Below are 63754 nucleotides of genomic sequence, written 5' to 3'. Positions count from 1 at the left end.
CAAATTAGACTCTTAGTAGAATATTTTACTAATTCTAATTTAAAAAAATTCAAGTGAAAGTTCGCTACCCTCACTTTAGGCTACGTGTCTCTTGGTTGAATAAACCAATTGTGATTCTGCGTAGATACGTTTAACCTCTTGGCTTCCACCAATAGAAAAAAAATAATCGGATGGAGTAATGCCAAGTATGCGAGTAGCAGTGAAGTTTTACATACTACTTGTCACCTAGTGGATGTTTTTTGTCTAATCACTGAATGGCTTCAACACAATTAGACTTGATGATCTGAAAAGCGAAAATTTGGAGAAAAATGTCCAGTTAAAGTCTGAAGAAAAACTTTTAGCACTTCAAAATGACTTTGCCCACCTACTACTAACGTTTTTGTCAGTTTTCCTGAAATTATGTACAAGTACTTATCCAAAATGTAACAAATCCTAATAATTGATTACCTGATAGATGCAAATTTTATGTTTGCCCTCTGTAATCCCTCCACATATCACGTGTTATTTAAAATGTAACACAATCTGGTGTGATGTTTATTGTTGGTGTCAGCTAGAGCAGGGTAAATTAATTACTATGTTTGTAATGAGAAATGACCTCCATTAACCTGCCAGTGTTACATAAATACTCAAATCCTTGCCAAGCTGACACTTTACAGAGGAAATGTTAAACAAATAGTGATAGAATATATAGTAGTGTATATATAAATCTAGCTAGGTATGGCTTCTTTGCAGCTCATCTAAATCTGATTCAGAAATGAGATACTGAAAAAATACTGATAAAATTCCTCAAGTTGAGTTCATTGTTCATCAGCAGTGAAAGATTTTATGCTGCCAGAAGCAAAAATAGATGGCCTACTTTGGGAGAAAGTGTGAGTATTGTTCCATCCTGATTCTTGTTAATGCTTGAAAAAAAATCGTCAAATGCACGATGATGATTCTCTGCCAACGCTGCCAAGTCAAAAATGGATTGGACATCGAGTGGCACAGAATGTGTTCATAGCATAAAAAATGGATGAATGCACCACTCTGTTGTTAACACTCTTTATCTCTGTGTTCCTCCATTATTTGTGTTCAAATCTATCGATGTATTAGCGGTCAGTTTGCATTGTGAGTACACAAAGGTTGGAAGGGTTTGTATCGATAATTGCCTCTCTCAAAGGTAGCTGAGGAAAAATACAATAGCCCACCGATTGCACCAGGGAGTTCAAAATGTTTGCGCTTCTAACCACTCACATGATCAAATACGTTCTCTCTCATAGTTGCTAGGAGCTGTGTGTCTCTTGCCCACACAGTAAGTTGGCAAACTCGCTGTGCGTCTATTGTGCGGCTGCCATCATGCTGCAAGTAAAGGCTTGGCTCGTGAGATAAAGCATTAAATGTTTTTTTAATCATGAGAATGCAATAGTGACTCCTGGACAACTGCAGAGGCTTTTGGATCATTATGCCATTGTATATGGGATGTTTGTTCCACACAATGCCTGGCATTTGGTGGCGCTTGCTGCCGTGACAATAGCAGTGCACGTGCTATACGCGATTGCATCACATCCACGATTGTGGTAAATAGATCAGGTTATCAGGATTAGGCGGAAGCTGGCAAGCTATGTGTTGGATGGATGAAATATAAAGACTAGTGTACTCACAGTTTGGGATTTGCAAATGTATCAGGTCTTTTTTTTTAAACACAAATCCCAATATATAATCATAAATTAGAATCTTGGAATTGTATTTATTGAGCTGGAACCAGCACATAAGAGTTTTTTTTAGGGATTTTTTTTATTTTCTTAAAGGGAAAATCTAGCTTTGATTTAATTGTGAATTTTCAGTGTCTATACTAATATTACTTCACTGTAGTGGTATTGCAAGATGAAAGAATGATTGTAGACAAGAATGACTAGTAATTCTCTGTTCTTTGGGAGCCCTGGAACGAAATCAAGATTTCCATTCATTGCTTGCTGCTCTGCAATTTATTGTAGTACTTCTAATTTGATGTTATCTCTGCACTTTATCATTCATGACTTGTATTCAACCATTTTCTTCCATTCCTCTTCCTCACCTCCCACCCTCTTTCAGTACGCCGGTCTTTCACACCACTTTTTCACACTTGCGTCCAAGCGCCACCTCCCCGCCGTTCCTCGTTTTTATCCCTGTTTTGATCACCGGCTGCAGCGGGGCTCGCCAGGCAGTATGTGTTGCCTCATGCTGATGATGGCTAATCCCTCTGAAGCTATTTTAAAGTCGCTCCCTTTTCTTTCCTTTTTTTTTTGCACATTGAGTGAACCACCCACTTAAATTGTGACATGAAATATTGTTTCTTTAAGTGTACTCATTGGGAATTTGAAATGAGTGTAATTAAGTACTTAGAAATGGAAGCTTTTTTCTCCATATGGTTGTCACAAATTACAAATCAAATGCCTTTGTGAATGTGGAAGTGCAGTTATTTTAGTCTTCAATCACCATCTTGTTCTCAAAGACGTCACTCAGTTTCACAGAAAAAAAAGATCTTTAATTTCTGAGTCATTGTGAACAATAAAATTGACTTTTTGCAAACTCTGCCCCAAAAACAACCACAAAAACAGCATTCATTTTGAAGATTTGCAATTTACCCATAAGGTTATTTCTGTTTTTACCCTAAGCATTCTTTTTATTACAATGCTGTGTTGGTTACATCCCAAAAAAAAAACGTCATCCAGTATTTCAATTTGAAATTCTTTTACCGCAATTGTTGTGGTATGTCCTTGACTACGCATGTTTATATTGTGAGTGTAACCCTCCACTGTTTACTGCAAACCCTTCTTCCTCAATGTGGAGGACATTGCATTCCCTGCCATAGATTATATCATTGGCATCCCAGAGCTTGATGGAGTAGCAACAGTATCTAAGAGGGGCAGAGCTTTTGCCAAAGGTCATTTCTTGATTTTCCTAATAAATCACAAACCTATGTCCTAAATTCAGATCATTTTAAATGACATCCATGCCAACAGTCAGCATCTACATTTATTCCAACAATAAAATTACAACTCATAGTCACTGTACGCGCTGTCTTTGTTTATTAGAAGTACTTATACAATATTTTTTAGTGACTATAATATTCTCTTTAGTGTTTTTAAAGGCAGATGGGGAAACCACCAACATTCACTTTCATATCTTGAGGTACATTTAGGGATCAAAACAATAAATCCATTTTTAAAATAACATCACGGTTCCTTTTAGTATAGCAGTTCAGTTCCATTTTTATCTTGCAATGAGAGAACATAATTACTCCCTTCCAAAATTGGATAATTGTATACATCATGTAGAGGAACATTAGACACAATCAACATATTTGTGCTTCTTTTTTTTTGTAACGTTAAATAGCAGTTTTGACAAAAAATTCTTCACAACACACTCACCTGTCATAGTTTTGAATACCGACATGCTCACAACAATTCAGAACCATTTGTGTGTGTTTGTGTGTGTGTGTGTGCGTCAGAACAAACGTACAACATACACAACATCACGCCCTTTAATTTCAAACAGTATGTGCCGATAATGTGATTTTTCTCATATAGTTTACATCAGACTCAAAGGCATGAGAGAACCAGAAGTGCAGTCCCATTTACACACGGACAAAACTTAGTTCATATACAGAATTGACAAACACATTTTCATTCCTGTCAATTAACTTAGTAAAAGAATATTGTGAGGTCAGGTCCCAAAAGAATTCCATAGTGGCTTCTAGTGGCAAATTGCTGATTTTTTTTTTCTCAGCAGAAAGCATGACCTTAGCATAAATGACACCACTTGTGATTTAATGTCAAATAATTCTGAACTCATTATGATTAAACTGGAAAAACTGTACATTATTTGTACCGCTGTCACCAATGCATAAATTGGGGTAAGTCTTGTAAAATAGATTTAAAAGTTGTGCTTTCCATTTGGACTCAAAATGGTTTATGGCTTCAAAACCCCCTGGGAGGTATTTACCATCAGAGTGATTGATTACTCATAAAAAGCCTCAGGCAGATCTATACAAAAATATGGATGGCGAAATAATTTAAATTCTTTATTCCAGGACATATTATCCATATAAGTTAATTACTTTCATAGAGAAATATGCAACACTCAATGGAGGTGTTAATTTTACGTTATATTACAATTACATCATTTATGCCTACTGACTGATTCAACCTTTGGATTTGTACCCCTTTAAAATATTTGGTTCTTTAATAGGGAAAATGGCACTATTTAATATTGCACTTAGTGATAATCATTGGGTTTAATTTCAATTGAAAGTTTGGTGCATTATGATTATTTAATTTCAATTGCCGTTTTCATTCTTATCTCTCACATATAATATTTGAAGTTGACACTATTATTTAGCATTTATATACATATGATGAAGTAAAACTGTTCAAATATCTGTTGCTAACAGCAGTTGCCCGATAGTAAAATTGGATTCTGTTATCGCCACCACAAGTAGTCATATCTAGTGTTTTAAAATGTACCCAACAATGGTTCATATCTTTCAATTAAAAATGTAAAGAAATAAGTAGTATCGCTTCTTCGATTTGATGGTCAAAATCCATAGAGATTTTGCCTCCTTGAAATAAGAGCAGTCTTTGTTTAGTATGTTATTTAATGTCAAAATTACCTGTATTTGCCGGGGTTATATTTATTTTTCTTAGTTACTAAGAATATGAACATAGTAACTCCATTTTCCTTCTTTTATTTGGAACTCATGGTGTGGAAATGTCAAATTGGGATTCTTCTTTCAGCCCCTAAACCTAATTAAATAGTACTAAAGTGCCTGGACTCAATAAGATGATTAGAAAGTTCCAAATGCTGCACATTGTGATTTGTTGTTTACTCAAACACCGTATGGTCTCTAAGCCTTGTCATTGGAAGCCATTCGTCATAGATTGGGCAGTTTTCCCTGGAGCCGCAAATGGCCTTTCTTTAACCTCCATCAGCACAAAACCTAATTTCTGTAAAATTACTTTTTGTCTGAGCTCCCTTCTTTAAAACACGACTTTATATGATTCAAAATGTACTGAAAATAATGAATGAGCATAGCATAGAAAAGTCATGAAGTCTGTCTGTCTACATGTGTTGTTCCACTGTTTTGTTCAGAGGTATGATAAGATATTTAAACTGTTTTTATCACTTTGAAAGCCTCTAGATAGAAAAATACATATATATGAGCAGGTTCAATTGCCATAGCATGCCATTTTTATGTTCTTTTTTATAATAAAATACACAGCCTGGTACTTCAGAGCATAGCTAGTAAACTTAGTAAACTTTGCAGTTTGCAAGTTTTGATTGTAAATGTCAACTATTCATAAACATGTTTGCATTAAGCTTTGAAAAGTTAATTTTAAACTACTCTTTGCTTTTAAGGATGAAAGTGCATTTCAAGGCATCATTAAAGAAATTTGTGCAGTGCAATATTTAGATTTCCACTTTTGCAAATAAATCATTATGATCTTTATATGAGATAAACTTAACAATTTTGTTTTCACCACCATGCTCTAATGGATATTTTTATTTCGATTTTCAATTTTAGCTTGAGTGCTTAACCCGTACTAAGGCAGCAGCAAGGAATAAAAGAGAGGAATGTAATTTGGGCTACTTAAGGTGAAAATACTTGTTTTGTAAATGCTGTTTCTGTCAAGCTTGCTTCATTCCTAACAGTAAACAAGAAGCAAATGTCCATGCTGTTACCAGAGGAATTTGTCAATAACAATTGATCAGCTTGTCAACAGTTGTGAAAAAGTCCAAATAAGAATGCTGTATGTTCTTATATGACTATACCTGCATATGTTTTGATGACTCTATGAATATTCATTGTTTTTTAGAGCCATTTCTCCATTTTTTTAGATAAAGAAGTGCTATCACAAGGAATGTTTGTATGGGTAGTTGGTATTGTGCTCCATCAGGACTTTTATTGCGCTTGTGTATTTCTCTATGATTTGACCATCAAAACCTTCACTTTATTGCCCATCTCGGAAATTGCTCCGCAGGAGTCAAAGCAATTCATGCAGCTGCAATTCACTCAGGGGCTGTGCGCTTTGCAATACAACTGATATTAGAAATGAAAATTAATTTGAGCCATAGATGAAAACCTAGCATTTCCCGCCTTTGAAGTGTGCAAAATAAATAGAGAAAAAGTTGCAAAAACACTAGTGAGAGAATTTAACAACTGAAAGCTGTACTAAGTAGCACTTTGGGGTCTACTTAAGTTTAAATGCACACATCTTAGAGAATAGGTTTTATGATGGGTCTAACGATGCCAAAAAAATATGGGCATGCACATTTGACAACATATTCACTGTTTTTATTTGTTTATTTAAATCCTGCCAGTGTTTTTCATGTAATTCACTTAATAATTACTGCAATGTTTAGATTATATAGATCAGCCAGCTATAACCTAAAGTGCTTACAAATATGTATTGTGTGGGAACAGAACTCCAATGGAAACGAGTAGCCCCTTACTAATATTTTTGAATTATTTGAACAGTTTTCTTTTCAGTTTAATGTTAGGTCAATGGCGGCTATCGACAGCATTGGAATTCCCATTCGATTGAATTGGGAGATTGGTTGATTGCAGTTACTTTTGATGATGCACCTTTTCAGAAAATGATGTTTGTGTTTGCCTTCACAAGCTTCTTTTTTCTGCAATAACATTTTTATTGGTTTCAGGGAAAAAAATGCCTTTTGTGAAATGATGAGTTTGCGTTTCCCCCATTTCACCATTACGAATCCTTCTCCCGGTTCATTTGTCTTCTGGCTCGCTTTGGGTCCGGCTCTTAAAATATTCAGAGCTGTGAAACATTGCGAGAGATAACAGCACATACTTGGAGTGGGCGGGGAACTAAACACACACACACACACTACATACGTTAAGTCAATACAGAACAGTCTGGTTTTGTATGCTTCTTTTGAGCTTAGATGTCGCTGTTCAACCAACGGCCATAATGGTGAATGCGTGCGTTGAATTATCTTTGTCGCAAAAGTCTCTCTGGAAAAAAAAAAAACGTGTAAACAGATCCTAAACCTCGGCAGTCCGTTCATCACGTGCTCAAAGGCGATATTTTCTTAACAAGTCTGCCTGCCACATGTACTTGCGCTCTGGAAACCTTTCAGGAATCTTGATTTTGCGAAAGTCCTGAATGCATCTATCCAGTTCTTCCTCCACCGTCAGCTTCTCTTTGGGTGCCCGCTTCTTGCAGGTGTTGGAGTCGCGGGAACCGGAAGTCAGCGTACGCAGCAGGTCGCTTTTCCGCCGTTGTTCCGACTGCTGGAGCCTGGCAACTGGGCCCTTTTTTAAAGGCCTGTCCAAAGTTTGGACGTTAGCATGTGGGTGCGGCTGGCGGCTGACCGGTCCGCAGACCACCGTACCCTGCGGAGAACCGGCCTCGGATTGGCTCTCCGAGCTGGAGGTGGAGAGGTCGTTGAAGGAAGTTCCGCTCTCACCCTCTCCGTCGCCTTTGTGGTTCTTGCAGCAGCAGTCGCAGGGAGGTGATGACCAGCGTGAGGTGCCGCCTGCAAAAACAGAGGAAAAACAAATGAGACGTTAGAAATTTGTAAGAAAAGTCTTTGCATTTCGCTCACTTGGGAGCACTGTCCTCTGGGACTTATAATATGTGTTTCTTTAAGATAACTATTGGCGACATATTATTAAGGATACACTGTTATATGTGAAAATGGAAAGCAGACTGCAGCAGAAGGCCAAAAGAGGAGAGAATCCATGGATGGTCTAAAACAAAGTAATCCAAGATTGAAGACAACTGGCTTTCTTCCAGTTTAATCATTGAGGGAAGCTGGCTGACTAGCATGTATTGTTGAGAAAATTACAATCGTGTATTCGTCAATGGAAATGAACGACAAACGCACAATGGAAAGGGAGGAAATTCATTGGCAGACACCAGAGGTTTTTAGTGCTTTATGGAGGCAACAATTTTAACCCTGCAGTTTCTCCTATAATTTATCTCAACCAAACCAAACCAATTCATAGTAAATCAAAATGATTTAAACTCAAACCAACTACACAACTTAAAATATAATTTATTATCCATTTGTATTGTAATATATTATAGAGTGAATGAATTAAAACTTTTGTCTTGGGTAGTATTCCAATCTTCATAATACTTGCGAAGCAGCTTGGTCAAATTATTGTTGCATTGGTTTTGTAAACTTATTTTCCTATGGCAATATTATTATATAACACACACACACATAAAATGTTTTTCATGTATATTCATTAGCTTAGATTCTCTATGTATTTGTCACAATTATATTGGAAGAAAGAGAATTATTAATGAATGAACCACTAAGGGCTACATTCTCCCATGTGCTGATGTCAAAAAAGGTGCATAACGATGCCCATATTTGGCTGACTTGTTTCTTCTGCGTGGGATTAAAGCACTTTCTGGTAATATACAAAATACTTTTTTAAAAGTTGCATCTTTTACTTTTAAAATATTCAGTTGCAAACTAATGTAATCCTGCAATTCATGTGATACGTTTCAGAAAACCAAAAAAAGGAGAAACAAGTATGTGATACATGATCAAGATTTGGTTGAGAGTAAAACAGCCATTTATTTCTTATACCTGATACTGCGTAATTAAAAAAAAAAGTATCTGTTGTTGCTGAACTACTTTTTAGTCAGATGGCTGATCAAAAGCCAACAGCCCCCCCTCTTCACATTTAAATCGAAGCTTTTCATGTGTCCATTCAGCTCAAATGGCGCCGTTGGCAGTATTTTTTTTTCATACTGACAAGTATTCACTTCTGTCAATGAGGCTATGAATAAACTCGCTTTAAAATATGTTACATACTCACAGCCTCTAACACCCTATTTCTAGATCCAAAGACATAATTCATATAGCTTAGACAATACAAAGATATGAGCAGATGGAGAAAATTCTTGATCTAGATGGTAATACTAATGCCACTGGTTGTAGTTTTTAGCACCCTTTGTACCTCAAATGTAACGTGTTCCATCCAGAATTAATGTATGCTTCCCCCATATCTACATACAGTGTGTAAAATTAATGTAATGATTAAACTCTTTAAAGAGTGCCAATAGTTTGGAGAAGGCCCTTTTTGTGCTCCGGTTTGACTCTGCCTTGATTTGCAAGGTCACAATTTTCACATAAAACTGTACAAAGACTTTTCACACTAATTCCTTACTTTCCATGTAAATTAAAGAACTCCAATCATTGTAAGATCAAATACGATTTAATTTTGCTTTAATTACTACTGCCTCTTACAAACATCAATTCATAGGTAAACAGTGGTTTCATCGTACATACTATTACAAAGTATCATTCGTTTGTTGAAGCTAACATGAGTTCATTATGCCATCGTTGGGTGAAAAAGAGGCCCCGCGCTTCTGCACTGCAGCCTAGTAATTGGTATTTTGAAAAATGGCCTCGGACTCCAGTGAATTGCGGGAACTGCCAGAAGCCAATTTGCTTGTCTGGCCTAAATTAATAGGATGGGATATGCCAACTCTGGCTAACAAACTTGACGAACAATGTTCTGATTAAGCCTCAGCGTCACATAATTACACTCACCTCTCTTTAACTTTTTACACTCAGTGCTATGCTCTCGGAAAAGATAAAAAAAAGACATATGGCTCATGGGGATGTGCTCATTTTACATGTCGGATTTCCCATCAAAGTTTTAATGGAGGCCTGACAAATTGACTGGAAATAAATTCAATTCAAGACATTTGCAGGGGCATTAAATACAATGAGTGCTAAGTTAGATATATTAAATAAAAATGGAGTACGTTTGCTTCATTGGTGTAATAAGCCGGTGGAAAAGGATGCGTCGTCAGTACCAGGCATTGGTTCATCATTCATACCACGTCATTTTAGCGGTAAAAACAATTTATACTGCTAATTGGAGTGAATGGTGTTTGCTTTCTCACTTCTGTTTGCTCTGTACATTCATAATGCCTGTATAATTAAAGTGCAAATTACATTAGAGTGTTTGCTTTAAATTATCGATTTTTTTTTTAATCACGCCCACAAGTTACATTCATCAATCATTAAAATACTTTTATTACATTAAAAAGTTCTACTTCCATCCATGCATTCTCAATGCTTTGGTTTTGTTTAGCCCGCAAGGAAAAGAAATGATACTTTAGACCTGGAATGCGGATTATCTCAATTAAAAGACATGAAATGATGTGTGTCAGTCCACTTTGACAAGAATGAATGGCAAGGTTTAAGGCTTTTTTTGTCATTAGAAGTAGCATACTGTTGGTTATGTGTGTACATCAGCTGAATCATGATTATGTATTTCTCTCCGTGTGGGCCCAGTCGACGTCTAATGACTGTCAAATGTTATCAGGCGCAAAATGCCAATGCTTCCTGACAGCTGCCCTGATGTATTGATCTCAGCAGTAAAATCCGCCATGTGCACTTCATCTTGTCCACAACTGCCACAATAAAATGCAATCTGTGCATCATCATTTTTTTATGAGAAGAATTAATCATCTATTGAAGTTTTACTCAAACAATTCAAGAGATTGTAAATGGTTTCGCATAGGCGGAAGGGAAACTAAAATATTGCCTTTCTTAGTCCAAATGAGTCAATTAATTAGATGAAATTAAAGCTGTTACGGTAGGTCGTTGATGTTTTTCCTGAATTTTACTGTTAATATGCCAAATATACTGTTTGATTATGCAAAACAGCTCTTTTTTTGAAGCAGCTTTGGTTCATCTCATATCGTTGGTAATGGAAGCCAATGAGTGTAAATGTATTTATTTACGAGCATCATGCAAATATACTGTCACACGTGTTTCATTCCATATTTCTTCTTTAAGGCTAATATTGATTGCTTCGGTGCATCAGTGGGAGCATATGGACGATTGGCTTCTTGATTGATTTCTGTCATGCAGCCTCGCTCTGTTCACGGGAGATAAATGACGCCGCAACAGCAAAAGCAAATAAATCCTCAGCACATCTATAACCTCTGCTTGAGAATCCATCTCATCATTCTTGTCGTCACTCTTCGCATGTCTTCCCGGAGCGTTTGTCAGGCTTGATTAGCGTTGTGTTTCGGATCGAGTTCCAGCTCCCTTTTGGGGTCTTGTTAGCCTCATTACTAGGGCTGTAGACACAAAAGTCAGGCAGAGCAAAGTTGTTGTCTGGGCTTTTCGCTATGCTGGTCTTGAATCCCTGAGATTCAGTTGTTGGTCCCTGAGCTGTATTTCATTTGAGGGCGTGTATCATTGAGCAGACTTTCAAAATGTTAGCAATTCAAACTTATTCCATCTCTGTTGCACTAGTATATATACTTTCAATGAATCATGTTGCAGTATTTGTTTAATAGTCGAGGATATAATGCTTGCATTAGTATACTTTTGCATTATCATTGGATGTATTTGTTTGCCAATATAGTGAATGTACTAAGTACTGTATGCATCATTACGCTCTTCTGTTAACTTGCATTTTAGAGTGCCATAACATGGCAACCAATTCAGGGAGTCCGACACAGTAGACTGGGATAGGCTCCAGCACCCCCACAACACTCGTGAGGATAGTTCGTCTGGAAAATGAATGAATTATTGAACTTGTGATTCATTGTTTTTTATGCAACTGAATCCAAATGGCACCAGCTGCCAATAACATAAATGTTCTGTAGCATTAAATGTGTGGCTCTGTCCTTGGTCCTGAATATGTATCAGATACCTGTGTTTTGTTTGCACCATCCCAAAATAAAACTCCTTTCAGGCATCGCCACATTCCCCAGCTTAGATGGCGGTAGTTAAATCAGGGGCTGTAAGGTACAAACTTAAATCCTCAATAAATAAAAAATTTAAGCCACAAGCTGTCCGCATAAACCTTATCGTCAATACCACATAAGCCCGGGATCATTCACGCTATGTCAACTGTGTGTCGCAATATGATGAGAGGACATTTTTTTAAAGGAGAGCTAGCAAAAAGGTGGAAATGGTTTTTGGGTGGGATGTCCACTTTTAGTATTCCTTGTGTAAACAGCAGATTATGCATTGATTATTCTTAAGAATATACAGACCCTGATCTATTTTATTTTATCTATGATGAAGCAGCCAGAAGACAAAGACAATCCTTCTTGTTGCTTGGAGGTGAAAGAGAACATCACAGGTTAAATGCATCAGCAGAGTGCTAATGTATTTATCCTTACAAGGGCACAGGCCACTTGTTTAAGGAGGGGTTAACAAAATGAAAATGAAAGTTGACAATGACTTAGCCTGTTGGTCAAGGGTAACAAAATACAGGGCGTCGCCTTTGTCTTGTCTCCAAACTGTTGATGGACAGATATCGATTTTTGCACTCTGGAAATGAGGTCTGGACAAAGATGTCTGCTGTCCAATAAAAAATTCCCGGACTTGACCGCCATGATTGATGGTTTGGAGATATCGTCGCGAGGGTGGCGTAATTGATATTAAGAATGGGGCATTTATCCACCCCTTCTAGTTCCCCTTCCTCTAGCGACCATATAATTACGTGCTCGGGAGACGGCGTGAAATGATGTGTTTAACAGTTGAGAGGCTAAAAGCTGCCACGTTTGATGTGTTGTGCCAGAACTTAATGAGTCTTTGCACTCCTATGTTACCTCCACTAAGGAGGGTTCCAGGGGTGTGCTTAATCTACTTTGTTTTAGTCAATGGGTTTTAATTTTTAGTAGGAAATTACATTAACATCATTAGCGAGAAAAAAATCACGTACCAAACTAGACATTAACTAGCGATTTAGACTTTTTATCTATAATTTTCATGCACTATGTATGAGCTTCATTGTTTTTGTTTGTTTTTTATTCCCCCAAGAATTGGATAAAATGAAAAGATTATTTTCAGTTTTGGAGGTTCCACTGTAGTGGAATTTCCATGTAGTGTTTGGGTACAAATGTTAAAGAAAACAATTCAACTGCGAATATTTCACTTTAAAATTTACTCTCCACTTTTACCGAGACCAAATTTGCAGCAGTCACCTTCCCTTTTTCTCCTATTCCCTCCCCTCAGTCCATTTGAATGACTTCTTTATTCCTTCTGTGCTTGAGTTTGCTCTGTGTGCCTGAATTTTGTTTGAAGCAGCAGGGAGCTAACCATTGTCTGCATGCTTATATGGGATGATTCTGCTTTGGCTTATCCTCTGCGACTCTGGAACACGCTAAATGTGAAACGACTGCTCTTCCCCTTTCATGTTTGTACAAACCATAAGAAAACAGGAATACTGATGGGGGAGGTTAAACTCCAGTGTTTTTTTTTATTGACAATGGGAAATAAATGTAAAACAGCGGTAGTTTGTATTAAAGAATCTCTTAAGCATGCCAAAGTTGTGAATATTTGAGATGAATAGAAATATACAACAATCCCATGAATTTCTTGCGCCCGTCTACATATCTACTGTAGGAGGAAATGTTTGCAACTCTTCTTCTATGTCTGCAGATTGTGATGCAGGCAATTAAAGACTTTTCACATTTAATGACTCTGATTGTTCATCCAGTCTCTGTCAGTTAGAAATCTAATTCATCATTTGACTAAGACAGCTCATTTGTTTCCCATTCTATTTGATGTTCAATCTGTTATCTGTTAAACTACAGCGGTATCTTATTTTATTGGATGTCACTGATGGAGATGCACGTCAATTAATTTGATGAAATGATCCTTCACAGTCCTCCCAGTTCAAATGCATTACACCTCCATCTTTATCAATGGCAGGCAATGAGTTAGTAGTGTAGCAAATCATTGGATGCACCACTGTGATTCATTTTTCATGATGGGTTTACGTGTTCTACTGTATTGTAAGGAGACACCTAAAATCTGTTCTTGATTGTAAAAAAAGTCAGCGTAAATGTAGTAAAATGTCATACCGTAGCTCTGCTGACTCAGCCACAACTGCGCTTAATAGACAATGTCCTGGCAGAGATAACGATATTAAAAAAAGTTGCTCTAATCAACAAGCTGATTCACCCCCACCTGATGTCCGAGCTGATTCTTCTGCAGTCACCGACCAGCACAACGTCAGCTTACTGCACGGTTGTCACTGATGACTTATCTGCGGTGAGCGCAAACAAACACGGAGTAATGGGCAAACAACCACACAGCCATTATCACTCCCCTGCAGAGTGCCCGCCAACCGCTATCTGGGTTCTTTCTCTTACACTCATCCGCTTGGCGCGCACAAAACCGACGCCACATTGTAATTAAGCTTTATGGAAAGTGAAGGTGTCCCGATCACTGCTGTGACCGCGATGGTATTTTGACAATAGGATGCTTTCAGCAAGTCAACTTTCATTTCCAAATAATCAGCATTCTGTCATTTTGGCCAGCTTTGCATCCTTATCACCACCAGACTGATTCTCTGATACTCGCTTTTCTTTCTATTCTTAATCGATTCTCATCCATTCTTAGGGACATGTGTTTGTTACCAAATCATGCCATTTAGCAAAATGGATTGTGCTACTAGGCCTAGGAATGTCGCCATTATTTGTGCATATGAAGAAATACCAAAGGTATTTATAGCTGTTTTTATGCTTCACTTACATATCGTTTAAAAATATGTCATTTTTCTTTTAATTGTGTTTTATATTCTGTTGTTGCGAAACTTTGTAATTTCAGTGCAACTGCGCATGCCATTCTTTTGCATTAGTAAGTCAATTCATCAAGTCTTGATAGCTGCGTGAGAATCCCCGAAGAGCTTGACAACTTAAAATACCTTGTTCGGCTCATTAAGACACCCATCCTGTGCCACTTAATGTACTTTAAATGAGACTTGACGCGGCATGCGTGTCAATTATTCCATGACAAAGCTAATTGTGATGTTGAAGATGTAATAAAGTGGTCACTTACTGATGAATGCTATTTGTTATTTTAAAATCTGGTTATAGCTACTTTAGATACATCTCGGATAGCATGAGATTTTAATTTATTGTAAATGACATTGTCAGCAACATCTTTGAGTCTTATTTTGCATTTGTGTGTGTATATATACAATGTTATGCATCATGTTGGCAGATACATTGCAGTTCTAGCTTCATGGATGTTACAATTCAGGGTTATGCTGCTGATTTCCCCAGTGGTATGTACCTGATGCATGGTATCTTGGTCCCAGAAAGTGGATGCAGCTCTACCAAGATGACAAATGCCATGTCTAATCTCCCTCAACTCTATCAGACGCTCTTTGAAAACAAACATGAGCAGGGGTGGGCAGGCAGAATGGGCCATGGGTGGGCTGATGAACTGATTTCATGACAAGCGGAGGCATCAGAAGATCTTGAAAGGTATCCGATCAACGCTGCCTTATCTTGCCGTTACATTTGCTCGTGCCCTGACGTGTTCTCCTCTTTATCACTAAGTCAATCATTCTGTATTTTTACTCAATAACTGAGATATGAGGTCGAGGTCCTGAAAAGATGATGCCACTAACATATTTCACCGGGTTACTGTCATTCCCAAATTGTGAAAAAGCAGTTTTTATGCAATTACATTGCTTCTTTGAACTAATTTTAATGGTAAACATGTTAAAATGATGGCTTGATTGCAAGGAATATATGACAAAGCATGACAACTCCGATGGGAGCTCAAGTCAGCAAACATTGTCAGAGAATCCATGAAGATGGCAGGGAGAGCGAACATGCGGTAGTTCAAAGGTGGTGCAGCCTTGGAGGCAACAGCTTTTCTTGCTAGAGAAGTAGAAGATGTGGATTAGCTCTGGGCGGCGTCCCGTGGGCCTCATTAGGGACTTTGCATGATGGGATGGATAAAGGAAATGGGCCACAGCTACAATTGCTCAGTGCATATGTTCTACTTTGCGCCTGTATCCATACATGCTGTGAAAGTGCCTGAGAACATGTTTTAGCACCAATAGAGTTGTGATGTGTGACAGCGGGCATCAAGCAAACAGATAAAGTGAGTAGAGCAGAACATCCACTTACGAAAAGTCTTAAAAGTGGAAAGAAATCACATGAGATTCTTAAAAAGAGCAACTTTCACGGTAATTCCGTTCAGATCATTGAAAACAACCGATTTGAGATCAAATGTCTTAAATTACGAGCAAAGTAAAGCATGAAATGATGAAATGTGTTCCTCCAGAAAACACTGGATTGTAGTTGGGATTGAAATGTTGGCAGAAAAACAAATCTAGCGCCAATAGGCAAAGAGTTTGATGCAAAATATTATGACTAATGAGCTGACACAAAGAGAAACATTGAAATAAATTCAATCAACTGGAAAAAATATCTGTCTTTGTGACTTTTCCAGCATCAGTTTTAGACTTTGTGTCATCAAGTTTTCAGTTCGTGCAGCTCCCGGGGAAAAATAAACTCTTGTTGGTAGATACGTGCTGATTTTATGTCTCCATAAATCATCATTTCCCTCTCTCTTTGCAGCATACTTTCAGAAGCCCATATAGCTCAAGCACACCACCCAGTCTTTATGTGATGTATGCTTATTTGATTACAGGCCACCTCTCACGCATCCATATTTTTTTACCATGCAAGAGCAGCCACTTATGAATGATGCGGCCAGACAACTAAATGTTGCAATTTTCCTATATTGCGTGGGTGCCTTAACACAAAGTAATATAAATGCATAAAGATACTGAGAAAAGAAGGTAGATTGTAACCATTGAGCCATGTGTGCTATCGAGAGTTGTTTTGACTCTGACAAATCATGTTAGGGACAAGAAGTAGCCTAGAATTTTCAATATCAAATCAGGACCAAGGGCTAAAAAGGCAACAAATGGAAATGCATTCATACATATTGTTGGACATTCCCTGAAATGTCCCACAATCATCCGTGAAAGCAACACAGAATGATAAGAGGGTTAGTAGAATACACCTGGCAGCTGTAAAATGGAGAATATTGACATGCAAATCCATTTTTAATGCAATTTCCCTCCCAAAAAAAAAATGATTACATAGACAGCAGCAACCTTACGCTGACCCTTACCGAAAGATTCCATTCCTAAGCCTCTCTACTTATTTCCTTGCCATTATTTTTCACAGAATGTCACCGAAACAGGCAACAGAAGCCAGTTATAAATTTAGGGACCCATACATGGCTATTGTCACTGAGGTCAATTACCATTTTCAAAAATGTCCTAGCCATTTTAATGAAGCCCTATTCGTTCACTTTCCAATCGTGTATGAGAAGAAAACAAGGTGATTGTTTGTGGTGGTCTTTGCATGAACGCCTGAAGGATTTCACATGCCAGATGCCAGCTCCCCATGGGACACACGACTGAGAAATTTCCCCCAGTCCTTCCTCGCCTTTTTTTTCCTATTCTTTTCCCCCCTAATTATTAACCATATGTTGTTTTTCATGCTGGAGTCCCAATGTTTCGGGTCCTTCTAGGCCTTAATCCCAAACACAATTCGGCCTCATGCTCAACTCATGCAGCTGTCTGAGTGAGATAGACCTGGTTGCTAATCTTCTATTTGCTAGGTAGTGTATATGCCATTGGCTGGAATCAATAATAAACACAATGACAAAGCACCCGACCCACAGCTTGTGTCTCTGCCACGCCATCCTTCTGTTTTAAATCCACCGTATCCAAGGTAACTCTCATCATGTTGCACTGTGGCGTTGAAATAATTTGCCTTGAGTTATTCCCAATTGCTCTGCTACACAGAGGGGGAGCTATGTCAAATGTTTCTCCTACTTAGCGGAAATCCATGAAAACTAGTTTCTCCAATCAATGACACGTTTTGCACATATAGAATAGCAAAGTGGCGATGAGTGAGATTTGTGAAGCCAAGCATATTTTGCCAGGTGCGCCCCACTGCTTTTTGAATAGAATGGTCTAGGTTTGTGAAAAATAAAGTAGCCCCCTTTGGCAACCTCTGGGAAATTTGAATGACACAAAAGCAGAAAATGACTAAGCACACCGTGGAGAATTATTACGTGGGGTTTGAAAATCCTATTCTATCTCCACAGTAAGTGGTCTAGGCAGATTATGCTCCCGAAGCCGAGTTGCAAAAATGGTAACAGTCGGTGATTGGAGCTCGGGCGAGAACTTTATAAAGCATTCTTTCATTCCAGCAAATAGCTGCAAATAATAAAATAGGATGATGAATTCCCCCTTGCGAGTCGTCACGATGAACGCAAATATAGAGGGAATGGAAAAGGCAACATTTGAAAACAGTTATACATTAAAATCCTGTTTTCAGTTCCATTTCATGTTGGATGTGCACAAGAAAAGCTAAAAGTGTCATATAAACGCTAACAAATATGAAGTATGCACTCCAGTCCAATTCAACTTATTCTTAACTCATTGCTCGCCCTTGACGAAGATAGGCATTCAATTCAGTTTGCTTTGGAAGGCTGGCAAATATGATCACTCAATGCCAACCTTTACAACTGAAATGTATTCGACATCTATTACTCAAAGGCAGTGACAAAAGTTAAAAGATAAAAAAATGCAAAATATAAATACAAAGAATAGAGTAGAAGGATAAGAAGAGTCTGCATATCAGTATCATAGCGTAGCTTCCTTTTTTTTAACTTAGCAATATAAGGAGCCACTCAAGCATGTGTGCAGGGAGCTTTTATAAAATATAAAGGTGATGTAAACAGGTGAGAAATGGCATACTCGTACAGGCAAGATTTTCAGGTCATACAGGCTGATGGATAAAATGGCCTGCAGAGGACGTGAGTCCTATGACATTGATGGAGGCTGTGATATTGCCTCACTCATTTTTCCTCCCACTCACTCACTCTTACACACGCACACTCTCACGCACACACATGCATCTCTCACTCCCTCTGACTCATTGGTTTTTATCTCTGTCTGGTTTGTCTTACATTCATATTCCCCTTTTACTCATCTGTGGTTTCACTCTTTCCCAACTTCTGCACTACCGTATGATTTAGATTTTTTGTCTTTCTCCCGCCTACGCCGCTGATGCTGCACTTTGTCCATCCTTGTTTACTCGCAATGAGCAGATCCAAGCACACTCACTACCCTCTGCTCATCCGAAAGATGAACAGATATTTGATACATTTTAAATAAACCTGATTCGCAGAAGTGCATTATTAATACAGCTTTGCCCAAATGATAACTGTAATATGGAGTACAGCTATTGACTATCAATGGTTTGATCCATTTAAACTGGACGAACAGGGAATTAAATATAAAGTTTCAGTGCCATGACAGGGATGGACGTCCAAGCGATTTAACCTAGGAGAGACTGGCAGGCTGGCTAATAATGGGTTTGTGATCAGTGGCTGATTTTCCACTGTTCTACTGCTGTTTAATAGCCTAAAAGTACCCTGCTTGAAATTACCTGACGAGGGCTTCCAAATAAAAACGTGTCAGCCCTGCATGAAAGCCTCAAAGATAATTAAGTTATTATAGTAATTTGCCGAATAGGGCCATATTAAAACAACAGCTGAAAGGGCTCATTCAACAATACGTGCACTTTTTTGTAGTTGGCATTTTTACACAGTTCTGATGAAAATCCGGTCCTTTACTTCCTAGTAGAAGCAAATCTCAACCATCTACTGAGCAAACCAGTTTCTCCTGCCAACCCCTTACCCATGGATAGACTTATATGTGTTAGTATCTCAGACAATGTACTATATCGAATTATTTAACTGATAGATTCCAATGTATTAAATATATTATTTTCTGGACTAAAACAGTCTAGATGTATATGGTAGATTAAAAAAGGACTGATGGTTCAAAAATATTCTTACACGCTAATCCGGTTGTCTGCCTTCACTTTTCTACCTAATTTACTAATCCAGGTTTTCCCCCTGAAACCACAACTCACTTGGCAGACAGGAATGTCCAAATCTATAATTCATAAGTGTCATGAATAATAAATGAAAACTCTCAATTCTCTTCTCACGTAACCAAAACGAGTATTGAAAAATATTAGGAAAACAGCTCCATACTGTTAAAAATAAAAAAAATACACACTTATTCACTCGCCACGGATTGCAATTGCACCTTCCATTTGGAGCTTTTGTACATTCTTGTGGCTCATTTGTATTGTCCATTCCTTATCAACGCCGCCGAGCAGCCCAGCATGACCTATAGTTGAATGGAGTTGTGTCACCACAATGAAGCACGGCCTGCTCTCTGACTTTCTGTGGCCTGACCTCCAGCTCTGTGACAAGCCATTATCCTGTCACTGGTCTCTTTCCCGTCGTCTCTCTAGCTCCCTTCATGAATTGTTTTCTTGGTAGAAAAGATAAGAGGCAATGATTATATTGGTGCACTGTTTAATTTCAGCACCAGTGATGGAGTGAGTGTGTGTATAATGTAGGTGTGTCCGTTTGCAGCTCATTCATCACTGAACAATTACCACAAGCCTCTAACTCATTCTCCATTCTACTCTGCACTTAGATGAAGAACTCGGGAGGGAGGAGAATCCTGTTCTGCTGAGGATAGATTTAGGTTGATGGCATCATGCTCCAGTCCATCCATTAGAATGCAGCAGAATGTGCAGTATAGTATAAAGTATAGTATATAGTATAAAGCAAAATATATTCGCCTAAGCAATGAGCTAAAAAGTGACCTCAAAAAAGTTCAGTATGATAACATCTTATGGTAAGTGCATCTGAAAAGTGTGCTTTGTAATAACCCCTGTCCCATCAAAATATTAAATTTAAAAAAGTGCTAACCTTGACACAATTACGATCCCGCTCTCTATGGCCTGGTTCAGCTTCCAACCATTATGTCAACACTAAATGGCGCAGTTAAACATCCCTTTAATGACCCTTAAGTTTCCAAATGGCAACTTCATATTTTTTTGCATTCTCATTATAAACGCCTTAAATGCAGCTCAACAAATGCCACCTTACCTTTGAACCTGCTAAATGCACATTCTCCTTTGCATAGACAGTTTTCAAGAACTCTTGTAACCTAAATAATTGATGGTTAAACCGCTGAGGCTTTCAATTGCAGCAATTTGTTATACTATATTAATATGAATAATATATGTGAGATTGTGACTATATGCACTTACTCGCCATACTTTAGATGTCTGTGCACCGAGTAGGGACCAAAAGTGGAATATTGAAATGATGTGCTGACTTTGTTTTGGAAAAAGTGAACTACCAACCTTCACCCTTTCCACCTTTCAGCCGTCATCTCCTATATTATTTCCAATTACGCCTATAAGGTGATGCATCAGCCGCTTCTCCACACAAAACTTTATAAATCACACGAAACTGCTTTGCTCATGTTAGTCGCCGAAAGAGTGTGAATAATTTACGCTTGTGGTCCCTTAGGAACCTAATGATTAATGGCTATTTTTTTTACCAAGTGTAGAAGAAAGTTAAAAACACCATAGAGAAAAGTATTGTTAACAAGATTGCCAAATTTGAATAAATTAAAATCACCAGGCAATGAAATATAGGTCTTATATCCTTATCATCTGATCCCTTATTTTTAAACATGTTCCATGTATTTTGGAAAAAAACATGAAAGAGACTAAATGATGTAGGCTGAAACATGAAAGTTTTATGGTCCACTCAACAATGGGATGAAAGCAGTACAGGCGGTTATAGAGTGCACATGTAATATTAAAAAAAATAGCAAGAAATGAGATCTGCAGACATGTGGAACAGTGCAAAAATATTGCATTTTTAAAAGGTCATTTTCTCCAAAGAGCAGGAAATGGATTAATAAACATAGGCAGAGAACGATCAGGTTTCAGTACCATTGTCAGATAGTTTCAAGTCCATTGTCAGATATAATGAGCTCAAATATCTAATTCTTAAGCCTGAAGATTTGAGAATAGGGAAAATTAGGAAGTGGAAAGAATTGAACTATAAACTTTGCAGATCTCAGTCAAATTTGTGGTGAATTTTTATATCATTTTGTAACTGCTAAAAGAAAATGTGTTGCCTAATGAAGTATAATCCCTTGAAACCTCTTCACAAGGCAAAACTTCTCCAAAACTTGACATCTAGGATGCTTATGCCGATAAAGAAAACTTCCAAATTAGCATAGCAAAGATGTCAATCAATAAACCCTGTGACGGTGCAGCTCCATTGGAGTGTTGTCACGCTCACTGTGATTTCTTTTCTAAGCACGGTGACTGCAGCGTCTCCGTGACAACAGATTGCCTGTGGGAAGAGCAGTGGTTTTGGGCTTGGCTTGTCACCTGTCTGCAAGCACACCAACATGCAAGTGGAAAAATATATGGATGAAGGTTTGGGAAGAGAAACACCAAGGAACATTTCTGGATGTGAAGAAAGCATGACCATATACACAGGTAACTACAGAAATGATTATATGAGTCCGCTATGCCATTCTACTTGACTTAAACACTGCCAGACTTCACAAAGCTCCTAAAATAGCATTGCTCTTAAATTATGCATCACGGATGAAAATAAATGGCAAGTCAATTCAGAATAAAAATGTGACACGCATGAATTTCTCTAACACAAAAATATTCCATCTTAAATTTATAATACAATGTTTAAATGGTAAATGATGTGTAGTACCACAGTTTACAATGTGGGGTTAATTTACTAAGGCCAATAACAAAAAACTAAAAACTCTATGTAGGTATATCATAGATATATTGACTACAGTTAAATAATTACAGTCGATCATGTTTAATTCACCTTTATTTAAGAGTAGGATGATGATGACGACAGATGATAAAAATACTATGTAATTAGTTTGAAGTTTCCTCACATCAGTCTTCCTGTCCTTGCTGTTGCGACCTTGTGTAGGGGAGATGCTGATATTAATACATGTCACTGAGACTAGTGAACTGGCATCTGTGCAATATAAGAACAAAAACGAGAGCAAAGATGCTTAGAAGGATGATATTACGAAGAACAAAAATGTCACGTGGCTCAGCGTGGAGGGAAGGATTGACCTTGGATGACAGTTTGTTCGCTTATCTTTCTTTTCTCCTCCTGGTCATCAGTATTCACGTCAGCTGAAAACAAAAACCCTTGATGACTGCGTGTATGTGTGTGTCTTGACTAAAATACAATCAGTGTCGTTAGCCTTGCCAGGGTCCTTTTGTCATTTCTGTGTAGTCCAATGCACACAATCTAAGAAGGTGATCAGAATGAGTGTAAATCTCAAGATTCGAACTGTTAGAATCTCTAATGTATGTATGTGTATGATTTGATTTGTGAGATGAAATAGCAGGGGTTAAATATGAACATTTTTAGGCTATATATATATATATATATATATATATATATATATATATATATATATATATATATATATATATATATATATATATATATATATATATATATATATATATATATATATATATATATATATATATATATATATATATATATATATATATATATATATATATATATATATATATATATATATATATATATATATATATATATATATATATATGTGTGTGTTTGTAAAGCATAATGTGAGAACATTTGACAAATTAATGGCTGAAAATCACTAAAAATAGCTAACTGTTGAGAAGCAGTTTGAAATGTTTAACCTTACTTTTACCTTGACAGAATGTTATCCATAGACAAACCCAATTACTGACAGATCAACATTAACACTAGCCTTCATGGCTAAAGCCTTTTTTTTCTGAATACAGAGTTTGAATCAATTGCGTATGAAGACATGGAATACGTAATTTCTTCACTAGTCATTGATTCATGTCAAACACTTGGTTTGGGTTTCGTTATTTGTGTCAGTCAACGTGATAGATTTCTTGGTGGATGCCAATCGACTTGCTTCATAGGACTGAATAAACCTTCCAGTGTTATCATATCTCCCCTGAGTCATTTTCTCTTGCGCTCTGCTTGCCCCACAAACCTGGCCTGAATTCTCCGATCTCAGATCCAGCACACCTGCATTTCAACAGCTGGCTCCACCTTAGGGGGTGGGTTGTATGTGTGCATGTGTGTGTATGGTCTTCCAAGAGCTGCTCCTCTTCAAACAGTACACCACCCTACCTCCCTATATTCCTATTTGATGATGGTCCAATAACTACACAAGAAATGTTATTTTAAGAGTCACCCCTTGTTTACCACACTCCCCATTAGCGATAAACTTACCCTTAAATTCATTCAAGCAGATGACAACACAAAGTCTGATATATCCGTGTTCATGTAGTTGGAATTATACTCCCATGTAAATGGCTAGCCTAGGAAATAAATAGGGAACTTGACTGAATAAAGGAAAAAATACTGATAAAACTGATAATTCCATTTTAAAGGGCTACTTTATGATTTGCGTGACTGTACAGCAATTTGTGTTACAAGTTGTGGTGGATGATATAGTCAGAAAACCCTTTCAATGCATCAATGATATTTGAATCAATTACAAAAGCTTTATTTAAAATGTTGAAACTAAATATTTTTGAATGTAATGCAGGATCAGAAAAAAACATGTACTGTAATAGGAATGACACACATGAACTAGTCTCTGTTTTAATTGGGAACTCAAGTAAACAAACACTTATTTATTTTGAACATGCGCAACAGTTTTTACTATTATTGGTCATCCAGCTTAATGCTGAAACGTGAACTAGAACGACCTCAAGACAGAACCATTAAAAAAAGCCATTTGTGAAAGGTTATCTGTCCAGAAAAGACTTTCTGCTAAAAGGAGGGTGATAAGATACCAATTTCTATTTGAGAATGAGGCAAATAGTTCTATTGGGGCTCAAACAGCGTAAACACTCAATCAATTCCACTCACTTTTTTTGTGTGAGGTGCTGAGACGAAACTGTAATGGCATCCACCGTACCTACTGTCAAATGGTTATTCCCATCTTATGCAGGGAAACATGCAGATCAAAAATTAATGACGAACCTACTTATCAATGGCATGAAAGAAACATGGAGCACATCAGAAAATATGACAATAAATGTCCAGAATGGAGTTTTATAAAGGAAAAAGCTAATTTATGACTATAAAGATATCTGCACAAACGCTAGAATGTATCTGACATTTCTGGAGTTGGATGAGAAAAAGGACTAGGACAAAGACGCATATCATTTTGAAACATTTGTCTTGGATCTACGCATGGCCTCTAACTTATTTTATAATATGATGAAAGACAGTGTAGACTTAAGTATACGCGGACACCTGACATTTAGAGGAACCTGACATCATATTTCTCTCTTGAGCCTCTTCACATTCATAGTTTTCTGCTACGATATCAGGAAACTTAACCATTATGCATTCAGAAACTTTAGATATGGAAATTCAAGACTTTAAGATTTTAGTATATATATCTATTGGGTCATCTTTGTCCTTTTATCAAGAAGTGAATTTTGGAGGTTGCAGATGTTATATAGAATCTACTGGATCTTATCTCTCTCCCATTTTCATTCTAAATTAATGTCTCTCATCAGACATCCAGACCATTTGAAAAGATTGTTTGTCAATGATGGTCACACAGACCAGTTTTCCCTTGCTCCAAAGTCCAGTGGCTGGCAAATTTCCACAACCTACATGCAAATAAACTCCTTTAATTCATCCTCCATTTAAAGCTATCATTACCTGAGGGCATATATGATGCATCGTGCTTGCTGCCCTTGTACTTAATGCCATTGTACTTAATGCCATTGTCTTTATCATCATTATTTAAACAAAGTGCTAAGAGTGATGAATAGTCCCAGTGTGAAATTACTCCTGCCATTAAAGTTGATCTCATATTTTTCATTTCACCCTAGGAACTCCCCCCGCCCGCCTCTCCTCGCTTCTTGTGATTTGTCTCAGAGGGGGTAAATAAGATGCAAGAGACAGAGAGTTGAAAGGTCATATACGGACTGATGACAGGAGGGAAGTGGTTTGGGAACTAGTTGTTAAATGCCATGTGCTGACTGGACGGCGTCCTATTGCATAGCCAGAGGCGAGGTCGCGAGGTGTGATGAAAGTAAATCCATCACTTCACCAACCTGGTAAAAGGCCGGAGCATAGTAATCGGGCTGCAGGCGAGACCGGGATAGTGTCAACCAGTGAGAAGGATGCACGGGAATAAAAGGAAATAGGGGGATATGATTGTGTTTTTATGCTGGGGGAGTGATGGTGAAACATGTTGGAAGAGCCACCACGATATGGAATTGGGAATGAGAATGCTTTTCTGGAAAGTTGACTAAGGAAATTCCCACAAATACGCTTTTTTTTTGGAGAGAGCTGCTGATTGGTTGTCAATCACTACACCTAAATAGGCCAGTGGAAAAAACTCATTTACTGTAAGCCAATATGAGATGAGCTGATTCCCTACAGATCCCCCCTAAGGGGAAATTCAGGTGTTGCAGAAATCAGCATGCAGTCAGAAGTATAATACATATTTTTTAAGAAGAATTTTAACAAATAGCAAAGTACAAGGTATATTAAACTAGTAGTACAAGTGGACTCTAAAGTGGCTAAGTGAAGATAAGGGACGACGTCAATTATAGCAGCAAATACAAGTGGTGCAATATGAGAGGTAAATAACGCAGCGTTGTTATGGCAGTGAAGCAGAAAATGTATTGCAAAATGAAGGATATGATAGATCGGAAATTCTTATAAGAGGTAAGTACAAATCAATGGGAATAGTGTTAGAACAAAATAACATTACAGCTCCAGCAGCAAGTATTTCAGAATGAATCAATAGTGCATTATAATTAGAGAGATCCAAATATTATTAATTGAGAGCCCCAAGTGCAATAGTCAATGATAAACATCCAATCCATTTGAACTGGATGTCAAAGGCGACTACAGATTTAAGTTTATGCCTCAAGAGATCATAATTTAAAATGTGTAGTTTTTTTTCTGGTTATCTGTCAAAACACTTCTGGACCCCTGATCTATGATGTCCATGTAATCCAAGTTACACTGCATTGCATCATGTGAGGACAGAATAAGTTAGGAAAAAACTAGAGATTGAACTCACCCTGATGGAATGAAATGAAGGCAAATGTAGAAACTCTCAAAAATCAGATCTTAAAAGTGTAAAACAGAGTGAAATGTCATCTTATATTTTGTTATTGGAGAAAGAGGAATGAGAATGAAAAGTCGGAGTGACTGAGAGTCGTCGCATAATAATAAAGCTCAGTGAATGGAGCAAAGATATGGTGAAGAAGAAAAAGTGCAATTTAGAGCCCAGATCAGATTGGTACTGAATGTGTACAAATTAAACATCAGCCCTGAAGTCACCAAGTCTAAGTACTCAGAAATGACAACGGGTTGCCGATCTGTAGACCCATCCAAAAGCGAAGACTTGTCAAATTTTTAATTTAAAGAAATGAAAAACACTTCAATCATGCGAATGGCAATTTTGATGCTTAAATACATTGAACTATTGCCATTTATACTAGGTGCTGTCTGTCCATTTGTGACTATGTACATTTCAGTATTCTTGTTTGGTTGGGTCCTTTGTCCACTATAGAACAATGAGCATTCAGTTTCACACATTCACAGGAAACAGAAGTCGGGGTAAAAAAAAATATATATAAGAACATTTGGGTCATTTGTCAGAATTCTGTGCAATTACTTTTCTGGATACGGTCAGAAATTAACATGCTTGTGGGAGCTCTCCAGACGAGAATGCTGCTGGGTGCGATTATTGGGGATTATATTAATCATGTTCGCATATAAGAGCAGATAAAATGCTTGTTATGGAGTATGATGTTCATTGTTATCAACATTAGAAAGGGAGCAAAGTACAATGTACTTATAAAAAGCCAATGAATGTAAATCATTGTGGTTACTTATCACAAAGGGCATTGTGTATAAGACACTGATCTAAAGCGAGCTTCATGGGATGGCGAAAGAGAGACCCAGTGGGGATAAACAAAACAATACGAGACACAAAAGAAAAACCTCACACCCCCACACCCGTCGGGATCGCAGGAACAATTGGAGCTGTGCCGGATTGAGGATGTCATGCCAGCGGTGTATACGTCATTTGAAGGAAAACAGCTGCATCTTGCCGCCAGAAATATAGAGGTGCACTCTCCGTGAATCTCCCACGGATGGGACCTTAAAGAGATGCTAAAGATTTGGGTTCCCACTATGTGGACATGAGTTATCATAATTAGCTGATTTATGGAAGTTCGGGAGACTTCACTGCCTTGCTTTGCCTACACAATGACATTGATTGTAGTCAAGAATAGGTTTTCTAACTATATTTATAGAAAATTCGTTTTTGAGACTTTTTTGTGGGTCTCCGTGTTGGCCAAATTTGATGTTCTTATGGTAGAGAAGTTTCCCTTTTATTTTAAAGAGCAAATTGACATATTGTGACTTGTTTTGTAGTTGTATTCCCTTTTTAGATATTCACAAAATATATCAATTCTAGAAATGTCTTTGTGTTTCTGAAAAACTCAAATGACCTGACAGGTAAAATATGCATGATGCAATCTTTACAAGATATTTGACAGTTTGCAAATGAGTTTTCTTATGGATAAGTGAAGTGCACATAATTTGAATGGACGTGTGTAAAAAAAAATATTCAAAAGAAAAAAAACAGAGGAGTAAACGAAGCTTACAAGAGATGCTCTAAATATTTGACATCCAGTGAAGCAAATATTGTAAGTGTGAGTGGTTTGGGAAGCTTGTAAACTAGGGTGCTTTTTGTCATAACTGTCACACAAAACCCCATTGTCGTAACTTTCTAGTTTAATGCCATAGCAGTCATGTCAAAGTGTATCACACCTGAGTTTGCCCCTTGTCTTTTTGAGAGGAATTACTCTAAGTCACCTTGCATCTGTTGGGCCAAGCTTTGCTTTATGCCATTGTCTTGTCTCGGTTGATTTAGTGCATACACTGACAACATCGGAAAGAGCTGTCAGCGGAGAACGCATAATGTGCACCCCCGTCAATCCCTGAAAAGCTCCAGGCCCTTGTAAATCACCAGTCAGCTTGGCAACTCAACATATAGCTCAAAGTCTATCAATTCATTCCAATTAAAATTAAAGATGACAATATTGAAGGATAAACAGGCTCCAGAATCTCACTAAAAATGCCCCTGTAAAGATATATGAAAAGTAAAAACCACATATAAAGTTTGGAGATCACTTTTTTTTCTAATTGGCTAGGGAGTGTAATCATTACCCTCAGCTGCAGGAAGTTAGTCAATTTGTCCTCTTCTGTTTTAGCATTACTGAGGATTCATGGGCACATATGAGGACATCAACTTTCTGCCATCTAGCTGGAAGTAAGTCATTATTTTCTGATATGACCTTTCTAACATCATAAAAAGTTGTCAAAGTCTTGAGGATGGACAGGCATGATGTGTCAAATTCTTTTTGTAAATGTTTGAAAGGCAAAAATGATTAATTTCTAAAGCAGGGATCTTCAAACAATTTCACAAAGAGACGCATGATTTCATTCCATGTAAAAAAAATGAGAACTTTTCACCAATCTCATGTAAGTATAAAATTAAAGCCAGGTGCCCCACCGCATTGGTTAAATTGTTTGTGCTAGATCAGTTGAAACAAAAACCAACACCCAGTTTTAGTCATGACCAGACATTGAAATAATAAAATTAAATTGTAAAAATAGAAAAGTAGGAGTGGAATGAGTTCCTGATAGGATTTGCAGCAGTAGCTCTGCTGCCATATTTGCAAGCACGCCATGTGAGCCAGTGGAGCAGCTTGAAGGTGAGCAGTGGAGCGGCATGTGCACTCGACGTGCCCTTGAGCAAACAACAGCCTATAATTACGCCGATGAAGCGCCTCGGTTGACGCGACAGTGCCGAAGAAGTCCCCCGAGGTGATTGGAGACTCCAAACAGGAGCAACATTAGAATTAATTTCCTGGATAAATGACGGGATAAGAGCCTTCTTGCTACTCAGAGGGGATTCGCCCCAACCAAGAACAACAAGATATAATTAAAATACATAAACAAGTCTCTCTAACAGCAATGTGACGCTTGTGCTTATCTCTCTTTGCGTTTGAAATCAGGTCTCTGCTCTGGAGATGAAGCCCCTGTATCACCGTACGTCTTTTATACGGTGGGCTATAAAGTTTGCTGACGCGCACACATAAATTCATTGAAAAATTCTAGCAGGGAACACATGCTTCCGGCGGCTATCAAAGCTGCTCTGGAATCGTAGAAAAGACACTGGAGCCAGGGAAAAGAATGTATTGTGTGTATGTACGTGTGTGTGTGTGCATACATATATATATTTTATATATATATTTTATATATATATATATATATATATATATATATATATATATATATATATATATATATATATATATATATATATATATATATATATATATAAATAATTTTAAATATAGCTAAAACATAAAACCTAACGTCGTATAATAAAGACTAACATATCATTCACACTTGAGGCGATTACTCAACTAATTGTAAAAAATAATGCTATAGCAATTGGCAAAATAAGGGTTTGACAGTCATATTCTCCATTCAAAAGGGCACAGCACTCGACTGAAATATTCTACTCATATGATATAAAATGGTACGAATAAATATGAATCAACACTTACTGAATAGTCAAGTATTGAGATTGAATGAGTTTCCTATAAAAGGATATAAAACAAGTACACACACTGATTAATATAGCTAAAATGAAATAAACTAGAAGTAGAATGCTGTTACGGTAAGATGATGAACACTTGATGCCCTTTTTGTCTTGAAAAAAATAAAACGGCAGTGCAAGAGGTGAAAAGCAACCAGCGAGTTTGTACACCCTCAGAGTTTAATGGACCTCGCTATGGAGCTCAGTCAGGTCGAGGCGATTGTCCACTTTATGGAGCGTGCGCCGCATCCCTTCCCTTTGCTGAGCCAGCACTTTGGCGCAAAAAGTAAAACAGCAAAACTTTCTATTTAACAGTCAAATGAACAGTCAAGGTCGGTGACGTTTTGGTAACTGAAGAAGAAAAATGTGACACGACGTCGCTGTAAAAATGCTTTTTAAGTAAAAAGATGCTGACGCAAGAACTGATGGAGAGTTATGCCAACCTCTGCCCGGATTTTTATACGCACCTGGGTTTTGATGGTCAAAGCATCAAACAGTCATCAATCTTTTAATAAGATCTTGATTTTCTTTCACGCCCACCAATGATTAAGGCTGGAACGCACTTTAGGAATTCAGTTGAGCTTGCATAATTTATCACAGATTAATTTTGATTTGATGCGATGGAGGCAGTTTGATGTTCTACGATAATCTGCCCTCCAAAGAAGTACAGTATTGTGTCAGCTATCTGAAGTTGAACTAGCTTACATCTGCGTTATGTCATTATGATACTATCTTTGAAACAGAAATTCAAATCAGATCTGCTCGTTGTTCTCAATTCCTGTGAAAACCAAAAAGAAGCACTAAATGTGACACACTAAAAAAGTATTTAGAGTATTTAATTTGTGACCTACTGTTGAAATAATCTTAAAGAAAGCACCATGTGTCACTTTGCATTTTAAAGCAGGGACTACTTGAGTGTAATATCAGTTGGACATCTCCTCTGAAGATATTTTGGGCATATCCGACTGATTTGAAACCTTAGAGGCCACGCAGGAGCTTTCAGAAAAGATCACAAATCCCACCCAGCAAAATGGAAAGATTCAGAGGCCATGAGAGTGGACTGGAGGATTTCAGGATGCTATCATTTTCCTCTACCTTTTTACACATTGAGAATTGTGTATTCATTATTGTTTATGACCCAAGCATACCTCTGTCAAGTCAAAGGCTAAATAAGTTGAAAGGTCACGTGATGGCTTGTTATAATGACCCCAACAAAGTAGTTTGATTTTGTCTTTGTGAGAAATAGCTATGTTAAATTACAAGACTGCTTTTAGGCAAGAAGAAAGGTCATCAAATAGAGACTACATGGTAGTCATTACTCAATTAAAAAGAGGAAAACGGCCAATAGTCAATTGCATTTCTTTGTTTAAAATTCTGTGAGAATCTGTGACTGGATGGAACAGAAAATTATTTTCTTTTTTTAGTTCTTAGAGAAAAATTTATGAATCTCACAGGCAAAAACAGCAGGAAGTCGGCAACTATGAAGGTAAAGTTGGAGCTTGTCCAAATGTGTTTTGGCAAAGGTTTGCACTCTGCTGAGTTTCACGCTACGTTTACAAGGATTTGGTCATAAATCGCACAAAACGCCAGCGTTTTCACGACACTAAAATTACTATGCCATACTGAAAATACTATATGATGACATTTAGGGCATATCATTTCCATTTTCTAAGCCAAATAATGGGATTTGTTTCATGAGGTGTAACCAAGCAGATTTTTCGCTCACGTCTTTCTCGGCAACGGCGCCTAACCGGGGAGCCAATCTCACTTAAAGGTGGCTCACATCTTTCTTCTGCGCCTCATTTTACAGTCTTTTGGGAGAGCCATATGTACACTCGCTTAGGCTGCATATTTATCTTATGTTTGTTTAATAGAGCAGCAATAGAGCCAAGAGGATTTTCCTTTGTGCTCCCATTGCTCAGCCCTATAAAAAATGCAATGTGGAAACAGTGTACAGCAAAAAATTCATTGTTGTCAAGGAAAGGAGAAGTTGGAAAAGAAAGCCCGCCAATAACAATAACACAAAGACGGAACATTGAAAGAAAATAATAGGGCAGAAACATGGCAGCTCTTGCCTGAAGGGGGGCAAATGAGCAGACAGAGAGGATGGACTGAAATAGACAGAGGCCTCGGGTGGTGGAAATAGCATAGTGCACTCTAGCTTCTTGTCCAAAGGGCGACAAAGGGAAGTGCGGGAGTCGTAGATGACAGTTCATAAGTGGAAAGGCTGAAGGGTATATGATAACCACTGGTAAGAGCAAGTTAACAAGAAATCCTGCTCATCATTGGCTGAACTTTTGTGACATCCTTTTTTACGTATACACTTTTGCATCGTTGAAGCAAGTGCCCCAATACTCTGCATTTTACCTGTATTTTGATTGTTTAGCAGGTTTGAAGGAGAAATTAGCCACACAGTTCGGTATTCTATTGTAGTTTATCTATCTCACACAGCCATAATAATAATAATAATGGTAATAATACGTTGATGAACTTTTTTAAATTTTTTATTTAAACACTTCCCCTATTTCCAAGGCCAATCACACAAATAGATGTTTCCAAGCTCTTGAAATCAAGAGGATAAAAGTAATACTTTATTGTTCCACTAAAAGGCTTAGACAATTTTGATAATATGAGCATATTTCAGACAGGAAAGTTCTTTGATTACCTCTCACTGCCTTGATTTAGAACTGTTTGGGACAACCTAAAGTGGTCATAAATCATTGTTGATGTGTCTCTGAGAATATCTCTCCCACTCCTATGAAAATGAGTTATTCCGAACTGGCATTGTAACTTGTGATCCATTCTTTATGGCAGAGAGAGAAGAGGCTGTCAGAAGAAGCGCTCCACACATCAAATGCCCCGCAAGAAACATAAAAGACCAGTCTCCGAAAAATTCAAATGCTGCGGCAGAAGCAAATATGAAAGAGGAAGGTAAGACCTAAAAAGCAAAACATGAAATAGCATTCTCCTAGAAAAACGCCCACTTGTAGGTTGTTATCCAAAAAGTATTATCATGTTGCCACCAGAACCAAGATTTTTCATGTTTGTGTGAGCGTTTGTTCAGTTAGGTTGTTCAGATTTTGTGCACATCTTTTCATTTCATCTTGTGAATGTTGACTCTTCTAGGAGCCAAACAAATGTATATTCGTTAACTTTTGGTGCACTGGGCTTGTTTGTGATAAAGAGACGTTAACCAAAGAGGTTTGGCATGAAAGATTCCTCTCCAAATGCAAAGGATTTGATGAAACATTATTTTATGATATCGAAAGTTTGGATCATTGACTTATGATGATCTACTCATGAGGTTCCCAGAATGGATGATTACATGGCATTGCAATACATCCTACCATTTGTAGTGTGGAAATAGTGATTTCAGAACATGCATTTTTTTTCAATAGTAAACCTTGGATTTAAAAAAAAAGCATTGAGAAGATTATTTGATTAATAGTTCATTGCAAAATACTCTTGACAGTATGTAAGTGTATTACATTCTAAAGGGTAGATGTATCTTTAATGACTACAATGGTGAAATTCTCTGCGAACTGAACAAGCACAACAGTCCAGTTGCAAATGATTCAACGACCTGGGAATGAAATGACAGCCATGAATTGTGGTGGGCTGAATCTGGCCTTGACTTTGACACCTGCGGGCTTTTGAAACCACAAAGATTTAATGAAACAACCCTTCTCTGACAAGGCTAAATCAAATCAGAGCATAATAACATGTCTTCTATTGAATTGTGTATTCAAGTTTTGTCGAGGGAAACGCAAGTGAATCCGAGGTAAGCTAGAGAAGGGTGAGAAGCATTTGCTGTTATTGAGTGCAATGATGCAATGACAAAAGTGTAACCCGAGCAAGGCTACTGTCCTTTCAATGCCCCAATCACACTCTCCAAAAACATGTACGTACACACAATGGGCCATAATCAAGATGTATGGCAATTGCTGTTCAGGGTCATTGTATTATGAGACATTTCCATTATCCCACTGATCCATCTGCAATGAGCTAAAGAGAAAACCTTGATAATTAACTGGGAGTGTTGCATCCAAATGTCAGCCTGCATAGATTTTAATTAGTCCAACGGATTCCTGAGTTGATGGCTGCTGATCATTCATTTGCCCGCTGGCCCACAGCAAACCAGCACACGTATGCAAAAAAAAAAGATCAGATTTACACAGTCTTATCCCATCAAAGCTTTGGTTGAGTTCATCTTGTTATGTTTTGGAGGCTAGATACAACTATCCTGTCTTAGCTAAATGTGTCTCCCGGTGCATGGGTGTGTTTTCACGGCATTGGCTCCCAATTTACAAGATGTCCCCCCTGCAGCGGGGTTGCCAGTGTAGCTTTTCTACTCAGTAAATCATTCTCTATTTGTACTATATGGGTAGAACATATGTGTGTAAGCAGCTCATTAGGTTTGCAAACAAGCAGCGACATCCCGCACAAATTGTGCGTTAGGCGTCCGCACAATCCTCTGCGAGAGAGACTCAATAATTCATCACATGGCCAATAATAAACAACCGCCGATGCAATCGCGATGGCGGATGGTCGTCAAAGCCGGCGACAAATCCTAGTCCTGAAGCGCAACTCGCCCCACCGTAAAACACTTCAACATGAAATGATAAAATGCAACATGAGGACGTAGTCACGTTTCAAAACCTTACGGAGATTTTTTTCACTTTGTGCTAATATCTTGCTCCATAAAGATCATCAGGGCTCAACTGAACGGAATAAATATTCCTGGCCAGGCTTGGAAAGTTAATCAGCGCCTTGTAACTTTAAAAACTCTTGCGTGGGTTTTCTGCAGTTAGGTTTAATGCCTAAGTTATCCCTTGAGATGAATTTGAGTGGAGATAGCTGTCTGGCGACCAGTCTTTCCAAAGCTCACTCTGCCCCCCCCCCCCCCCCCTCCCACAGCTTGCTGGGTTTCAACTTACCCATTGGGCAGCAAATTATTTGATTCAGTCAGCCAATAAATCTCTTTCGATCACTAAGGGCCGCTCTAGTTGAAGTCACAGTTAAACAGATAAAGACTTTTCGACTTGCCAATATAAGCATGCATTTTCAATCTAAAAGTTCCAAAAAGTGAGAAAAGAGCAAAACACAACTTTAAATCCACTCCTTTAGCCATCTGAGTTTGAAAGTTTCAATTTGGCAAAGGTGCTAAGTTGCTTTCCTATTTCCAAGATCGGTGAAACAAATACATTACAAGTATTGCTCGCGCTCTATATAAGTGAAAAAGCCATTATATATTTCCTTGAGTATCTAGATGACTGGTTCAGTCCATTTCCTTTGGAGATAATTTCCCTTGGAGTTAATTTCCTCTGGAGTTGCGACATTAGTGCCCCTCGGTTTGTTAAGGGATATAAAGACTTGCAAATGAAACGCTGCTGATATGCTCATGCACCGCGAAGCCATAACACAGTGCAGATTGAAAGCACGACCATATGCCGCTTCAAGCTGTGGGACATTCCTGCGTGATTGACAATGCGGAATAGTTGAGATGTGATCAAAGTGGGTGATGAGGGGTCATCTTTCAGGTTCTGCTGCTAATGGACTGGAGACTGACCAGCTGTTTCAATAGGTAAAAGCTCACCCTAACCCTAACCCTAACCCCCTAACCCTAGCTCATTCATTCATCCATACTGCCCATCCTTGAAAGGATTGTGGGGGTTGCTAGAGCCTAACCCAGCTGCGTTCGGGCAAAAGGCAGACTACACCCTAGACTGGTCGCCAGTCGGTCGTAAGCCACACAGAGAGACAAAAGACTGTCAATCATACCGCCACCAGCGGAAATTGAGCCCGTGCCTGCCCGCATTGTGGTTAGGCGAGTGAACCTCTACACCACGAGGCGGGAGGTAAAGGTTAAGCTGTTTAAAATGTTTAAAAAAACACCCATGAGATGGGATTGTATGCAATACTTAGCCTAATATCCAAGCAGAGACTTTGATGGTTATGTTCTACTACCACACTTTTCTTCCCTCTTTTCCGTACTCAATTGTTTCTCTTTAATGCAGCGGTGGCCCAAGAGGGTGTTTAAGCCAAGCCGCTTTGCAATTCCGGAAACAAATACAACCTTAGAGAAAGTGCTACACAAATCCCATAAAACACTGAACCCACTACATATGCTTGTAATAAATTCTAAAAGGCATTTGGTCAATCGTTTTCCCAAAATCTTGTATGGCTCGCAAAGGACCACTAGAAAAAGGAGGTTTTGATTTTATGTTGTTGTTGTTGTTGGGTTTTTTTTCATGTAACACACAGATAAATACATCACATTCCATTTGCAAATGACTGGTTTCAAATAATAATTCTCAATGAGAATTTTTTAGCAAGAAAAGAAGATTTATGTTCATATTCACTCTGTGTGTTTTGTGTCTGTTTTAGTAATAGTGTTTCTTAAACCTATTCATCATGAAAGAAAAAAGTACTTTGAAAGCTCGCCTCTTAGAAATAGCCTAACAATATGGTAAATAAATTCAAAAAGCATATGCAACATAGCCAATGAACTTTAAGTGAACAATGTAGCATATCAAATTTGGTGTTTCCATCCGGACCAGAGAATCTAATTTAAAATGCGTATTCAAAAATAACACTTTGCTCTGGCTTCATAATAAAACCACCTGGAGCACACATGGACGTATCTATTAAGCCAAATGAATACAACACACCATGAGGTTATTTGGCGCTCTTACCGACAGCTAAAATTAAACCTGATGATCAAAATAAAACCTGTGATGTGCGCTTTGCACAAAAATCTCAGCTATGAATAACAATAAGCACAACGTACAAAATATTGGCATTTCTATTACCTAATGAATGAACTATATATGTGCAGTACTTCCATACCAATATTGATTTCTGCAATTATTTCAATCCAATAGTCCTAATATTGTACTCGTATTAATACGGGTGAAAGTGGAAAAGTCACTACAGTACTACTCTACATTTTTCGCATGATATTTTCTAGACATTTTCATCTACTGCTTTGGGCAGTGAGGCTAGGATTCATCACTTATAGGGGCACTGTGACTTTTACGTGGCAATAAGCAGGCTTCTTTAAAATCCCTTTAACAGAGAACTCCACAGTTAACTAATTGCCTGCCAGTGATAGATATAGAGAGAATAATTGCTGCCATTCCAAAGGGCTTGGACGTATATGCTGTTTCTAGCACAGAGTAATGAAAATATATATGTTTATTTTGCCTTTTAAACATCTTGACTTGGAGTCGAGAAAGCATGGATGTATTTGACCGGAAAGAAGAGGCTGCATAAGTCTCAGTCTTTACAGCAGAGCTCCTTACATGAACGCCTCAGCCTCTCTTTGGTCCCTGACAGGCAAAGTGCAGCGCCCACCTTAGAGAGAATACAGAGTCAAGAGTCAAAAGATTAGGATAGACCGGACTGATGGATGGCAAGCACAGGAGCGACTCATTCACGGCTTGAGGGAGAATGTGTTGTTGACTCTCACAAGGCTCCCCTCCCCTGCAGATCTCTGCGGCTGCACGTATCCCCCAGGGTGCAAGGATTATGGGAAACTACACTACCTAGCTACACTAAGCTTCCAGGGGAGAAGGTCAAGAGGAGCCAAGACAAAAACAATCTTTTCTCCTTATGACCTACTTGGCCTGTTGCAGGTTGTATTTTTTTTTGTTTTTTTTTACTACACTATAGAGCAAGGCTGTCTTTTCCGAAGCTGAACTTTCCTTCACATGCCACTGTAGTGACCTTGCATGCAGAAATCAATGAAAAACATCAATAGGAATGCAGGATAATTTTAGAAGACTTGTAATGTAATCTAAGTGCAGCGGCTGGAAAACCATGAAGCTATTTATTTCTTTCAAACTCGTTGCCTATTTTTTTTTTTGTAGATTTTGCTTTAATTGCTTGTGTGGGTACAAAATTGAAATGATCACACATAACGCAGATTCACTGAATTAATTAATTGGCTGTCATAGATGATGGTAGATAAAACAGATATGCTTTTAGCCATTGCATTTCCTATGATCCTGCGTCTTTTATATTCATTATCGTAACCCACCGGGAAAACACTAGAGATACATGGACATTATAGTGTCCTAAAAATTAATGTTCAGAACACCGGTCAAAGTTTTATAGTGCTCAAATTCAAATTTCCTACACGTACAGCTTGATTACAACATCCACCGGAAATGTTGTTTCTGTATGGATTCATCAAAATTTGAAGAATTGTTTTCCTGGAGGATCTACTGATCATTAGACAGTTCATATTATACTTGACCTCATGACTCATTCATTGCTTGATTATCTCTTCCGCTTATCCTCACAAGGGTCGCGTTGACCTCTTGATATCCAAGTAAATGGATCCTGATTGCTTTTTAGAATAAATAAGCAACAGAATGATTCATGCATGATTAAATTATGGTCTCCTACAGCTGTACGCTCTATTCCAGACTATTTTTGTACTGATTTCCACTCAAACTCAAAAGTTGGGTTGTATTTACAGCAAAGAATGAGATAACCTTATTGCTAGATAAAATCTATTTTTTAACCCTGACAAAGGTTAACACATACTCTGTAGTTCCTTGCCTTGTAAGGTACTATTATGTTGTGCTATTAAAAAATGGCTTAATGGCACAAGGCCTTGTAGTGCTGCCATTATGTTTATGTTAGTAAATGTGAAAACAAGTTCTAGACACTAAAATTAGACTTTTCAAAGGCTCACTTAAAAATCTGTGATTTCGGAGCAATACGATCGATGGACACTGTTCAAGGAATTTCTGAGTCTTTTGTTGTAAGTAAGCATCCAAAACTGGATCTGTGTGATTTCCATTTGGTCCCAGTGGAGGATAACATTAGCAGTGGTGGTCCTAAGCTGCAGGCCAGTAGCAAGTGATTAGCTGAAGAGCAGACAGGCCGTGACAGCTCCGAGAAAAGTCTTGATAGGTACAGCTGCTAACCTGGCCTCATCTCAGTGGGGGTGTTTAACACTTCACAGCACAACTTTTACATTATTCAGGTTACAAGGCAGAGCAGTGGAACGTCGCTCTTCTCACTAATGCTGCTCTTGCAATGGCTTATAAGGTTCTCTACTACAGACTCCAAATAAGGAAACTACCAGGATTAACATAGACTGTTTTCTAAATTGACTTATTAGACATGTTATTTAATGTTTTTCCACAAAGGGCATTCTAATGAATGGGGAGTTTGCTTCCATAATTGATTTACTTTTCTAAGGATCTTTCATGATTTGGAGTAGTACCAGTACTCCATGCATTACACATATCAGACACACTAGAAATGTTTCTGGCAGCTGGGGGAATGTTTTGTTGTTAGTATCGTCCGGTTCTGCCAAGTCAAGCCCCGCGGTGAACACGGGTGAACCGTCTGTCAGCCGAGATGATAAATTATAAGTCATAGAGGTTGTGCAACACATTGATGAAGATGCCTGTCTGCCCTCTAGGAGTTGAGATAACTAACAAAAGTTTATTGATAAAGAACCCAGAGGGGCGGAATAAACCTCAAAATGTGATGTAAAGTCAATTGCAAGACAAACCTTGAAATAAAGGCAATGAAGACATACAAGCCTAAAGACCAAAACATAAATATGAACTAAATGAGTTCCAAAAGAGAGGAGCCAAATGTCTAAATACAGCTGAGATGTGGTTTGAGGAGTGGAAAAGTTGATTTTTTTTTTTAGGCATGACTGACAGAAACCAAATGAGAAAGCATGGCGACAAGACAAAAAGGAACACAACACATCCTGGTAGAGAATAGCTCATGGGTTCTAAATGCAACCCTATACTGCAAACCATTAAGGGCTAGAGATTATATTTGCCAGGACAATGCAGATTTTACAGAGATTATATTTAAATGTAAGAACATAAACAATAAATTTGGTGTTATTTGACATGCAAGACAACTGGAGGAATAAACATGGAAATAATGCCTAACCTTTTTGATCTACAAAATGTTTTTTCTATGAATATGAAAGAAGAGCAACACTTCATTACATTTGCTAAAAGCAGCAGAAACGTTCCCATGCCTTGAAATACGAAATGACTTGCGGCACCAGGATGGAATAGAAATGTAACATTTGCATAGCTGCTGCCAAATACCACCAAGTGTTTTTTTGCATGGTGCTGTCAGTTTTGGGGCCAGACTTGGGGTGGGTGTTTACAGACAGCATTTTTTTAAGCAGTTTTTTTTTAAATTTCTTATTCTTAATACTTAGTGAGCTCCGGAACCTGAAAATTCATGCATCCACTTCCTTTAACTGCAGATTTTCAGGTTTGTCAACATTTTAAATAGCATTTCAAGGAAATTTAAACAACACTTGTAGTTGATATGATAAAAGGTTTTTTTCCCCCATAAGTTAAATGTCAATCAGGCTAACCATGAGGCTAGATACAAAAACACTATTATGAATGCAAAGCATGATCGTTTCCTTGACATATTGGTTGCCATCATACTTGCAACCTAAATAAGTATTCGCTATTCATGAATGCACCTGTTTGTGTCAGTTTTTAGGAAGCCTTTGCTTTCTCCTTGAAAAGACTTACAGACGCACTAAACTATTTTCGAAAAATTTGAACACTATCATGAATTTGATAAATCGAAATGAAAGTGTGGTTGAACTGTGTTACCTGTGTAGTTCTTTATTGTATTTGTAAGAGTGTTTGGAAGTTAAATTGTTCTTGAGACAATAAGATTTGTGACGTCACATTGACATGAATAGAAAATAATTGTATCTATTACAATAAAGGACCCTAAATAAGTTAAAATAATTGTCACTTTTAAATAGAAAAACTTACAAATTAAATAGGGGTTTATTAGACACTCATTTGACAAATGCGTAATGTAAATGAATTAAAACTCGCTAATAACTTTGAAAACGGTGTACTCCTAATTTAGGGAATTGTTCACAAGATCAATAAATCCCTTCAGGGACTAATTAAGAGAATCCTTCGAACCCGCCTACAAATGCCTCACACACACACACACATGACATCTTCATGAGAGTTGAGAAATAAAGTGCCTCATAAATGATCTCCTGGGGGGATCAGTGGATGTGGATTATTGTCTCACGTCATTAAGTCTTACAGGCCGGTTAAGGTGGCGGCTCTTGTTTCACGGTCAGTTGTGTTAGTCCTCTGCCAGAAAGTCAAAGGATGCCAACACTAGAGTCAAACTGAATAGGAGTTGCTAGAAAGCCAAAAGAATCCAACTCATATAAATGGAAGGAGCAACATCACTCATATATGTATGTATATATATTCTTTGATATATATATCTATATATAATGTATACTTTTACTTGCCTTGAGACTTACATGACTATGATCTTAATGATCCCAATATCGTTCAGATCCAGGTGGATGAAATAGAACCTATTTAGGTTTACAAGACCCACCCAGAACAAACCAAAATGGACCAAGCGGTTGTCTTCTACTGAGCCAGATAGAGCCAAAGTGAGAATTAACCTTAAAACAGGCCCAAAGTTACTGTTCTGACAGACATGGGTAAGATTGTTGATGACTTACGGTAGAAGACGTATTCTGTGTAACTGGACCAGAACTTGTCCTCGGTGTGCTGGCTGACAAACGAGGCGGTGACTGACGAGTTGCACGCAACCATGTGGAAGCCGCACTCGGACAGCATGTCAAAAGCTCTCTCCAGGTGACGGAACTTGAGATAGAAGCGAGACGTGTAGCGATCCGGGGTCCGGTTGGGGTCCCGGCTCTCGTTGAGGGTCTCCCCGAAGACCTCTTTGGCCAGGGCCACCCGCCCACAAATGAGAATTCGGGGAACCCGGCGGAACTTGGCGTCGCTTTGAGCCTCGCGCGCCACAGTGCACGACCCCCGGTAACCCACCGTGACAAAGCCGCTCTTCCTGTCCGCCGGGACGAGCGACGGCGGCGGGCATTGACGCGTCTCGCTGCCCTGGGACCCATCCTCGCAATCACTGTGGATCAAGTCGTCCGGGCTTTGCTTCGACTCTTCCGGGCTGAGAAGCTTCACCAAGTCGGGCAATTGAAAGTACTCCGCTTCCTTCCGGAGGCGCCCCTTCTCTGGGAAGTGGTCTGGGAGGACCACCTGCTTGTCCCGCAGGTAGTCCAAAACGTAGCGGAATAGGAAGCCGTCTCGGTCGATGAAGTAACGACCTTTGGGGTCTCGGGCTAAGTCGTTGGAGGCGTCCTTTTTGGAGAACAATTTGGCAAGGAGGGAGCTCGGGCTACTCACCAGTGTGCAGTACCGCGTGTAGTACACCTGGCCGCCCACGTTGAGCTCCAGGACATCGGGGATGCTGTTCTGGACCGACGCCTGCTCTTTTAGGTTAGTCCTGCAGTTGCTGCTCAGCGCCATTGTGCCCCAAAACGTTCCTCACTTTATAATTACACTTTGCTTTTGGAGAACTCTATTGAGGAAAAACTTACAAACGAGTGGTGGAAAAAAAGTTGAAATGCTCCAGTTATCGATCCATCTTTGATTCAGTGGAGGGTGGGCATTTATAGTATAATGCCTTATATAGAGCACATTAAAATGGTTCCGTGGGTGCCATCCCAAAAAGAACAACAACAAAAAGGAATCCAATTGCATTAAGCATTAAAAAATAATGCACACAAAAACGATCCCAACATATACAGGAAAACTCTTCATAAAAACTTAAGGTCCAAACAGGAGTCCGAAATATTCTGCTCAGTTGTTCCGGATGAGGAAGATGAGGAAGCACAACTCATTAACATCTCAACATGGCTCCGGCATAGTTTTTAATACGAAATCGATTTTACACCCTCCTAAAAAAAAAAAATCTCTCTTCCTTTTTAGAGGGGAGCTATCCAGCCTGCCTCTAACATGGAACTGTCCGTGGTTCTGAAGCAGCCCCACTCTCTCCTCCCACCGCCCCTTCTTGTTCAGGTTGGTGCTTTCGCTTTAGTCAAGGTTGCGTGCGTATCCACCCCCCCCCCCCCCCCCCCCCCACACACACACACACACACACACTATATATACTCGTTATATTAAAAAAAGTACAGTACTTCTTTTATTCGTATTGCCGTATTGGCTAAGCCGTTTTATTTCCCACACACACAAAAAAGCTGCAGAAATCAGAATTTTGATGAATGGAAAAAGAATAGATGACTTTCCTCTTCTGTAAAAGTAAGCAGCAGCGCCATCATTCGTACGTAATTGGCACTGATTTATCCCATCAGATGGTGCTAAAAGGTGTTAGGATACATTAGTTTAATGTTTTAATTACAGCTGTAGGCAGAATTTAATTGCATTTAAATGCTTGTTGAAGTCAATTGTGCACAGCAGGTGAAATCTGTATACATGTGCAATAAAATTGAATGTAAATATAATAACGGTGTACGTACTGCAATTTAAGAATCATAAATATTACCATTAGATAATTTTGGACATTTCATGTTAAACGTAATACTCATTTAGTATTTTCTATTGATTTACGACACAAACCTATGCAATGTTTTGTTTATTGTTTTTTTTAAAAATGGTATTGCTACTTTTCCACATCGCATGTTGAATTGTACTGCATACAAACTGAACCAAACTGTAATTCTACAATTAGGGCTGTACTGAGTCTCAACCATATATCTAGATCAGGGATGTCAAAAAAATTCCACAAAGTGCCAAGTGATACAGCTCAGACAGTTGAACCAATGAATTTTCTGATGACACAATTCAGCTGATTACACTGAAACTATTGATAAAAATGTGTCTTCTTTCCTGTTTGGAACAAAAATCTCCATATAGGATCAGTTTAATGCCCAAATATTATCATCCCTAATAAATCATATACATATATGTACTCCAATCGTATAGTACTGCGCATGCAAAGTCACACAAGGACAGCTCCGATTAGGATCCCCCCTCTCCAACAGAAACATTGACATTATAGGGCTAAAAAAATGAGCAAAAGCCAACAATAGCCAGAAAAAAATGGAATGAGGAGGTGCTTGAGCTGCCTGGGACCTAAGCAGTCACCCACAAGTAGGGCACGTCAGCGGCTTCATCATAAATACATGTAGCTTTCAACACTGCACTGCACTTACTGCTATTTAAAGAGCACACCACAAACTAGCAGATAAACCTTTTCGGGGCGACACTATTTCTTGTGCTCCCTTCCTTAAAATGCATATGATTCTGCGTTCTAGACTCGGCATTAAAAGCCACTTGCAAATTAAGTCATTGGCTGCCATTGATAGTCATAGACATTATCATTGTGAACTGAAAGTGGTTGGCAATTTAAATGGTTTATTATTTTTGGTTTAATAGTGTAGTTTCCCTCATTCTTCTCCCTTTCTGATGATATTCTTTTGCGCAGTATTCTGGAATAAGAAAATTACCAAAAAAAGAAAACACTGTGATACTTTTGAAAATCCAGGACCATTAAATGATTGTCAATCACTTTTTGTGAAAGGATTCATTCACTTACCATTTTACAGTGAGATAAGGAGACGTAGCTAGCAACTGGAGGAGAATATTTTAATACTCAAATATTGTATGACCTGTAACTCTTCATTACGATGCAGTGTGCTTTTACACAAAGTTATTTCACATCTCTGTCACGACAAATATACATAATGAAATATTTACTCTGCAAACCACCACATGTATTATTCATTCATTCTTTCAAGAAAGTTGCAAATCCCCCACAGAGAGCTGTCGTGGTGCATTGTGCGACCAATCCCAAGGATGTCAACTTTCTTTACACATCAAGTTTATTTTTGCAAGGCGTAGGAAAAAAAAAAAGTTCCTTTCTTTGTCGCCGGGGATTGAAATGAAGAGCAAATCGGGGACCTCCAGGTTTATCTCTTGAGACTGAGTGATGTCGGTGAGAAGTGTAGAAATTCAATTGAGGGAGGGTCTGTATTCATGACACAACTTTGTAAAGACGCCTCAGCAATCAGCTTTTAACACTGACATCCATCAAGTGCACTGTAAACATTACTTGTGAGGTGGAAAATGATTCGCGACATGTTTACCCTCTGATGTTTGTTGCTGTGTCAGTCCACCCGCCGCCCATTTTATTTATCTAATGATTCTTTTTTTTTTATAGGGCAAGGCACAAGCACTCTTTGAGTAGATGCACAGTACTACAGTTTTTACATCATAAAACGTAGTAAAGGTATTAAATATTTTTTTCTTGTTTTACTAACTACCACAATGCAATATGCGAAAGGTCTAGCAGAAGTGATTTATTATTGTAGTTCACAATGGCTCATGACTACGCTAAAGTAATCAAAAATCAATTTTTAACAGCATTTGAAAACACCCTTCTAATATGGTTAAAAGGGTTGATCTGTCACATATTTTTATATCATGGCACTTATTTTGTCATGAGAATACAATTATTTTGGCAATTGGTCACTCAGTTGCTGTGCCGGATTCAATTTGCAGCATGTGGGTCTCAAGAAGCAGTTGGCCAGGATGAATTAGTGGGTGTCATGGATGGAGGAGGTGGTGGTGGTGTAGAATTTAACAGATTCACAGTGAGGAGGAACAAGTCTCAAGTGTTCATTTGATGAAGAAATGTAGATGAGAAAGTACTTGTCTGGACCGTACACATTAAATTATCTGAGCATAAATAGTATTGTTCGTTTTAATGGCACAACTTGTTGGGATGAAGTCAGGCCTTTGTGACCATGGGTTGTGGAGGGTGCTGGAGCCTATCCCAGCTAGCTATGGGCAGAAGGTCAAAAAGCTTTGAGTCTAGTCTAAAATGTCTTTAATAAAACCACCATTAAAAATGCATTTTACTCTTATTTGGGTCATCCTTATGCGATTTATACATTTGTTTAATGTGTTTTTACAGTTGGGAAACTGCGAAAAAATGAAAAATAGGGCCTCAAATACTAATCATGGCTCTGCATATGCTCTTTATCTTACTTTGATGAGAACCACAGCACATTCATTTAGTCATTTAGTGCTGGATTTACAGTGATTAAATTCACTGACTTAATCTGCCTCAGTCTCTCACTGGCCCACATCATATTGGCAATTCCAGTCTGGCAGAATAGTGGAACTACTATAGAGGGATGTTGACCCTGTTGATTTGGCAAAACAAGTTGGTGGAATGTTGCTAAGCAGCAATGCTCTATTGTACCGTAGGGGAAAGGCCATGTGGGAACAGTGGAAATCCAACTAGTCATGTTGGTTCTTTTGCTCCCGTGTTTCTCCAGAAAATACAACCTGTAATTTTATATAACAGGTAATTAGACAAAATTAAAAAAGATTCGACAGATGATATTTTTGATGGAATTTAACATTTGATCCCATCCTATTACACCATTAGATTACATTGACTTAAATCAACCATTGCAACTTTAAAATTGAAATATTGGCACACTATCATAGCATTGCAACTTTAAAATAAAATATTGGCACACTGTCATAACATTTCAATTTTATCATGTAAGATGAAGACTTTTTCCAGGCTCTACTTTCATCATATTATGAGAAAATGATTAACATGTGCGATTGACAATTCAAACCAGGCAAAAGTTTGTAGAAGCCAAGAACTGAGATTGTGAGGGAGTGTGATGCGATGCGTTTTGACGGTACATAATTAAACGTGCTCTGGGTCTTCATTTACCTCTGCCATTTGTAATCTCATCACTGAAAAGAGCTCTCGTTAGATTTTACATGTGCACTGTTAAAGGTTGCAGCAAGATTGAATATCTTTGTTTAAGTCTTCCTGAAGGTCTTTTTTTTCTTTTCTTTTCCAAATCGTGTGAAATAAAACATGGTGTACATTGAGATTCATGCCTGAATGATTCCCTCAAAAGGGTTCCTTTTGTGAGTACCAGTCTTACGGCTTTGTTGGGAAAGTTAAATAATCCAACATTGTACTGTTGCCTCTCTAGAGTCTAGACACTCGAGTGGGGAGTGAAAGGAAGATGCGATTGTCGCTTCTTTTTCGCTGTCGCCTTGTGAAAGGAAGGTAACGAGGTCATAGCTATTCTCAAAGGATTTGTCATGATTCATTCCAGTAAAGCCATGGTGGGCCTGAAATAAATACTGTCCTCCAATGCAAATAGGAGACAATGAGCCATCTTCTTACATGCTCCACACATCTGAAAATTTGAATGGAAAAGGCACACTCAATGTATTAATCCTCATTTTTTATTTTGATCACGTTCCCATTTCCTTGTTTAAAAAATAAAGGAACTTGAAAAAAATGAGTTATTGATGGTTCCATGAGAAAAGACTTTAATAAGTTCTACATCCAGGGTCGTAAATCAAAACCGGGTTAGCAGTAATGACTTAATTAAATGCAATATGAAGAATGAAAGAGTTTCGACGTGTAACCAATGTCATGACCACTGTGTACTCTTGCAAATCTTTGATATGGTGCAGGAAATGTTGCATATTAGCACTTTTTATGCAAGCTAATGGACTGTGGAAATGATTGTTGAGGCAGAAGTCAATACTAATTGATCAGCAGGGTTCTAATTTAAAGACGTTGATACTTCACTATAGAAACTCTATCACTGCCAGTTCCTGAGATGGCAATAATGAATGGCCATTGACTTTGCTTTCAACAATGGGCCTGATAACAAATGAGTGCAGCATTATATCACTGAGACAACACAATGCCACCCTAAAGAGCCAGTAAGCTGTTTGCATGCATAGACAACATTTGTTTTAATAAATGAACCTTTTCATCTCCATGGGTTTTTCAAGGGATTCCAACAAAAGAGTCAAAGTGAATAGAAATCTGCGGAAACCAAAAACATAACTCCCAAGAGCTTGGCAAATCATACTTTTTGTCCATATTGGACCAAAATAAAAATGCGCTTCCATGCTGATATTTAGCAAGAAGCGTTTTCTGATCTCGGGTGGGTGTTTGTCTATTTTTAAGTGGAGCTTGGCTACTTAGTGAGCAAAATTTAGTTGGTTCCAGATGATGCCTACTAATTTACGAGCTGTTTAGTGGGGATATGAAAGCAAAGACTTTATTGTGATTTTAATAAATATAAACAGCTTTGTTTAATGCTCTTTGCAACCTCTCAAAAAATACACTTGGAGTTTATACACATGAGGCAAGAAGATGTGCATTTAACATAAAACGGTTTGATTCATTGCTAGGTGAAGAGAGAAACCTTTACTAAGGACACATATATAGGATGAAGAGGGAAATGAGGACTTGCTGCAATAAAAATAATTCAATATTTAAATCCATTCATGCAGTCAGCGGCGGAAGGATTACAGCAGCAACGCCACACAAAAAAGGCAATTATGAGCGCGTGTGCTGCCCTAAATTCAATTACCCTTTGCAGCTCTTTTCAATTTTGTTTTCATTAAGTACATTAAGAAGATGTAAAGTATGCTTCTCAAGTGAAGAGATGATTAAAAGTGTGAAGAAAAATGAAGGGGAAAAAAATCCCACATTTGATGCCATGGCTATTTTGTCCTACTTGTTATCCAGGAAAATAAAATGAGGGGGATCATTGTTCTCATTACTTTCTAGGGCTGAAGAATTATTTTCCAAAATATTAATAATATGATACTGTGTATTTTATATTCAGTAACATCACTCAACTCTTAACTCTTTATTATATAGTCATTCTCTGATATGTTTACAGTATGGAATGAACTATATTATAATTTGTAAATCCAAAATACAATGCACACAATTCAAATTGTTAATAACTTGGTTGTTTTTTTTATTGTACAAATCTAAAGCAGAAGACTATGTATGTATTTCCAAAATATCCCACTGGGGGTCGCTACAGTTTCACCAAATGAGTCGAAAACGTCTGTGACGTTACATCCAAGAAAAAGTCCTTCCCTCCTGACACGTAGCAGCCGAAGCTGAATAGGCAGTCCTCTGAATAGATTGTCAAACTCCGTGGGTAGGTGTTCATTTACAAACGATCTAATGACTAACCTTTGCTGTTTTACCGTTATATAAAATCCACAAGACGATCAACACCGAAAAGTCCTGCTTGTCTTATTGTTGTAGCGCACTTCAAGCTAAACAACCGCTAGCTAAGTTAACTGGACGAACTCTCATGATCCTTTTTTAATGTTGTTTTGTTTGCATCTTTCAGTAAATACGGGGTTGATGTAGTGAATATTGCCAATAACATATACTTTTGCAGTTTGGCAAAGATCAAGTGAATTAATTGTTGTGTATGCACATTAATGTTCCTGTTTAAGAAGACTATCAGCATATACAAATACTTCAGGAAAGAAAATGCTCTTATAGCACAGTCAGTGTAATCGCTCAGCCATTCCCAGTTTATGATAGCAGAGATACAAATATTTAACCGTTCTAAATACTGTTTTATTTTATTTTGACAGTGAGAGATGTCCGGGTTTGACAACTTAAACACAGACTTCTACCAGTCGAGCTACAGTGTGGATGACCAGAACCAAGCTGGTTATGGATATAGCAGTGAAAATCAATACAAGTATGTGCCTGTTTCTGTTCTCACCACAAAGTAATCACCATTAGAGTTTGAAGCTAATTTAAGTCTAATTGCTTGTTCTGCAGACAATATGGCCAATATGACTACTCCCAGCAAATGGGCTACCCATCCCCAGGAATGATGCAACAACAACAGCCATACACGGGACAAATCTTCCAGCCCGCGCAGACCTACACTCCATCCTCGTCACAGTCCATGTACGGCAGCAGTTTTGATGATGAGCCGCCCCTACTGGAAGGTAGCTACGAACTAGAAAGCCGTTAACCTCCCTTGCAGCATTTTTTACATAATTTTTTTCCATTAGAATTAGGAATCAACTTTGACCACATCTGGCAGAAGACTCTGACGGTCCTCCATCCTCTTAAAGTGGCAGACGGAAGTATTATGAATGAGACCGACCTGGCTGGCCCTATGGTCTTCTGCTTGGCCTTTGGCGCAACGCTTCTCCTGGTAAATCACTATTATGAGCTTTTTTTTGTCATTTACTTCTGAAGTTTTGCCAGCTTTGCAATTTCATAGGGTCGTGGGGGGAAAAGGAGGGTTGCTCAATTGAAATTAAGCTGAACTGTACTTGCGGTGTGATTCCTTTGCATAAAAACAGTTAGAAAAATTCCCATTAATGGCAGCCAGTGAGCTACAAAGGCATTTTGGGCAAGTTTGGGTTTCTATCTCAAATATTTTCACCTGACTTCACTTGCAGGCTGGTAAAATTCAGTTTGGATACGTCTATGGGATCAGCGCAATCGGCTGCCTGGGCATGTACTGCCTGCTCAACCTCATGAGCATGACAGGCGTGTCCTTTGGTTGCGTGGCCAGCGTTTTGGGCTACTGCCTCCTTCCAATGATCGTCCTGTCCAGCTTTGGAGTCATATTGTCACTACAGTGAGTGTCTTTCTTAATACTTTTTGAGACGGCTGGGTGCTTTCTTCTCACGTTGATCGTGCTGTCCAGGGGGCTGATGGGAATCATCCTTACGGCAGCCATCATCGGCTGGTGCAGTCTGTCGGCGTCGAAGATCTTCATCTCGGCGTTGGCCATGGATGGGCAGCAGCTATTGGTGGCCTATCCGTGCGCGCTGCTCTATGGCGTCTTTGCACTTATCTCCGTCTTCTAGAGACAGCATTTCATCCCAAGATGGAAGCTCGACTCCCTGCTAACTGATAAAAATCATCATTACCTAGTTGCAGCAATTAGAGTCAAAGGAGTTTACGAAACATTTTTTTCCCCCCTTTTTTCACTTCACCATCCACTTGCTGTCACCACATTCCAACGGGACAATCTGCAGTTGGGAGTGTGCTGTCTATTTTTCTTTTTGGGATGGAGTCATGAGAACACAATGCAGAAGGGTGAGACTCAGGTTGGGGGACAGCTAAGGGGACTTGACATCAGCAAATTCAGAAGGTCGAAATTAGATCCTGCACAAGTCGTCACATCTCTCGAGTTCTAATTGCTGCTTTTTATGGACGCCTCACTTCCAAACATCATGAGAGTGGAAGGTCCTCCTATGGATTTTCATCGAGGGACAAATTCATGCAAATGCTTAGCTTACTTTTACCACTACTAATTGATATTTAAAGACATGCCTCTCAACGAGTTCATTTCATTCTTGGTTTTCGACTTCACAGGTTTTTTTTATGCTTCAATGTGCCACGTGTCGCTCATGTCAAAGGGGTCTTTCGAGGTGAACATTCGTAAATAAGTGGTGTACCGTTAATAAAGGAAAGACTGAGAAAAGAAGTGAGGCTGGTTTGTTAAGGGTTGTGCTGCTATCATATTTCATGAAGATGGATCCTCACGTTATGTCAATGAATCAGACTTGCAATCACATCTGTTTCACAGAAACTCAAAACTATATATAGTATTTAAATCAAACATTTATTACCATTTAATTTTCAGGTTATGGAGTAACTCAACTGTATACGAATAACTATACTACATATGAAGAATATACTTGTAATTATAGTACAGTGCAGCAGGGTAGGTATTTAAAATATTTTGGCCTTATGTTATATAATTATCCCTGGCAGTCATAGAGTTAAAATCATTTCCCATAATTATAAATGTAGGTGCCAATAACGGAGTTGCGTGTCCGGTGATTTGATGGGGTGTCATTACACCAAGACGCCACAAGACGGCACGATTGCCTAACAAGTTATCTGGTGTGTTTCCCATAGTTTCCTTTCATTAACGATTAAATTCATGTTACCTTGACCAGCTCCTAAAAGTGCTCAGTCAATATTTTCGCAATATTATGTAATCAAATATTGGCCGTGGTAGAAAGACCCCCAAGCACAGGGAATTCAAATACAGAATTTGTAAATCCTTAAGTGTCACAATGAAAAACTTCTGTGTTGCTTCCCCTCATCCTTGCTTGCATTCTGTTAGAAGGCAAGTGAAGATCGTGTCTTTAGCTGGAAAATGAAGGGTTTAATTCCTTCTGTAGTTAATCCTACCTCCATCTGGCAAGCTCGAGCCTATGTGTCCTGGACAAGAACTACTAGTTAACTAGGCCATGTGGAATCCGACACGCTTGTTTTTCACAAAAGTTTTCCTAAATGGAAATAGGAATTTTGTCAATGTCTTAACTATTCGTTAGAAGAGCCGCAGCAATTTTAATATGCCACCATATTGGACTGCATCCATCAAACATGTATCTCATGCAGAGGTCAGAAGTTTTCATAATTGTAGCTTTGTTCAGGAACGTACTGAAATGTATGAGACATTGCATTGGGTTCCTCTAGTGCAGGAGTCCTTAAACCTATTGTCATCCCCTATATGGACATTTATTACACCCGCTTCACCTGCAAGGCCCCCCCAAAATCCCCGGAGGCCCCCACTAACCAGATAAATACATAACAGGCTGTCAACAGTCATAGAGAAAAGAAAAGAAGCATAAGTCGCACTTGAGTCCCCCCGAATTCTTTTAAAAAAGTGACTTCAATGTTAACTTAGCCCGATTTAAAATAACACCTATTTCTGTTAACGATTTGAAAAGTTTGAGTTGACCAGGCCATTGGCAAATGTCCCAAAATTCCCGATAGCCATTCTTTGATAGGTTTCAAACTAGAAAAAAAAAAATCAAATTAAATAGCCATATCCATAAAAAAAGTTCCCTTGAAAAGATTTCCACGGATTAGATAATATTTGGTAACTTGTCTAGTGTTCACTCACTCAACGACGGCACCAGCTGGATGACAATGTGAGGGGACAGATGTGAACGTCCCACTCAAAAGGCTGCACATTAGTGCATTATCATGGCTGAGGCTGCAGATGAGCTGACGGAGTTCAAATGTGACAATTAATATTCAGCACAAAGCAGTGGCGCCTTTTTAATGCAGACACAAAGCCAACAGCACATGAATATTCACAGTGGTGGTAACACAGCACTGAGTGTGATTTGGGTGTGCACCTGATTAACCTCATTGTCACCATCATCACACGACACCACATTGTGGACTCTTCTAACATTTGATCCAGGACGCAATGAACAAAGGCAAACTGGCCAAGGGACAATTAATATAGTCTGTGTGCATAATTGTTACCATTGTGAGCATGGATTATTTGATTGGCTGTATGTATATGCTGTAGTGCAGCACATTTTGCACGCCTGCAGGGTCATGACATTGAATACCAGGCTTGTAGTAATAAAAAAAAAGAGGTCATGTCCACTTATATGGATACAGTCAAGTCTGAGCTAAAATGAGATTTACGCATTATTGTGGCATTCTTCAAAAGGGAATCCAGTAAGCAAATCTGATCGTTCAATATAAATACATTACCGCAAGCATTAAATGACTACCCTCCCTGCATAAGTAGCAATGTATCACTATTTTAGTAGGTGTTCTATATGAATTGATTTAATGTAGTGTTTGAAATAATGCAAAGAGAAATATATCAACGTTTGAGGAAATGACAGAGAAGAAAATCAAATCTATTTCTTTATTGTTTTATTATAAGATCAAAGAAATGTTTCTGTTGTTGCATTTGACTGCCAAATTCATCCTTGTGCCAGACCGAATGCCCTTGGAGGTCAATTTCTTTGGTTGTAAAAGGAGGACATCTCCATCATGTTAATGGTTGACTCAAACAACCCTGACCGCCACTCCAAGGCAAAATTTTCATGGCAGATATGCTTTCCTGCAAAAAGCCAGATGCTCACAGACACAATATTAAGTTTTTCCAGTGATACAGCAGGAGAAAAAGACTCTTTACAAGGAAATAATGTTGCCGCATTTTTACTTCTGTGCCAACCTGCATGTTTGGACAGCAACTTTTAATTGACTAGACTGTAAATTGATGTTGAGCCATGCTCTATAGTGATGCATGTTATTCTAAATTCCATCTACTCAGTTAAATCTGGGTTTAATATATTGTTGGCTCTGACCTTAATGTTATGAATTAGAAAGTTAACTCTGTAGAACTAGATACTCACAAAATGCAATTATTTTGGTGGTGTATTGAAACAATCTTCCCGAGCATAAGATGGAGATAGTATGTAGTCACTATAAACGCTTGGAGGAGAGATGTGTGGGTAAATTGGATGGCATATCTTTCCTAATAATGGTGTTCAGCTTGGAGTAAGCAATGGAACATTGTTCCAGGCTGCATCCTAATGGCACATTTAAACCACCACTGCTTTAATGAGAGCAAATTGACACATCTAATTGGCTTTTCTAGATAAACAAACTCTTGATTAGAGCATCATTAGCCTGTTAATGAAGCCCTTGATTTTGGATGTCTGCCCAATGTCATAGCTGAGAATGGAAAAGGAGATTAAAACTCTATAGTTCATACTATTTGAGGTAACATCTTTCAACAAAGGTCAAAAGCCATTTTTCTTAATGTTTTTATTTTGAATATGCTGAATGTTTGTGTGTCAATACAGAATACAAGTACCCGCCTCTCTCTCTAACTTGTTTATTACTCTTTTTGTGACAATTCACTTCTGTTTTCAGGCAAGGAAAATTGAGTTTGACAGAGTTATTTATGGTCACCAAATTGAATCAACAGTCATGGATGCAAAAAAATATTTTTGGAACTGAAAAATCTCTTAATGTCTGATGTCAAGCTCTGTGTTACACATCACTATCAGCATCCAAATATTCTATTTTTTTCTCGTTGGCTTTGTCGTTTGCCATCAGTCTATCACTCCCTGATTCCTATTCATGCGATACTTAGGGACTAATAAAATACAATACGATTTAAATGGAAGAAGAACAATATGGCAGCAAATTGATAACATTATTTAACAGTTATTGGCAGTTTGAAATTGAAAGCATTCTATGTGATTTATTAAGGGAAATATTTTAACAAAGGTAATGTGATTCCAATATTTATATGACTCACCAGTTTTTCAAGCTCGATTGAACAGACACAGCTGTTTGGTTCATCATTTTATTCAAGGAAACACAGCTTTTGTGTCATCATTTGAATTTGGAAGCCCTGCTGGAAAGTGACAAAGTTTTAAGCCTGACTTAAATGTATTTGTGTGTCCTCAGCAATCACTTAAGACGGGGCGAGTCAAACCTGAAAGATCGCACGAACTCAGCTAGTGTCCATGACAACCGCCTCCAGCTGGCAGTTCAGCGTCAAGGTAAATAGCATTCATTTCTTTAAGCTTTTTACATCAGAAATCCATGAAATAGTCATATCGGGAATGTGCTTAAATGGTGACTGTTGAGAGCCTGTGCTCAGTCCTGGTAGGTCCTTCAAAGTCTACAAACAAAAACCGCAGTCACCACTGGATGGCTACAAACATAACAGAATTTAGGTCACCCACAACATAGTATATTTCAAAAACTATTTTCTTTTTTTTTTTTACAAAGTGTTAAAGAAATAGTCTCATCACAGAAACCTTTACTTTGAGGTTTGGGATCCAACATTGTATTTGCTTTCTTTTGTAATCAAAAGACTTGACATGATAGGAAAAGAAGTACCTTGAAGTTGCTTATTTTTACCGTATTGTTACTGTAAGACACTTTAGTGTAAAGATTTTAGATGTTTGCTTTGAGATGGTAAAAAAAAGGGGATATAACTAGAGTTTGAGTTTCAAATGTCATGTCACGGCTTTGCTCTATAGATAAAAGTCATCCATCATGATTCCATGTCAGAGAGAATGAAAGGCATGTCAACATGTGCAGCTTATGATTTTGCACTTCTAGGAAAACAAGTTTAATTAAGCATTTTAATTGAAATACCGTATGAGCCACACAATCCTTTTGTAGCACTCATTCATTCATTCTCCGAGCCACCTTAGCCTATCCCAGGTGATCACACCCTAAACTGGTTACCAGTCACGTACAGAGACAGTTAATCAGATTTAAAATCTGTTGTGTCACATGAAAGCTTTTAAATAACTTTTTTTCATGGTAACTTTGAATTAACATTACCTTTAATGGACTCTAAAGTGACTTTCATATTGTGCCCTGTGAGTCACAGTTGACGTGGGGATTTCAATTGTGACAACACACACACACACACACACACTCGCATGGTAATTAGACGTGACTGTCATCTTAGCAAACACATCGTTTGCATTTGAAACGTGAGCTAGATGCCACAATGCTAAAGCATTTATGGTTATTTTCATCTATACGTGTTTTATAAACTGTCTGTACAACGTTTGGTGCAGAATTATCCATGCAAGGTACACATTTGGGCCGTCCTGTTTTTACAATAATATAGTATATAAAAACCATGTCGTATTTGACATGGCCGTAAATACTCTCCAAATATTCAAGTGGCTTTGGAAAATGGAAGGAAATGCAGTTTTGTGTGCCGTACCTTTAATATTAAATCTAATGGAAGGCTTTGAATGAGCAAAATGCTGGAGACAAATCAATTACTAATGACTTTACCACAATAAAATTGAGGAGAAGCCACAAACAGGAAAATGCTTCTCTTTCTCGCTTGTTCCCAATCTTCATAGTCAAATGTGGTGTAAGTATAACAGACATGTATTTTCAACAATGTAATTGAGTATTATTTCTGCAGTGAATTTGTTAAATTATTTAAAATTGATTATTTAGCATTTTGTAATGCAAAGAAGCATATCACTTATTAAAACATCAAGGATTTTTGGAGTTTTGTTAACAATCACATGTACAAAATAATAATATTTTGACAAAAATACTAACATTTTAGGAAAATCATTAAATACACAGGATGCAGTGTTTTTGACTTTGGCATTTTCATGGGATCAAAGTGCCTGTGGTCGTTTTTTTTTTTTTTTTGTGCGTTTGAAAATGTAAAATCAAAGCAGCTCAGTTTTTTTGTGTGGATACTATATAATGCACTTAAAAGCGGAGTGGGACAGCTCATTTTATTTCTGAATGTTTGTGAGGCCGTCCTGTAAAACCCTTCTTAGCTGCTAATGGATTATATTTCTCTGGCAGCCATTGAATCCAAAGGTCAGCGTGGATTCTTGATTTCGAAAGGTTAGTACCGCGTTCTCACTATTTGCACGATACATACATTGGTTACATATATACATTTTTTTGAAGTCCAGGAAACCTTCTTCCTATAGTTTATTATTTTTAAGCTATTTCCTAAACCTATTGTCTAATCTCAACCCTTCATAACTCTCAGGAAGAACTAGACCAAAGGGCGTGTAGTGCACTGTCTTAGCTTTGGTACCTTAACAAAAATACTTGCTTCCTTTTCCGTGTTTCCTTCTTGGATGATATTTTTCATAGTTTTCTTTGTTGTTTCCCTCACCAAACGGTAGGCCATTGTTTAAAAAAAAACGAACTCGCCCTTTTAAGTATGCCTTTGTCTCATAAAAAAATAAGGGGTAGTTATGTCAAGCATTTCCCATGAGATCAAATAGTCATTTTAGTCATTTCATTCTTTCTCTCTCTTGGTCCTTCTTCTTTCTTATTTTTTTTTTAAATAAACCACAAACCAGAGCCGCATTGGCAGCCATTGACGGCAATAGATGTTCAAACCATTTTCTAAAATGGGATGAAATAAGATATCTATTTAATATATAATGAATTAAGATATATTGTCGTCATTCATTTGCATATTTGCCAGGTGCGAGCAGCTCTTAAATGAATTTCTGCCATGTCATTGGCTAATTTGAAAAGGTGAAGGTAATGGTTCTCTGGTGAGAATCCAAGCAGACTAAATAGTGGGAGCTCATGTGGCATTACGCAAGCACACACTAATCTATCCCCAGTTGTATGTGCACGCTGTCCAGTGTACTATTGATGATTAGAATCGTCTGCCATTGGTTGGCAAGAGGAAAAACTCACCGTGTTCCCATCGATGTTTTGAGAACAATGTGGTTTTCTCAGGCCCTGGGGAGCTCCGGCTGGTCTCCAGCAACGCTTACCTTTTTAATGAAACATCTGCATGCGCAGAACACACTCCCTGCTTCTTCTAATCAAATCACTCGCATGGAGGTCCACACCGAACAAGCCAACCCGATCTGTGGCCACCTACAACCCTTCAGCCCATCTCAAACTCGATTTCCTTTTCTTCCATCGCACGCCTCTAGCTTTTTTTTTTTTTTTTAGGCTGCAATGCAAAACTAAGTAGATAGATTTCAAACTCAGATTATTGTATTTTTTGCTCATGTTCTTTCCATGCATCCACTCATCTTATTCAGATCTACTTCAACTTTTTGTATAGTTCACAATGAAGAACACTTTGATTAAATTGGATGAAAGTTCATGAAGTCACACATTTGTTGTTGTCCTATTGACACAACATTTTTGGCTTAAAATCGGCAGGTTGCACTTTTTTTTAAAATAAACATATTTAGATATTCTCATTACTTTTTTTTCCCATGTAACATGACCTCATCACTACTCTTTCAAGAGTAAAGGCCTTCCTTTGAACAGATTGCCTTGACCTAACCCTGACCTTAATTTGTGTCATAGGTCATCTTTAATAAATATGAATGTTGATCTTACTTGAGTAAAAGTTTTGGCAACTCTGCCTCCTATGTTTTACAGTCGAAATAACTGGATTAATTATAATCAAATTAGAACTTTATTCTGAATAAATTAATGATTTATATGCAATACAAATACTGTTTGTATATAATGTCCCTGGGAAGGTTAAAAAGATGATTAAAAAATATGAAACCACTTGTCATCCATGAGTTCGTATCTCATATTAGAGGAGAGCAAGCGATTCTGATCACCTCATTTCATATTCCTTCCTATTCGTCGACAAAACTGTTTCCATACTTTTTTTTTTTTTAAAAGACGCACAAGCGAGCGTTTCCACCAACTCAACAATCCCCGGGGCGATCTTGAAACGAGCAGGACACATTGAATGATTTAAAGCGGTAATTTAGTGTAGAAGGTTTCGCATATAGCACATGTTTGACAGTGAGCGACGAGGAGCGAGGGCACGTTTTGACAGATTCCTCAGCACTGTGCAGCCGGGGAGAAAGGGGCGTTCACCGGTTAGTGTCAAACTAACTGCGCCAGTCAATTTTCCGCAAGCATCACCGCAGTTACAAGGAAGCTTTGGAACAAAAATAAAAGCCCTTTTCTTAATTGGCGTATAGATAACTCCCCTAAAACTTGAATTTTGATAGCCTGAGTCGTTTTGGCAAGGTAGGAAGTTAATAAGACAATTAACACGCGGTGCTAGAGGGCGTGGTGACGGGGCTTTTATGGTGCGCTTTTACTTTGACATGAAAGAAACAGAATTGGTATTATGTAAGAACGCTGATTTGACGTCTCCCCACTAACAGCCCGCCCTGCCTACCCAGACTTCGCAGCAGAATGCGGCCGCTCTTTACACTCGCTCACTCTTATATAACTTTAACGTGCGCGTCAAACTCGACCGGCACTCTCCACGGGTTGACACTTTCCCACTCTTAGAAGATCCGTTGGACTCGCCTGTGGATTTTTCTTCCGTGTTTTCGACCTCGTTCACCTCCCGATTCTTAAAAAAAGAACTGGAGCCAGGTTTTCGCTTCGGATCGTCCTTGTTTACTTAGTTTTGTTCAAGTATAGTTGCGCCCAGTGAGGAGATTTATGCACGCGACTTGTGGAAGAGCGCCTTTTCCCTTTTTTATTTTATTTTTTTTTACCCATGTGTCACCTGCGTGTGGTGTGATCTTTCAGTAATGTCTACTTTTCCACATCTGATCGGCGTCGACTTTGCGTCAATCCTGGTTTCATTGTGAGTTTTGACAGAACATGACCTAAACGGAGAGCTGGATCCACCTGGTAAGTGTCACTCTGTAAAAGTGCAATTGTTTTTTTACTGTCTGAAAAAGTGTCAAATTGGTAGCACCTGTAATATGGAACGTGTTTGCAATCAGGGAGCCGCCAACAGGTTGCATTACATTGCAACGTAAGCATGGAAACCCCGTCATTTCCTATTTCTCAGAACCGATATGTGACGTACCTGTGCAAAATACATTGTAGTAATAAAAAGTTTGAACCATAAATGGCTGCATACGGTCGTTTGCCACAATAATAGGGGCACCTAAAATCTATCTGTTCAATTTATATATTAACTATTTGGCTATAGAGATGCCAATAGAGCCTGGATCCCTCAAACACCATATAAAATAAACGTCATTAATCATTCAGTCTTATGAAGAAACTGTTAAACATGTTAATTCAAACAAAACTTAAATCTATACAATCAGAATTAGACTGTTTGGCCCATCATCAGCAAAAGATAACTATTTGATTAAAAGAAAACATTTAAAAGATTGGTATATTTTCATTTTCCCCGTTTTTGTTTAAAAATATTTTAAAAAGTATGTACCATTGGCAGTTTTGACTTCCCTAACCCGAACGTGCACATTTTGGGAATCAAAACTAGTATTATCGATGATTCAAACAATGAGTATTTCAAATATTGCACAAATAATAGTGCACTATAACATTTGCACATCACAGCCATGTTTACTGTCTTGCGTCATACTGGGAAGTTATTCTAAGATTTTGATTGTGCTACAAAGCTACATGACAAAATGGATAAAAGTAGGAGATGTGTATAGGTAAAAGATGACATGAGCAGAGATTCTGTGCCTTGTAAAACTATACAACACATCAAACACAATCAAAGGCCTGTAGCTGTAGAAAGCTCATGTGGGAATTTGATCTGCTAACAAATGACTATATAACATGGCTCAAACATTAAACCTAAAAATGTGTGATTATCATGATTTAAAAACAAATTCTATACATGTGGGATTTGCCATTGTTTATGAGAAAAGCCCATCTCGCCACTGAGCACATACGGACGTCACAGCAAGAGAAAGCCGGAGCAGCATAAAAGGAAGTGCAATAAACCGCTCCTTTTAACATGTGACATGCATTCGAAGCACGACTAAGTTGCTTCAACGATACTTTGAGTCCCTCCAAATATCTGCTGTCACACTGACAGGCAGCCTCCAGTTACAGCAGTACATTCTGCAAACTAAGGTTGGTTATCAAACAGTATTTTGCAGTCCCCTTGCTTGACTTCGACTTTAGTGTTAATGCAACTTTATCTAAATGTACTTGGTCACATCTGGAGTGTTTTTGCCCCCTTTTAACTGAACACAATGTTGATACACCATCACAGGCAGCCATAAAAAACTTATAAATAAATGGCAACCTGTTTCCTCATACCTTCTGCCACCTAACGGAAGCGCATTTATAAATCCAATCATTATACATTGCAACTATAGAAGGTTAATGAGGAATTATTTGGGACTGCTCAAAAATAATACCTATTTGTTAATGGAATTGGATGAGCTCCAGAATACATTTACTTGTTACATGTAAGTATTGAAGTAGCCATATTGCGATATGAAATGCAATGTCAACTTTTCCGGGTTGTGGTAAAGGATCCCAGAGACTCTTGTGGGTTAACAACGGTGGGAGATAGATGTGCTCCCTCAAAAGAACTTTATGATGTTGCGTGTGCCAAAGTTGTCTCTGTTCTTTTGTAGTTTTTATGTTTTCAAATTAGGTCACGATGTTATGTGCCTTTAGCACAGCCACAATGTTATTCCAGCGTGGGCAGGAGCAGGAAATGGGCTCTTTGATTCTATTTCTTTAATGCAAGGCACGTGGAGTATGAGTCCTAGCATACATAGTTAGTGCTCATTTCAACAAAAGCATACAATGTTTTAAATGAATTTTAAAAATTCATTAGAAATAATTGAATTCACCATAAGTTTATTATGGTCACATGGTATCAACTAACACTTCTCTGGTCCTCTCTCTGTTTTGTGAATGACTGTTGTTCCCGTGTTAAGATAACGAAATGGATCGGGGCAGCTCAAAGTATAACAATCAAGACAACTCCGTGACATTTGTGGAATTGGGAGTCGGACCATGCAGTGAGGCATCTGACGCCACCGGTTCCCTTCTCAGCGCTCGCCACCCCAACGCCGCAGTTCGGAACGGGGATGGAAACAAGATGGAGCCCGGGATTCTACTGAACCCTCACCGGCAGCGTCGGGTTTCGTACGAAGGGTCAGACACAAACGGTCATAAGATCACCAGACCGGATAAACCACAACAGGATGCCGGGGTGTTTGACATGGAGGAAGATTTGGTACCACTGAACCAAAATAAACCCGATCGGGACAATGGCACCACATCTGTCATCAACACATCGGTTCTGGGAAATCTTCCTCTGCAAGACCTTTTCCCCCTGGACATCAAACTGGAAGGAGACTTCTTTGTAGATAAAGGACTGGGATGTCACAGCGGACTTCCCTCCGCAGCTTCTTATGATGTGACAGGCAGTGGTAATCGATTAATTGAGGAGTGCGATCTTTGGAAAAACTTGGACCTTCCGGGATCCCTACCAGAAATTAGCGAATATGAGTTGAATTCTGAAGTAGCTCATTTGGATTACATCCTGCACGATGGCCGCAGAGCGGTGGGGGACTTGGCAAAAGCGTCCGCGGTCAACGCCGCCGACTGTCACAACGCTAACAACATGAGCCAGCATCATCCGGCTGTGCTCCAACATCATCACCCTCACACACAGCACCAGCTTCACTACCCACTTCAACAGCCCAGTTCTCTTCTCTCCACCGTCACTGTCAAGGAGGAGGACCCCAACCACTCTTTCGCCCACATTGTCACTCTTGGCCCAGTTAAAGAAGAGAATTCGCAGTCTGCATTCTGCCAGGCGCAGTGTGCCCGAGGAGGCGTAGCTCCTGTTCACTTAGGAGTCCCCATGTCTGCCTCTATAGGAATGGACGCAGTTCCCAGCTACCATTGCAGATCCAGCATGGGCCAACAAAATCAGAAGCCATTTGCCATGCATGCTAATCCGACCTCCGTGGGCGAAAGCTGTATGCGAGGAGATGGGTATCAAGATGCCATCATGATTAAAAGGGCCAACGATGTTCTCCCCAACACTGCGTTGTTGGCGCCATACCCGCTGAGCTTCCCCAGGTAGGTGGTATTTTAAAGTTATTGTTACTTTTTAGAAAACATAACGAAACCAAGGTAGGAAGATGATGATTATGAAAGAAAAAGCACATGAAAGAAAATGAAAACAAATCTTATATCCTCAAACAAATGATAAAGTGATGGATAAGTAGTGAAGTAAGGTGAGAAAGAATACACATGGTACCCAGGTACAAGTCCCTGCATGTCTTAAAGAGAACAAGACAAAAAAGTCGGGTGACAAGTAGCCAAAAAAAACTATAACACAGAACATAAGATACGTGACAAGTAGTATCCAAGATCAGGAATGGCTTCTGACCTTGCATAAATATTAAATGCAATTTGATAGCGTGCACCTGATTTATGTTAACTATACACCTTTAGTCATTTACTGCAACTGATGTTGCTAGACAAGAGTTGCTCTAAAAATTGCCTGTTCTTACATTGACCACACAGTAATGTGTTGTGTCATACTCCTTAGAAAACTATGAAAAATGGATCAAT

The 63754-nt window shown here is 38.4% G+C and overlaps 3 protein-coding genes and 2 long non-coding RNA genes across 9 annotated transcripts in view; 3 read left to right on the top strand and 2 right to left on the bottom strand.

The window, feature by feature from the left end:
• Positions 1-3023: 3023 nt before the first annotated feature.
• Positions 3024-43308, bottom strand: kctd16b (potassium channel tetramerization domain containing 16b). Of its 2 annotated transcripts, XM_077741143.1 has the most exons (3): positions 41961-43308; positions 7378-7521; positions 7181-7310 (listed from the first exon to the last, which is right to left on the bottom strand). In XM_077741143.1, the coding sequence occupies exons 1-3, from the start codon at positions 42781-42783 to the stop codon at positions 7303-7305; spliced, it is 975 nt and encodes a 324-aa protein (XP_077597269.1). In that variant the 5' UTR covers positions 42784-43308; the 3' UTR covers positions 7181-7302. The 2 variants fall into 2 exon arrangements, with proteins under 2 accessions (XP_077597268.1, XP_077597269.1); XM_077741142.1 differs by having other exon boundaries at positions 3024-7521.
• On the top strand, positions 29017-45572 carry LOC144212941 (uncharacterized). Of its 2 annotated transcripts, XR_013329844.1 has the most exons (4): positions 29017-29101; positions 33254-33370; positions 43246-43335; positions 45497-45572. It is a non-coding gene; the product is annotated as an uncharacterized LOC144212941 (long non-coding RNA). The 2 variants fall into 2 exon arrangements; XR_013329843.1 differs by lacking the exons at positions 43246-43335; positions 45497-45572 and adding an exon at positions 37931-38283.
• Positions 45573-49159: 3587 nt separating this feature from the next.
• Positions 49160-51611, top strand: yipf5 (Yip1 domain family, member 5). The gene is made up of 6 exons (XM_077741340.1): positions 49160-49295; positions 49747-49856; positions 49940-50112; positions 50179-50324; positions 50575-50756; positions 50826-51611. The coding sequence occupies exons 2-6, from the start codon at positions 49753-49755 to the stop codon at positions 50986-50988; spliced, it is 768 nt and encodes a 255-aa protein (XP_077597466.1). The 5' UTR covers positions 49160-49295; positions 49747-49752; the 3' UTR covers positions 50989-51611.
• Positions 51612-53857: 2246 nt separating this feature from the next.
• On the bottom strand, positions 53858-55662 carry LOC144212218 (uncharacterized). The gene is made up of 3 exons (XR_013329731.1): positions 55401-55662; positions 55221-55316; positions 53858-54011 (listed from the first exon to the last, which is right to left on the bottom strand). It is a non-coding gene; the product is annotated as an uncharacterized LOC144212218 (long non-coding RNA).
• A 1480-nt stretch (positions 55663-57142) lies between these two features.
• The window catches only part of LOC144212216 (glucocorticoid receptor-like), a 31271-nt gene continuing 24659 nt past the window's right edge, over positions 57143-63754 (top strand). For 2 of the 3 annotated variants that reach the window (XM_077739908.1, XM_077739907.1), the window contains exons 1-2: positions 57143-57310; positions 62101-63256. In XM_077739908.1, coding sequence (XP_077596034.1) covers positions 57247-57310; positions 62101-63256 — 1220 coding nt within the window. In that variant the 5' untranslated portion in view covers positions 57143-57246. Of the gene's footprint in view, positions 57311-59521; positions 60068-62100; positions 63257-63754 lie in introns of those variants that run through there. The other variant, XM_077739909.1, reaches the window with a different exon arrangement.

Source organism: Stigmatopora nigra, chromosome 19, assembly GCF_051989575.1.
Source record: "Stigmatopora nigra isolate UIUO_SnigA chromosome 19, RoL_Snig_1.1, whole genome shotgun sequence".
Taxonomy (NCBI): domain Eukaryota; kingdom Metazoa; phylum Chordata; class Actinopteri; order Syngnathiformes; family Syngnathidae; genus Stigmatopora; species Stigmatopora nigra.
This window is presented reverse-complemented; position numbering and strand designations above follow the sequence as displayed.

What these genes read in the sequence shown, in the direction of transcription:
- kctd16b (XM_077741142.1), bottom strand. Translation starts at nt 42,783, where the DNA reads ATGGCGCTGAGCAGCAACTGCAGGACTAACCTAAAAGAGCAGGCGTCG. An exon ending in CACAGAATACGTCTTCTACC is followed by an intron (nt 7,522 to 41,960) that starts GTAAGTCATCAA and finishes CTGTTTTTGCAG; the next exon opens with GCGGCACCTCACGCTGGTCA.
- yipf5 (XM_077741340.1), top strand. Translation starts at nt 49,753, where the DNA reads ATGTCCGGGTTTGACAACTTAAACACAGACTTCTACCAGTCGAGCTAC. An exon ending in TTGGCGCAACGCTTCTCCTG is followed by an intron (nt 50,325 to 50,574) that starts GTAAATCACTAT and finishes CTTCACTTGCAG; the next exon opens with GCTGGTAAAATTCAGTTTGG. An exon ending in GGAGTCATATTGTCACTACA is followed by an intron (nt 50,757 to 50,825) that starts GTGAGTGTCTTT and finishes CGTGCTGTCCAG; the next exon opens with GGGGCTGATGGGAATCATCC.